Below are 58,623 nucleotides of genomic sequence, written 5' to 3' on the forward strand. Positions count from 1 at the left end.
TTCAAGAGTCAATTCATTCATCCTTTCCAGGACATCAAGTAAAGACAGTGTACTGGAACTGGCTTATAAGGGCTCTGGAGAAAGTGAAAGTTGCTCAGTTGTGTCCAACTCTTTGCAACCCCATGGAATATAGGGTGGGCTTCCCTTGTGGCTCAACTGGTAAAAAATCTACTTGCAATGAGGGAGACCTGGGTTCGATCCCTGGGTTGGGAAGATCCCCTGGAGAAGGGAAGGGCTACCCTCTCCAATATTCTGGCCTGGAGAATTCCATGGACTGTATAGTCCATGGGGTCACAAAGAACTGGACACTACTGAGCGACTTTCAGATACACAGGACTATAGAGTCGATGGAACTCTCCAGGCCAGAATATTGGAGTGCGTAGCCGTTCCCTTCTCCAGGGGATCTTCCCAAGCCAGAAATCGAACCCAGGTCTTCCTCATTGCAAGCGGATTCTTTACCAGTTGAGCCACAGGGGAAGCCCAAGAGTACTGGAATGGGTAGCCTATCCCTTCTCCAGAGGATCCTCCTGACCCAGGAATCAAACCGGGGTCTCCTGCATTGCAGGTGGATTCTTTACCAACTGAGCTATCAGGGAAGCTGGAGAGCCCAGTGGTAAATTTTCAGCAATTTTCCAAGCAGATTGTTAAAACTGATCATTACTAAACATTAATAAATTTACAATTAAATGTTATACTTGAAACATTCAAATTCTTGCCTCCTAATTAGTTTAATGCATTTTACTATCAGTGTTCTTGAAGTTATTTACATGTACCTGTAAGATGGAAATACTGCATAATGGTGGCATACTGTATGTCACGACCCCATATTCAGTGATGTCCATCTGTGGCCTGAAATTGACCCTGATGGGAATATTTACACCATGAAAATTGGCAAATGCTCTAAACCAGGGCTTTTTTCCCCCGGAGAACTATCAGCATACCTCAGGTGTAGTATGTATTATGTAGTCATCTTATATTAATTCTCATATGGTGAATCTGCTTTTAGAATCTTACTTACAGAACTAAATGGACTGAGAAAATTTGCCTTGACACTGAAGTCTATGATCCTTATTGCTATATTAATTTTACATAAGCAAGCAGCCTGCAGTCCAGGAAGCCTGTTGGCCACAAATAACAAGTCACAAGAGGACTATTTGAAAGAATTAGAATCTTGTTCAACAAACCTTTCTTTAGCAGTTACTATGTACAAAGATGTATGCTGAAGGCTAGGGAAAATATTAGATAAATAACAGTGTATGTTCTCCTTTTAGAGGAGATGACAAAAAACCTTTGGTGATACAATGTGGTAAGTGCTATAATGGAGATACAGAAGCGGGGGGAAAGAAGGTCATCAGAGAGACTTCAGTGAGAACCTGGACTATCAGCATCAGCGTCTCTCTTGTTCTCCACTGTGTTCCTAGCACCTTGCACAGCGCCTGGCTGGCACAGGGTTGGTTATCAATAACTATTGGATGAATGAAGGAGTTTACCTCGATCCTGGAAAAATAAGACAAACAGCTAAGAGTGGATAGAGGCAGGGTGTTTGAAAAACACAGGGACTTCCCTGGTGGTCCAGCGACTGAGACTCTGCATTCCCAATGCTGGGGGCCTAGGTTCAATCCCTGTTCAGGGAACTAGATCCCGCAGGCTGCAGCTGAGGCTCAGAGGCTGCACCTGCAGATCCCCTGTGCCGCAACTAAGACCCGGCACAGCCAAAAAAACAAATAATCTAAAAAAAGAAAAAGCATAACGTACAGAGACCTGGGTAGGGGAGGTAAGGGAAAGAGCTCAGCATATTTCAAGAGAGAGAAAGTTTAAATTTAACGTGGCATGAGGGGTCCAGGGGCTAGAACTGATAAGGATGAGAGTACAGAAGAGGAGTTCTCTGCCTCAAATCTCTGTAGAGTTCTAAAAAGACCAAAGGAGTTGGCTTGTTCTGTGCAGCCCCGAGGTCAGCGTTAGGAGCAATGTGGGGAATCTCAGAGAAATCAGATTTAGTTAGAGAACTTTCTAACAGATCTGTCCAACAGTGCGATGGGCAGACTAGGAAGGCTGTGAGCAAGTTCTCTAAGAGGGTAGCACACAGGTGGCAAACTTAGTGCAACAGATTGCTATGGGTAGATAGATTTTTTTTCCTGACTAGATTTTGGAAGAATTTACCAAATCTCCTTTTTAAGAGTATTAGATAATATATGGGCTTCCTAGGTGGCACAGTGGTAAAGAATCTGCCTGCCAAAGCAGACCACACAGGAGACATGAGTTTAGTCTTTGGGTGGGGAAGATCCTCTGGAGAAGGAAATAGCAACCCACTCCAGAGTGGGTTTCCAGGCAATTTTCTTGCCTGGAAAATTCCATGGACAGAGAAGCTTGGCTGACTATAGTTCATGGGGTGGCAAAGAGTCAGACACGACTGAGCAACTGAGCACAGATAATATATGGAAAATCATCATGAACAGCATTTCTACAGAAGACACAGAAACTTTCCTCAAGGGTTTGTTTCTTTTTTTTTTCTTTTTGCTGTTTTTATTTATTTATTTTTTGGCTGTACTGAGAAGCATGTGGGATCTTGGTTCCCCAAGCAAGGATCGAACCTGTATCTCCTGCACTGGAAGTGCAGAGTCTTAACTGCTGGACCACCGGAATTTCCAAAGGCTTGTTTCTTATGTCAGTCACTGAGAGCAATAGGGGTGCTGAAGGGTCTCCCATGAGAAAGTAAATATCTTCTCAAGTCATTGAGGTCTTCACTCCATCATGAAGTCGTTATCTATCCAGTATCTTTGTGTATCAGGGACTTTGCTAAATTCTGGAAATATAGATACAAAAGAAAAAAAACAAACCCTGCCCTCAGAGTGCAGGGTGGAAAGGCAAATATTTACACTTCAATAGTTAAAATACCATTTGCTACCAAAAATTTGCTTTGCTTGGGGGACTCAGGGAAGCCCTGAAAGAGAAATGACTCGGAGCTGACTTTTGAAAAGTAAAACAGAATTCACTACATGAAGGAAGAGAAAGATAGTCCAGACAGAAAGGTAACATAGGCTAAGCCATGGAAATTAGACAATGCGTGGGCAGGCGGGGAGGTGAGTGGCTGGTGAAAGTACAGGGTAGGTGGCAGTAAGAGTCAAAATGCACGCGGCCTTGAATCCAGAGCTGCCTCACTGGAAAAGACCCTGATGCTGGGAGAGATTGAGGGCAGGAGAAGGGGACGACAGAGGATGAGATGGCTGGATGGCATCACCGACTCGATGGACATGGGTTTGGGTGGACTCCGGGAGTTGGTGATGGATAGGGAGGCCTGGTGTGCTGCGGTTCATGGGGTCGCAAGGAGTCAGACACAACTGAGTGACTGAACTGAACTGAACTGAATCTGTCAACAATTGGAAGTCGATAATGTTTTATCCTATTATTTATTTAATAAATTTTTTATTTTGAAAGAATTTTAGACTGACAGAAAAGTTGCAAAGGTAGTACAGAGTTTTTATCTAAGAACCATGGATCTTTCATCCAGTCTGGCCCAGTGTTATCACCTTACATAGCCACGGCACCTTTGTCAAGACTAAGAAACCAATGTTCGTACATGACTATAAATTAATAGACTTTATTTACCAGTTTTTCCACTCATGTCCTTTTACTATCCCAGAATCCAAGCCAGGATATCACATTGCACTTAATGTTTTAATGTTTTTCTTTTTACTTCCAATAATGGGTCTTAAGTGGGAAGATGATGTGATCAGGTTTGTCAGTAGGAATAATCTACGTAATTTTTATGGCAAATGTGAAGAAAATAGATTGGAGGTGCCCACACTAGGGGTGGAAGACTTGCTAAAAGGCTACTAGAGAAGTCCAGTAAGAGATGATGATGGCCTGAACTCTGAGGACATTAAGGATGGACAGGTGTGTTGACACCTTTTTGATCTTATGGTAGAGACCTTTCCTGAAGTAGAATGGATAGGATATAGGGGAGGGCAATATCAATCCATCTCCTTTATCTGAGATGAATCTATGTATATATCAGACTTTAAACAAAGATGGAGAAAGGAAAAGATCTCTGTCCCAGATCCTTGGGATGAGATTATTTCTTCAATTAAACACTAACCTTAACTCTGAGTGCCCTGAAAGCCTAAGCAAAAAGGGAAGCATGAGGACATTTCCTTTTCCAGGGGATCTTCCCCACCCAAGGATCTCATCATCTGTTAAAACGAAGCATACTTAAGGGAGAGGAAGTGGCCAGGTTGGAGAAGAAGAAATTAAGCCTGGAGGGCACCAGCAGCAGATCCTGTTTGTCTCTGATTCAGAGGGCTCTGGGGAGGCTCTGTTTCTTTTCTTTCTTTTTTTTTTTTTTTAAGATTTCATTGATGCGGACCATGTTTAAAGTCTTTATTGAATTTGTTGTAATATTGCTTCTGTTTTAGGTTTTGATTTTTTGGCTACAAGGCATGTGGGATCTTAGCTTCCAAACCAGTTATTGAACCTGCACCCTTCCCACCCCCACCCTTACACACACTGGAAGGCAAAGTCCTAACCACTGGACTGCCACGGAGGTCCCCCAGAAGCTCTCTTTCTGGGGACACTGGTTCCTCCAGCACTCTCTGTTCTTGGGGAGCATCAACTGGCAACACAGGAGGTGGGGACCCCAGTTATCTTTACAGACACAGTCGTAAGTGTTTCAACCTGGAAATGTGATTCCCTATCAGAGAGGGATGTGATTCAATATCCCTTCTGTCTTATCTCTTACTCTTCCCAGTCTGCTCCCCTCCAACATTTACTGAATTTCCAGCAGCTCTGCAAAAAGTTCCTCTGGGGAGGAAGTTGAGGTCCAAAATTGGGATAAATGAACTTACCCAAGACATCCAAGCAAGCCAGGGAGAGAGCCAGGACAGGGGCCCTGTCCTTTTGAGTTCAGAGTTTGCATGTTTCTTGTCTGGACAGAGCTGGTGGTTCTCTTCTTAGGTCCTGTTAATTCATACACTCATTTACCACGAGGTATGGGACACCAAGGATGGGCTGAGGTGAGGGGCTCCAGGCCCTTGCCCCCACCCCCACCCCATCAATTTCAGGTAAGAAAGACAATGCTTCGACCTAAAGCCCTTACTCAAGAGGATTGAGTATGACCAACCCTCTCAGAAAGGTGCAGGCCCTACCTGCAGAGGCAAAGGAAAGACTGTGTCCTGCTTCTGGAGTGCCAGGGTGGGGTGGGAGGGAGCAGAAGATTCGCAGAGGAAGGGCCAGGGATCCCGCATGGCCCCTCTAGATTCGGGGATAGCTGGCCAGAGCATTCCAGGCGCCTGGAATTCGGACCCCTTCTCTTCGAGATCTGAGTGCTTTGACGTGCTCATCCCACGTGCGAAACAATTGTGGTATTAAAAACATTAAAAGATACTTAAGATACTAAGGTCCCCATTTTAGCATGGGGATCTGGGAAACAGACTCAGGTGGAGTGGCCAAGTGCACAGACAATTAAGAATAGCAAGTGTCCCGATTTCATCCAGAGGCGGGGTTCTGTGCAAGCACCATGGAACTCCCTCACCTGGGCGCCTCTCGGATCCACAGCCCGCTTCGCCTTTCCGACCCCGACATCTCTCCCTTCCCCACCCGAAAGTTTCTAACAGGGTTCAGTCCTCCTGGGCTCGGGGCGCCGCGGGGAGTTAGGGGTTAAAACCCGTGGCCCGGGTGGCTCCTTCCCCCTCCCCAGCCCCCTCGCCTCCTCTCGGCGCGGCGCCTGGAGCGTCTGTCCCAGAGACCGGCACGAGAGAGGAGGGGGAAAGTGGGCCTGTTTCTCGGGTGGCCAATCCACCGAGCCCGCGGTGCCCCAGAGGAGGCGCCAGGGCTAGGCCAGCGCCAGGCCGGGGCTGCCTGCTTCCCGCGGCAAAGTACAAATGCGCCCGAGCGCGGCGCCTGGCGCCCTTGGCGTGCACAGCCGGCCCGCGCGCAGCCTCCCCCCGTGGCCGCCGCGCCGTCGCCGCCGCGGGTACCGCCGCGCCGCCGGGCTCCAGGACCCGGCAGCCCGACCCCGAGCTCTGCGAGCAGGGGGCGCCGACCGCTTCTAGCCCGCACGCCCGGAGCAGCCCGCCGGTCCCGCGCGCCTGGCCCAACGCTGCGCGGCTGGGCGGACTCCGGTCCTCCCTCTCCTGTCCTTCTTCTCCTCCCCTCCCTCTCACCTTCTCCTTTACTTTAATTGCTTTCCCCTCTTGCACACCTTCCTGTATCCCTCCAACCCTTCCCCTCCGTTGGCTTTCCACCTTCCTCCTATTCCCACCTTGGACCTCCCTTTTTGTCCTCACCACCTTCCTCTCAGCCCTTCTCTGAATCTCTAACCCTAACCCTCCCCGGGTCTGTGGATTGCTTTGTGCCCCTGGGCGTCAGTGTCCCCCGCATCTCACTTTCCCCCAAGTCCCCTCCCGGCTCAGCGCCTGAGGGCCTGGCCCTGGGGAAGAAGGATGGTTCCCGAGGTAAGGGTCCTCTCCTCCTTGCTGGGACTCGCGCTGCTCTGGTTCCCCTTGGACTCCCACGCACGAGCCCGTAAGTAGCGGAGTGGGTGTGCTGGGTGGCAGAAGAGGGGACCCCTGGGATGTGCTGGAAAGTGCCAGGACTTGGAACCCCAGACTGTTCTGACAGCCATCCAGCGAGCACCTGTGCCGGGAGGGTGGAGGCTTCTCTGCGGACCAGTTAGGGCTGACCAGACTGGGGGGGAACTCGGCAAGACTCAGAGCTAAGGGGGCTGCGGCCACGGACCCGAGGGTGAGGGACCTGAGAGCAGTGGGCTAGAGGGCAGGGCACGGTGCTTCTTCTGGAGGAGCGGGGGATGCTTATTCCTAGCAGAGAGTCTGGCATGTTTGGCGGCAAGGGTGTGATGATGAAGAGGCTATTGCATTTAAAGAGAGCCGGTGGAAAGAAAGAAGAGTTAACTGGGATAACTTTCCCATTGCTTTTCTCTTTTGAGACTTACAACACTCCGGTCAGGTGGGTATTATCATTTGCATTTTACAGATGAGAAAACTTAAACTGAGAGAGGAAACTTGCTCACGTTGACAGAGGTAGTGAGCCATCCGAAGCCAGAGTCTTCAATTCCCAATCTGATGCTTTTCCCCCTGGTCCCGCAGCACCTTGAAGGAACTCTGATTTTGAGCTGTGACATTGGGAGGCAGCAGGGCACAGGGAGATAGACCAGGGTCTTCATGATCCCAGATCTGCTGACTACCAGCTGGTAGGAGGCAGATATGTCTCTGAGCCTCAGTTTCCTAATCTATAAAATGGGAGTGAAAATCCCAGGACTGTTCTGAGGATTAAATTGAAGAAAACATGGAAAGCAACCAGCACTAGCAACTAGCTGGTCCATGGTAGGTTCTCGAAAAACACGTTCCCTAAATCATGTTTTTCTACTTGTACACAGTGTAACCTCAGTGAGTTGATATCAACTCTCCGAACCTCAATTTCCTCACTCTTTCCACAATAGGCTGGTGGCGGACCTCCTACCCATCTTTTGGCCGTCTCTTGGAAGGCTGGGAGGGTGAAGAACAAAACCAAAGATTCTCTTAAATAGAAGGAAGCATCTTAGTTCAAATGCAGACATACCCAGTAAAGAAACCAAGGCCCAGCACGGGCAGTGTTCCGCCCCAGGTTACACTGGGCACAGCCTGGCATGAAACCCCATTTTCCCAGCCTAGAGCACGTTCCTCTCCACAGCTCAGCTCCTCCATCTCTGCCTTCTTTTGCACATGACTTTCTGGAGCCAGCATTGCTGGGTGTTGTTTCATTCCTGTCTCTGATCATCAGGGCAGGCTGCATGTCTGTCCATCTCTGGGCGGCCACCAGCATGAGATTCACAGAAGTCCTTAGTAACAAGTCCTGAAAAGAGCCCCGTGTTAGTTCAAGTCCTGGCTCTGCCCCTTAGTAGCTGTGTGGCTTTTCGTAAGTGACAACCTCTTGGAGTCTCACTTTCTGCATCTAAGACGCACACCCACCTGAAGGCGTCTCAGGAGGATTAGAGGAGATGACTGGTAAGTGTCCAGCACAATGCCTACTGCTCTGTCAGTGTCTCCTCCTCCTCCTTGAGGCCTGGAGGTTTCCTCCCAACACCTTCTCATTGCTTATTAAAAGAAAGAATTAGCACAGGATGCCCTTAATGCCTGCCTCCCTTGCACTTGGCACATAGCTCTTAACCCCCCAGATTTCATTGTCCTGGATGCATCTTAGAAAGATGGCCTAGAATCATCTTTATGTAGATTGCTCACATCTCCCCATGGCTCTCCTCCTTGCCTCCCAGAGCCTGTCAGCCCTCTACAGCCCAGCTTAGGTCACACCTCTTCCAGCAAACTCTCCCTGCCACCTGATTCACGCTGATCTTCCCTCCTCTGTGCTTCCACTCTTCGGGCCATATTTCTCATTAGGTGCTGCCAGTATTCCATCTCCCCTAGACTGGAGCCTAGTTACCGACATGCAAGAAGAACCTTGGAGCAGAATTATTGAGTTAAGGTGACGTGGAGGTAGTCAAAGGGGTGTAAGATGCTGCGATTTCAAAGCTGAAAGAACTTTTGAAAGTCACCTGTTTCTACACCTCAATGTACCAATCCATACAGTTAAACCAAAGCCCAGAAAGGGCGAGTGACTTGCCCAAGGTCACACAGCAAATTTATTAAAGAAATGAACAGAGACCTGGATCCTAGTCCCTGATTTATCACTTACTGGTTGTGTGAATTAGGACAAATTATTTCCTTCTTTGAGCCTCTCAAAGAAGGCTAATAACTTCTGTGTAATGCTAATAACCTATGAATCTAGAAACAGTCCTGTAGTCATTTGCTAAGGTCTAGTTTGAAGGTCTCCTGTGAAGGCCCTTGTCTTAGTTTAGTAAGTTTAGTTAGTAAGATCTGGGGCCTGTTGTAAGTAAGAAATCTCCTGGTGACATCTTAGGTGCTTTCAGAAGTGGTACCCACAGATAGAAATTCTCAAACCCTGTGGTGTCTGATTCCTGAGATGGCCCCGTCCTGCAGAATGTATAGGCCTGTGAACATGTATGGCAGCTTGCTCCTTAGTTTAAAGTGCAAGGGTATTCAAGCAAAGGTTATTCTATCCTTGGCTCTATTTCCAGCCACAGATTGAGCCTTGATCCCAGCCCAGACTGAGTCTCAACTCCAGCCACAGACTGAGCTCTAATCCTCAGACACTACTGTGGATCAAACCCCATTTCCATTCCCACCTAGAGCCTTTAGCCAGGATGAGCCCCTGATCTGGTCACTGGCCAGTGCAGTCCCAGGCTGAGCCACCTGTGTGTATGATGTCAGTCACTTTGGGCACCCATCCCCACTTCTGTCTGTGGAACGAGAACCTGCCCAGTTCCTTGACTCCCTCTCCAGTGCTCTTTCTCCTCTGTCAGCTCCTCTTCTTTGTGCTCTTCCCCTGGTGGCGCAGAGGTTAAAGCGTCTGCCTGCAATGTGGGAGACCTGGGTTCGATCCCTGGGTCAAGAAGATCCCCTGGAGAAGGAAATGGCAACCCACTCCAGTATTCTTGCCTGGAGAATCCCATGGACGGAGGAGCTTGGTGGGCTATAGTCCAGCTACAGTCCACGGGTCGCAAAGAGTCGGACACGACTGAGCGACTTCACTTCACTCACTTTACTAACTGTATCCCCTCTCCTAACTCCCCCCCACCTCCGCTTTAAGGTGTACAGCTGCTTCTGTTTTTTCATCTCTCCCTCCATCCAATCCTGACTTCAGGAGAGAGTTGGTTATCAGGTAAAACCACCAGCTCTTCTACCTCCAAGGTTTATGTATACCATGGAAATCAAAGTTTTTGGTCCCAGGTGACAAAACCTCAGACCCAAGAGGCAGGGTGGGGGCAGGAAAGGAGCTTCTGTGCTATGACATGGTACAGATGGAATCAGAAGGTCAGGGCTCCGGTCCTGGCTCTGCCTCCAGTTCCAACTGTGACCCACAGCAGGTTGCCTTTGTCTGCCCTGACTTTTCCCAGCTGTAGAGCAATTCGGTGGGAGTCAAATAGATAATCTTTGAGGACCTTTCCAGCTTTAACATCTCATGATTCTAAGACCCAAAGATGCTATTGCCTTGGTTCAGGGTCCGCTCTGGCCTTTGGAAAAGGGAATTGGGGGACTGTGGGTCTACAGCCTGGTACCCTTGCCCTCCAGGGAGGAGTGGATAGACAGATATCCACTGAGAATCAGACACCAACAGAAAGGGCCTAGAGGGCCTGGGACAGTGGGTACAGAGGGCTGACGTCTGGCTGCAGTCAGACCCCTCTCTGCCTGTCTAGAGGTTCTGCACCTCTCTCTCCCACCAGTAGAGGTCTCTGTCTCACTCACTCGCTTGCAGGCTGTTGAGCAGAGCTGGGCAGCAGCTGTGCAGTTGCTCCAGCTGTTGCACCTGTTCCAGGGCTGGCCTCTCAAGTTCCCCCAGCCGCCGGCCATGGCACCAGGCTCTGGGAGAGAGACTTTGAATCCCTTGGACTCCCAAAGAAGAGGACTGGCATGCGAGCCGTGCTGCTGGAAGGTGCAGTGCAGAGATCATTGCAGGCATCCCTCTGCCTCTGGGCAGGATCTCATCCCAGAGAAGCCTGTTTCATACTCTGTTACCCATACTTATAGTCAGGATTCTTCCTTTACCTCAGATAAATCCTTCTGTTTGCAATTTAAAGCCATTTCTTCTGATCCTGTCCCTTAGGGGATGGGCATTCCTGTGAGAAGCCCCCACCTACCTGGATCTGAAGACACATTGGAGTTCATGCTGGCAAAAATCAATTATCTTAGACCAGGCTCAGGCTCTTTTTGGGACTGTGTCCACATATGTAAAATAGGGGATTGGACATAATCTCTCAATCCCTAACTTTCTAAGATTTTGTGTGTTAGTCATTCAGTTGTGTCCAACTCTGCGACCCCATGGTCTTACTTAGCCTGCCAGGCTCCTCGGTCCATGGAACTCTCCAGCAAGAATACTGGAGTGGGTTGCCATTTCCTTCTCCTTCTAAGATTTTCTGAACCTATAAATGTATTAATACATGTCCATGGAAGAAGAGAATGTGAATAGTTTATTCTCTACCCACTGACCCTTGCCAGGCAACTGAGCTGTCTTCCTGGTTTGCTGACTCTCTCCTTTAAGGTCCTTCTATGCTCCTGAACATTTGTCATGTGCCAGATAAGAATTCAAGTTCACAGAAGCCAGGGTCCTTTCCCTAGACTGCACAGCTCATCCACTGAGGAGCCGAGGTTTTTACTTCTGATTCCCTTAGGAGGCCTCCCTCATTGAGTGCCAGTACCCAGCACAGAGCTTATGTCTCTGAGAGGAGCAAGTTTGTTGGTGTGAAAGGGAACTATAAATAAATAAAGTACAGCAGAGTGGGCATGAGGGAAGAGATGTGAACGTTCTCACATCCCCATGCAGGCTGGCTCACTCAGGTTTCCTGAGTTCTTGCAGGCTGGGGTCAGGCCAGCCACAGTTCCAGCCCCAGGTCTACCTGGTGCCCTTCTCTTGGTCTCATCCTGCCTGTTTTGCAGCCCAGAATATTCTTGTTGTCTTTTCTGCCTCCTCTTGGAAGAATTCCCAGCAACACTACCCACTCCTAGCTACCCCTTAAGAGATCTTAAGAGACCATGAGAGTCTCAAGGCAGACTGTGGGATGATCTTGGATGGGACAGCTTGGGAATTTGGACTTACATGTGAAGATCATGAAATCACTCAGCCTCATACCTTCCTGGACTCCTGGCTGTTTTGTACATAATATTTGGTGAACAGTTTAGGAGTTCAGATGATGGGAGCTGGAAAGTGGAGGCCCAGGGCCAATTTCTGTTAGGCGGCAAGGTCAAAGTGACCAAAGAGATTTGGCTCTTCTGTCACATGATGAAGTTCTCTTTTTATTGAAGCAGGAGGTTTCCAAGATGAAGGACCAGCAATTGCCTCCTCCTCCAGAACCTCCCTTAACTCCATTCTTTCATCCCACATTCATTTACCAAATGCTGATTCTGTGTAGGCTCTGCATAGAACACTAGGGATACAGAAATGAATGCCATTGGCCCTTGCTCTCAAGAAGCTCACAGTTTACTAAGGAAGAGAAGTCCATTCAAAAAGTACTTCTAACCTAGTTTGATGCAAATTGTAGCAGAGGGCTGAACTCAGTCTGTAGGACCGCCAGAAAGGACTGGCAAGTGGCCTGGGAGTTTGGGATGGCTTCACAGGATGGCATCTAAACAGGCTTTGGAGGATGAGGAGTCGGTCCAACATTGGAGATGGAGAATCACATTCCAGGTGAAGAAAGAGTATGGGTAAGGGTACAGAAGCATGAAGGAGCGAGGGTAGGGGCTGGGTAGGGATGGGAAGAGTGAGAAATTTAGCAGGAGGATGTGAGGCTTAAAAAAGGGCCACCACAGAGAGTTCTGCTGGAAAAGCAGGTGGGAGCCTGCTCATCATAGGCTGGAGTGACATGATAACACTATGACAGATACCAGAGTCTGTCTGATAAATGTAGCTACCTTGAATTCAGATTAGGTCAATGAAGTTCAATCATCAGGCTAGGTAAAGAGATTCAGCTTTGCCCTGGCCAAGTGGGTGTTTCCTGCAGGGAGAGGAACTAGCACCCAGCACACCCCAGTCACCTTCAGGGGACTACATGGACCACAGTCATTCCCACCCCTGTGCCTTTGCGTGCAACTTCTTCTCTGCCCTACTCCACCTTGTTAACTCCTTCAAGATCCAGTTCAGGCATCTGCTCAGGGAAGACTTCCCTGAAGATCCCATGCTTCCACTGTCAGAGCATTTGCCTGACTGTATTGTTATATCTATCTGTCTTCTTCATTAGGCTGTAAGCTCCTTGAGGGTGGGCACTATGTCTTATTTAGGCATGTACCAGGTCCATGGGCATGTATAACTTGATATACAAAATGCTCAGTACATTAATAAAGGAACCAATGTTACTATTACTAATGATAATAAAACATCAAAATTAATGATAACACTGCTTATGTGCTAAGAACCCCACATTCACTTGGTTATTCAGGCCTGAAACCCCAGTCCCACCCTTGACTGCCCCTTCACCCTCTCCACCCTTATCAGTCTGTCTGAAAGCCTACCCACTGTACCTAGTAGGTAGTCCTCAAATTTGTATTTCTGTCCCCCAGCACTGCTTCTGCCTTGCTCCAGGTCAGCGTGATCTCAGAAGAGATGACTGTAACAACCTCCTGTGGTCTCTCTGCCTCCAATTTGAGATCTAGAATGTTTGACCTTAGTGGCAGGTACCATGATATTCTGGGTACTTGGGGGCTGCCCATAGGACTCTGGGAGTAAAAAGAATACTATGAGAAACAGAAATTGTTAGGGTAATTTGGGGTCAGAAACAAGGTCTGCTTTTTCTCTCTTTGTTTTTAGCCTACCATTTGGCTGAGCATCTAATATGTGGTAGGCATTAGTCATATTATATATGTTATTTGACTTAATTTTGTAATAACCCCCAAAAGGTCAAGATTATTACTCGACCATTTGACAAATATGGAAACTGGGGCCTGAAGTGTTTAAATAGCTTGTCTAAATGCAGGTTGCAAATAAAAGCCAAATTCAGTTGGAACCTCAGCCTTTCTGACTCTGAAATCAGAGTTTCGGGACTATATACACACTGGGTGAGGGGTATGAGACCTGTCCCTGTTCTTCTCTGTCTCTCTAAAGACAGAGAACAGCTCTCTAGAACAGCTCTCTCTAGAACAGCTCCAATCATCCGCCTCAAGCAAAAACTTCCTCCAGTAACGTCTTCCTGGATTAGACATCACTGCTGGGGGCCATTAACTCCTTAAGTCCCCTGAGAGAAGGAGCAATTGGTCCCCAAGTTGGAGAAAGAGATGATGGGTAGTCTGAGATGTGGTGGCGGGGTGCCAGGACCGGAGTGGGAAGACCACAGAGGACCACAGAAAGGAGATGAGAAGGGAGGGGATGTGAGAAACAGACTTTGCTCCTTCTCTGTGTCTCTCAGGATCGGCTGCACTGGCTGCCTGGGCCTCATCCTGCCCTGTTTGGAGCCCCTGCAAGCCTAGGTGTACAGAACCATCAACATATACTGAATCATGGAAGCTTGAAATGATCAAATCTTAGAATCACAACATCATGCAGTTCTAGAAGCTTTGTTATCTCATATGTAGGCTCTCAGAAACTTGGAATTCTCAAATCTTAAGTCTTAGAAACTTAGAACCTTAGAGTCTTAGAATGTTGACATCATGGATTCATAAACTATCTGTACAGAAAACCTGTGAAGATCAGAGTTCATGCCCATCCTTATTTTGAAGATGGGCAAGTGAGGCCCAGAGAAGGGAAGCAAGAGTCTTCCTCAACATCACACAGTGAATTCGTGGCATAAGGAGCTAGAGCCCCTTACCAGCCAAGTGCAAGGATGGGCGAGTGCCAGAGCTGCACCACGGGGACAGCCTGCAGTCTTGCCAGGTCCTCCTCCTGCCTGGTTTTGGTGTGGCCTTGGGCACTCACCTCCCTAGAAAAAGAGGGAGCTCCAGGCAATGCCACTCTTCCTTGTGCTTCTCACCTTGGAGGGCGTGGTGGGGTGGGGATTGTGGCTCCTGGGGTTGAGGGACAGTTTGCCAGGCCCCCCATATTCTTAGCTGCTGCCAGGTCCATCAGTGGGGGGAAAGGGCCCCCTGACCTGGGCATAGGCTAATACATTCTCTCTGTCTTCATGCTCTGAGCAGGCGAGGGGATGGAGTGGGGGTGCCAGCTGGCACGGGCCAGTCTGCAGGGCCGTCCCAGGGAAGATGGAACAGGATTTCTTCAACAGCAAGGCTAAATCCTAAGGCCGCAGCAGTGTTGCAATTGCGCCCTTTCCTGGTAGGGGGAGGGGACTGAGGAAGAAAGACATTATTCAATCCTTGGAGAGTTGGGCTGGCTCTGACAAGCACCCCAGCTGGGCCTGTGTCCTGCCCTCTCTGCCAGCGGAGGCTGAGAGATAAACACAGCTCATTTGATACGGGCCAGCCGGGGCCTTGCTGGGAATGGGATCTGCTGTCTGATTCCCCCCTCTGCTTTGTGGGGCTGGGGAACAGATGGGGCAAACCAAGCCATGGTCCCTAGTGGCCACCGAAGCACAGACCCTGAGGGCATCATGGCCATGGCCTCAAATCCTTGTTCTGGGAAACCCAAGAGACACAACAGAAGCAGTACAGGGAGCTGAGGAGGCTGGTCTCAGCTTCTCACAAAGGCAGCTTTCTAAAGGTTAAGAATGGCCCTTAGCTCCTGTCCTCCATTCCAGCCCACCCTCAATGTGGAGGGGGAATTCCTGTCTCAAGGGCGAGCTGCTCCTGCTACTGAACTGCTTTCGATGCTCTGCAATCCTGCAGAGTTTAGGTGTCTAAGAGAATGATTCAGAAAGTGTGAGACTCTAGAAAGTGTGCAGGACGGAGGCATGGAGAGGAACCTCTGGATTCTAGATTAATAGAGGACCAAGAAAAAAAAAAACTCCAGTACTTGGGCCACCTCATGCAAAGAGTTGACTCATTGGAAAAGACTCTGATGCTGGGAGGGATTGGGGGCAGGAGGAGAAGGGGACGACAGAGGATGAGATGGCTGGACGGCATCACCGACTCGATGGACATGAGTTTGAGTGAACTCCGGGAGTTGGTGATGGACAGGGAGGCCTGGCGTGCTGCAATTCATGGGGTCGCAAAGAGTCGGACACGACTGAGTGACTGAACTGAACTGAACTGAAGAAAAAAAATTTGGGAAAGGGGGATGGTGGCCAGTGGGGACAAGAAACCTCTAGGCCCTGAGTTTGAGCAAAAAACCATAGCAGGTGAGGTGAACTGAAAGGAAGTCTGCTTGGGAGTATGGGGTCCTGGGTTCAAATCGATAGCTGGGTGGCCTCAGGCAAGTCAACTTGGTCTTTGCAGTGCCTCAGTTTTCTCATCTAGTTTTCTTACAATTAACAATTGTAAGTAACAATCCCAATGACCCTGCAAAACGGCCTTATCCTCTTGAATCTGGAACAGATGATAATGTCCATGCAGCAGGGTCATTGTTACCATAATTGTCATAATCATAGCATTCAACTATGTGTCAGGAACTGGGCTAAGTGAGCGTTTTCCAAGCATTATCCAATTTAATTGTCAAAACATTGATGCTAATAAGATAAGTAATTTATATAAATAGAATATCATCGATAAACATTGGTTCCTTTCTCCAAGTTTCAATCTCATTTAGTATGTCTTTATGGACACTTAGCTTGTGCTGGGCCTTCCAGATTCCCCCCTAAAGGAGCTTAGATTATTTTTTACGTAATGGAGAGTTTTTTGTAGAATGATAGCTTCCCATCTCTGTTGTAAAAATCATGAGGTACCTGTATGCAGGAGGGTTGGCAAGGGATAGGGCCAGAGGCAGAGCAGCAGGGTGAGGAGGCTTCAACCCCCAACATGGAGCCCTGACCAGGGGCTGGGTGCAGAGCTGGTGAGGGGTGAGGACACAAGATTCAGGACAGAGCCCCAAAGACTGGGCAACTGACTGGCTATGGAAGGACAGAGGGGTGGAGGTCTCAAGAAATCAGGATTGCAGGAGAGATACCTAACCCACATAAGGAAATAAACTATTTCAATCATTCTTAAAAGCATTCATCTACATATTGACAACATATCAGTTGTTTGTATCAGTTGTAAATCATTTGTAAATATCATTTGTAAATCATTACAAAAAGAATCAATTGATGTGCAGTCACAGTGCCATTGACCATTTTTAAGGATATTGTAAAAGTCAGTTTTGTAACAACCTTTCACTGGGCAGCACTTTGTTTTCCTGATTCAAACACTTAACGATCAGAGCTCACTGAGGTATAGGGACACAGCATAGTATGAAAGCAGGAAAACTGCTTTCAGTAGCTTTATTCGAAAGATATATCACGTGGCCCAGAGAGTGTGTGTGTGTGTGTGTGCATAGGCAGGTGAGCAGCAGGGAGCAAGAGAAGATGGTGTAGAGATGTGGTAAATAAACAAGCCAAATGGGACAAAGGAAAGGGAAGCAAGAGTGACTGTGAGAGTGGGAGCACTGCGCTGAGAGTCACGAGGCTCCGGGGTCATCCTTGCTTGATGACTGACTTACTGTGTGTCCTAAGAGGTATAGTTTGGCCTCTCTGGGCCTCAGATGATTCATCTAATTATAATAACTAACATTTCTACCACAATTTAAATCTGTAAAAAGCATGTTCACTGCTTGACCCTCTAACCACTCTGTGAGAGAAGTGTCAAAGTTCGGAGAGGGCCAGTGACATGCCCAGAGTCACACAGCCAGGCAAGCTGATATTGAAACTCAGTCATTCTGGCCCCCTGACTAGAAGAGCATGTCCTATGGATTCTCTTTTGCTTGAGTGTCCGAATGACATCCTTCCTAGAGCCAGAACGAAGGAGGGATGAAGCAGGGACTCTAGGCTGGAGCCTCCTGGAACTCACAAAGCACCGGTTGGTTTGCCAGGCCCAGACATGTTCTGCCTTTTCCATGGGAAGAGATACTCCCCCGGCGAGAGCTGGCACCCCTACCTGGAGCCTCAGGGTCTGATGTACTGCCTCCGCTGCACTTGCTCTGAGGTAGGTTCCTCTGGCCTCCTGTGACAGGTATGTCTGGGAGATGGAGGGACAGAGGACAGCCTGACTTTGGAGTGGGGGGACTCTGGAACCAGGCCCCCATAGAATTGGGGTCTATCGGCAGCATCTGAGGGACTTGGGGCCACACCACTTCACTACTGAGTACTCAGGCATGGGCATAGAGGCCTACTGTGGGCCTCCCAAGACAAATTGCACAGTGGATCAGTGGCTGGGCTGGGATGAGGACACGGATCTCCCCTCTCTCACCCAGCCTTCTTTCCTGCTGCCACCAGCCTCCCGTGCCTACGCAGCAGAAGGCAGAGCTTCTACCATGTTGGCCCCTGGTCAAGCCTGATGCCAGTGGGAGCACAACCCCCCATCCCTGCCTCCCCTTGGTTTCTTAGCACATCTGAGGCCAATCAGCCTTTTCAAAAAGAACTTTGTGAAATATAGCCAAAAAACAAGAAGGAAACCATAACAGAAAATTCCAGACATATCATGCGGTCCAGTTGACAAAGTCCAAGTTTTGTGATCAGTGGAGCTAATTCATTTCTCCCTCCCTGGAGTTCACACATACAGTTTCCTCACCCCAAGGGGCTGCAGCTGACATCCCCAAAACACACTCTGAATTCCTTCCTTCTTTCCATTATCATCACTTCCCCTAATCTAAGCCACTTTCCTCTCTCACCTGGGCTGCTGTGTGAGCATTCTAGAGTCTCCCTGTACCCCTTTTCTCTTTTTTAAATATTTTTTGGTGTTGACCATTTTTAAGGTCTTTATCGAATTTGTTACAATATCACTTCTATTTTAGGTTTTATGGTTTTTTGGCTGTGAGGCATGTGCTATCTCAGCTCCCCCTGCCCCCCGCCCCCAGTTAGGGATCAGACTCTCACCCTGGCATTTAAGGCAAAATCTTAACTATTGGACTGCCAGGGAAATCCTCATCCTGTACCCTTTCTAATCTGTCCACTGCATGGCAGCTCAAAGGATCTTTTCTGAACATAAAATTAATCATGTCATTCAGAAGCTCTTAAAACCCTTCAATAGTTTGTCATTGCACCTAAAGTAAAATTCAAATTGCCTACTGTGGGATCTACACCATCGGAACCATCTGATTTCTGCCTTGTTCTCCAACCTCATCTCCTACCTGCGCCAATGCTGCAAACTCATTCCAACTTGCTCCTCCACTCGGAATGTTCTTCCCCCAGATCTTCCTAGGAATGGTTCCTTCTCATCTCGCAGTGCACGACATAAAGTTACCTCCTTATGAGGCTTTCTCTACAGCCGTTTCTAAAATAGTCTAACCTTGTTAACGCAATCACGTTACCCTGTTTTATTCCTGTTATAAATTTAACATCTGACATGATCTGGTTCCTACTTGTTTATTTTTTATAGTCCGTCTCCCTCTCCACTAGGATGGAAGCTCCGTGAGAGCAGAACTCTTGTCTCTTGCTCACTGTCCCCAGTGCAGAAGGGACATGGCACCCAGTTGCCATCAAGTAAATATCGAGTGAATGAATGAGGCCCTGTTCCCTCCACCTGAGGCATTTCTGGCATCACGAAAAGTGCTCAGACCTACACAGAGCTCACCTGCTGTGTGTCTTAGGCAACCTCTCAGACGCTCTTTCCTCATTTTGAAATTGTGAATAATAATAATACCTACGAGAAGGCAATGGCAACCCCTCCAGTACTCTTGCCTGGAAAATCCCATGGACGGAGGAGCCTGGTAGGCTGCGGTCCATGGGGTTGCTAAGAGTCTAATACAACTGAGAGACTTCACTTTCACTTTTCACTTTCATGCATTGGAGAAGGAAATGGCAACCCACTCCAGTGTTCTTGCCTGGAGAATCCCAGGGACGGGGGAGCCTGGTGGGCTGCCGTCTATGGGGCCGCACAGAATCAGACACGACTGAAGAGACTTAGCAGCAGCAGCAGGGTTGTTGAGAGAATGCAGTGAGATAATACTTTTCTATATAACATAATGCCCCTAGTAGCCATTCAATAAATGCCCCTAATTATTCAAGGCCCATTTATTTTAGAGAGCCTATGATAGAGATGCTAAAATGTTTGAATTTATGAGTTACACTGCAGTGGTTAGATTTTTATGATTTTACAACTGTACTCCTTATACTCACAAAATTTGTCTTGTAAAACCTGTTTTGGGGGGCAAGCTTGATAAAATCATTACCCCTCACCGATACACCTTAAAGTTACATATTTGAAATCATCAGAACCACTTGAATGCTTCCTCCATGAAAGCTGTATCTTCAGTAGCTGAAATAGTACCTATACAAAATAGCTGCTTAATAAGCAGTTTTTATATAAATAAATAGAACCTCATTCTCTTCGATTAAAACAGAATAACGACTTTAAAAATAAATAAATAAATAAATGGCCCTAGTAGCCATTCAATAAATGGTAGCTATGATTTTCCTGAGAGGTGCCCTTTGACTGCAAGGCCTCATGCCTTGCCCCCTCCCCCACCTTTTGCGCCCTAGCCTGTTTCTACCTTACTTCCTGCTGCATCTTACTCATAATCTCCATTCCTTGATACCTTCAAGGCTGGAATCAAGAGACGGATTCTAACTCTTCAGGTACCAAAGTTCCTTGCATTCTATCCTAGTTTCTCATCTGAAGGGCTCCATTCATGCTCTGGGTCCAGGACCCCTGGGTCCCAGACCTAAAGAAGACAACTTTTAGAGCTCAGACAGATTCTGTGGACTCTAGGATGCCATTTAGTACTGATTAATCCTTGTGATCACCTCTGGCCATCTTAGGAAGCAGTGACCCCAGAAGGATTAGGGCCTGGTCCAGGGTTCTCCATGGAGCAGGAAGCTGCTTTGGTAGAAGTGTTTTGGGGGCTCTCAGGTGGGCCAAGGGTCTGGAATCTCACTCGGCAACTTCAAAGTTTAAACAAAGCTGACTCCAGTTGACCAAGAAAGAGACCATCTCTCCCTCCCCTGCTGATTCTCATTCATTCACTCATCCAGACTTCAGCAGGCACTCGCTTGGAGCAAGGCCCCATGCTGACAATTCAGAGATGAACAGAATGAGGCTTGGTCGTTGTTCTGCTGAACAGAAGAGACAGATGTACTGTTACAACCCAGGGCAACACCTCTTAGAGCAGAAGGGGGAGGAAGGTTTGGGCACCTGAGACAGGCTGACAAACTGCCCGGGAAAGCCTCCCGGGGTGGCCTCTCCCCCCAGCTCCTCCATGTCCGCCCACTGTCCTGTGCATGTTTCTCTGCCCCTTCTCTCTCCTTTGCTGTATTTGAAAAAGCCTAAGAACTTCAGGCCCTTCCTCTGGTTCCAGTCCCAAGGCCGTGTGTGGGATCACCCACACCTCCCAGAGACTTAGGGAGCAGATCACAGAGCCCTGAGTCTTCTCCACTTCCCTGTCACCTGCCTTCATGAGTCACAGTCCTCCATTAGCCACGAGGCTCAGATCCAGAGGTAAAAGAACAAAGCCTTGGAGTTAAGACAGCACAGTCAAGATCAATGTTGAGGGACTAATCCGGCAGTCCAGTGGTTAAGACTTTGCCTTGCAATGTAGGGGGTGTGGGTTCACTCCCTGGGGAAGCTAAGATCCCACAAAGCTCAGGGTAAAAACCCAAAATATAAAACAGGAACAATGTTCTAACAAATTAAATAAAGACTTTTTAAATGGTCCACATGAAAAAAAAAAAAATCTTTAAAAAAATCAGTGTCAAAATAACCCAAATCTTTTACTTGGATTTCTCTCCTTACTCCCTCACCACTAAGGGACACAAGATCTGTGCAGATCCAGGCACGTGGTGTGCTCCTCCGTGGTGGGAAGGCACACGGATGAGTGAGCCACACAAGTGAGCAGGCGGGAGGGAGACTGGACACGTGGAATTTATCACTTTTATCCCACTGCAGGCTGAAAAGGAGTGCAGCGCCCCATAGTTGGGAGGGGGTTTGAGAAGAGGACAGTGGGAGGCAATGGCTCTTTGGAAGCAGGACTGACCCCTGTGTCCCCTTCAGAATGCCCACGTGAGCTGTTATCGCCTCCACTGTCCGCCCGTCCACTGCCCCCAGCCCGTGACTGAGCCGCAGCAGTGCTGTCCCCGCTGTGTGGGTGAGTGGCCTTGCGTCTGCCCCTGTGCCAGCCTCCCACCTGCCCACTGGCCCTTGACCCACTCCTGACACAGCCAGAGGAGGTCCCTGGAATGAGAAGGGCAGACTCCAGCCACCAGAGCTGTTGAGACACCAAGGTGCTCACGGAACGCATCCTCCATGGATCCCCGAGGAGGGCTGGGGTGGCCACAGACTTCTCAGCCTTGAGTAGCTGTGCTTGGCAGGAGGAGGGAGGGAATGTGGAAAAGAGCTGAAGGAAAACAGGCGTGCTTGGCCTGTTGATGGCACAGGTGGGCTTCGTTCTCTCAGGGGCTGGCCAAAGCCTGAGAGAGTGGATGCACCCCGTGTGAGTGAAGGTGAGTGAACTGGGGCTGGGAGGCCCTGCAGGGTGACCCTGGGATTACCGCCCGGGGCTGGGAATGGCCACAGGAGTTGAATATGTTCTCTGAGATTCCTCCTGTGCTGCGGTTCAGAGGTTCTAATATGTGCCTCAATGCTAAATGTCCATGATTTTAAGAATCTACTAATAGCCACTGAGACTGGGATTCCAGGAAGCAGAGGTAAGAGAGGAGAGAGAAGAGGTGATCTGAGAAGAAACCGACATAACCAAGTGGCAAATGAGGGGCAGTCAGCGGGGTGGGCAACTCGGAAGGCAGGAGAGGTCAAGAGGAGGACCCGTGTTTAGTAACATCGAGAAGGTGATGAGGGGAGGGAGTCCCAGGTTGTAGCCTCAGCTCCAGACTCTGGAAGCAGCTCTCTTGGGGGACTGGAGACCTGTGTGGAGTATGGGCGTAGAGCGGCTTCTTTTCCAAGTGGGATCCCAGTAGGGATCTGACTGTGACTCCAACTTGGGTCATGGTTTCCTGGCTCTGGGTTCACTAGGGGAGTGGGGTCTCTAGGCTTCATCCTTCCCAGTGAGGGAGCATCACACCTCCTCCCGGCTGAGGCTGACCCCAGGAGTCCTGACTGCTCCCCGCTGTGCCTCAGCCCAGCCCCCTTCTTCCTGCCATGCTCCTCACTCCCTCCCTCTTTCCCAGCCTTGCCCCTTTGCCTGCCTGGTCTGCATATTCCTCAAGACTCATCTCAGCCATCGGCCCCTTCAGGAAGCCTTCCCTGAGCGCCCTTCCCGGCTGAGTTAGCGGTGCCTCTTTTATGCTGCCACAACTTCTGTGCTCCCATCTGCCCTAGCCCAGACCATACCAGTGTCACTGCTTGGGGCCTGTCTCTCTACCCAGTGAGACCATCAGTTTCCTGATGTGAGGGGCTGGGCCTTATTTGCACTCCATTCCCAGCATGTAGCATGGCGCCTGGTGCAGAGAAGGTGCTTAGGAAAGGTGCCTTGAAAAAAGGAGCAGGTTCCACTTGAACTGGAGGGCTACCCCTCCACCCAGTAGGGTGAGGACAGGCTAACTGGCAGGTGATGGGGAGGGTGTCTGGTGGCCAGGGAGTGGAAGGCACTTACTCCAAGATCAGGCACAGTCCAGATCACACCAGTGAACTCCACAAGGATGAAACTCCATACGGAACCTTGTCTTGTTCACTTCTGTATCCCCAGAACCTAGAGCAGTGCCTGGCACTAGCAAGTGCTCCATGGATGCTTACTGAATGTTGAGTGAACTAGCACAGGTCTAAACTGAGTGGCACTCAGTGGAGCTGAGGCTTCTGGCCTTGCCTTATTGCTGCAATCAGAGCCACCTCTTGACACTCAGGGGCTTAAAGGCCATGGGAGGGAGTGACATGGTCAGAGAGGAATGTCAGGGTTCCTCTTGGTTCATCAATATGAGATCTGGCTGGGAGGGCTGAGGCCAGAGCTTGGTTTAAATGACAACAAGGGATAAGATACAAACATTTCAGAGAAGTGGCCCAGTTAGTTCTGATAAAGCTCTAGACCATTTTCTTCTTCCTCCTTCCCCTCCCCACCTACAGAACCTCATACCCCTTCTGGGCTCCGGGCCCCACCAAGGTCCTGCCAGCATAATGGGACCACGTACCAACACGGAGAGATCTTCAGTGCTCACGAGCTGCTCCCCTCCCATCTGCCTAACCAGTGTGTCCTCTGCAGCTGTACCGTAAGAACTTCGACTCCCCTCTCATGTAGGCCAGTGGTCTGGGCCCCGGGGGATTGTCCCTCCTGGTCAAAGGGCATGAGAATGAATGGGCTCCAGGGAAGGGATCATCTGTGGGTGGGAACCTCCTGCTCAGGGCTTCCACGCTGTTCTGAGCTGCCTGGTCACCTCGCACTGACCCTGGCCATTTCTGTGTCCTCTGTAGACTGCACTCCTTGAGGGCAGGAGATATACTCAACTCATTTCTGTAGCCTGCAGGGCCCCCAGCTCAGGGCCTGGCACATAGCATGAACGAATGAATGATCAGTGATCAATCCTGGGGTGCAGAGACAGGGCCAGACTATTTGTAGTAAATGTAATTTAATCTGAAGCTAATTAAACTCCCCCTGCTTTGGTCAGAGCTGGGCCTAGGGTCAGCTCAGGCAGAGCTGAACCAGCAGTGTTATCAGGAGACAGAGACTGAAGTCAAGCAGGACTTGAGCTGGGAAGTCTTCCCTTCCACCTCGGGGGTTCCAGGCGTGGCCCTGCTGCACATTTGTAGGTGGCCTTCAGTATGTCATCCTTGCCCTTGGGCTTAGTGCATCTGTGCACTGGGGTGGGAGAAGCCCCTGCTATCTCGATTTCCCTACCACCTGCCCAGCAAACTTCTCTGAGCCTCAGTTCTTCTGAGTGTGTAAGGGGGTCTAGGCTTCCCTGGTGGTGCTAGAGGTAAAGAAACTGCCTGCCAATACAGGAGACATAAGAGACATGAGGCCGGGAAGGTAGTCTGGAGGAGCACATGGCAACCAACTCCAGCATTCTTGCCTGGAGAATCCCACAGACAGAGGAGCCTTCTGGGCTACAGTCTGTAGAGTTGCACAGAGTTGGACATGACTAAGCACACATGCATGCACACCCGGGAGTCTAACAAGGTGATCTCCAAGGTCCTCTCTGATTAAATAGTCATCTGATTCAGCAGTGACGAGAGGGTAAGAGGGCCATTCTAGGTGTCAGACACCCAAGTTTCAGCTCTGGCTCTGCCACGGTTCCATGCGTGACCGTTAGAGACAGTCATCTCTCTCGGATCTGTCTCCCATCTTTTCAGTGAGAGGATCCCATCACTCTGAGTCTGAATTTCAAGGTATCTGAGCTGCAGAGCAAACAACTTATAATAAAAGGGACCTCTTAGAAATCGACCTAGACAGTGGTCATTTTTGCAAGGCCTGGGCCTCTTGAAGTAAACCAGGGCACTGTACCTACTAGGAAATGCCTTATGTTTATATACAGTGTCCCAATGGCCCTGTGAGAAGGCTATCACTAATCATATTTTATCGATAAGAAAACTGAGGCTCAGAGCAATTAAACGATTGGCCTAAGGTCACATGACTTCCCAGGTGGCACAGCAGTAAAGAATCTGCCTGCTAATGCAGGAGACACAAGAGACGTGGGTTTGATCCCTCAGTTGGGAAGATTACCTGGAGTAGGAAATGCAACCCACTCCAGCATTCTTGCCTGGAGAATCCAATGGACAGAGGAGCCTGGTGGTCTATAGTCCATGGTGTCACGAAAAATCAGACATCACACACACACACACACACACACACACACACACACAGCTAGTTAAGTGGCATACTCAGAATTCAGATGCAGGGCCACATAGTTCCAAACCCACACTCTTTTACCTGTACTGTGCTGCACGTGGATGAAGAGGGGGCTGTGGGAAGAGAGAACTCATGGTGGGGGAAGGTGGAGCATTCTTGTGATCCCTTGTCCCCTCCCCCTGGATACTTGGGTCTCCCCTTCTTTCTTCTCATCCCTGTTTATATGGGACTTGTTTGAAGGATCAGAATCCTCACTTCTGAGACTCACTGGAAAAGGAATAGGGGAAGGATTCGAAGTAATCTCACTCCCTCCCAGGGACACATTGTGCCTTGCAGTTTAAAAAGGGTTTTCATAACCGTTCCCTCATTTGATTTCACAACCCAGATGGAAGTGCCCCCATTCACAGATGAAGAAGCTGAGGCCCAGAGAAGTGACTCACAAAGGTCATCTGGCCTCCTGACTCCCAGAAGGCCCTTTCTGCTGCAGTCTTGCCTTTCCAGGCTGGGTCCTGAAGTTGGGGACCTAGAGTTTGCATAAGAGCAAGATGAGCTCAAGGAGACATGCACTCATCCTGCTCATCTATGCTGGGCTCCCTGTTCTAGGCCAGGGGAGAAGGACATTGACAGCAGGAGGAAGAGCCTGAAACATTCTGCCTGGCTGCGTCTCTGACTTCAGGGGGTTCAGGCCCCTCCATAGTCCCTTCCCATCTGTAGGTTGGGAAAATCTCACCTCACTAGGTTGCTGTGAGAGCCTAGGAAGGGCCTGGGTATGAAAAGGCTCAGAAGCTGAAGGATAACTTTTACCTTGGGGCCTGGAGTGAGTGGGAAAGGTGCAGGGCCCTCCTCTGAGCTGCCTGGGCCTTGCCCTGGACACTGTGCTGCTCCCCTCTGCCCACCTCAGAGGAGACCTCAAGCCATGGACCACCAGAGCGGGGGATATCCCAGCCCCAAGGCTGGTCCTCAGCAGAGGTCATCTCCCATCTCCTGTGTGCTCTGTCTGTCAGGAGGGCCAGATCTACTGCGGCCTCATGACCTGCCCAGAACCAGGCTGCCCCGCACCCCTCCCGCTGCCCGCCTCCTGCTGCCAGGCCTGCAAAGGTGAGTCTGTCCCTATATCTGGCAGTGTGCACCCACCCACCGCAGGGACCTAGCCATGGACTGTTCAGGGGACCCTCAGGGGTCACCCAGCCCCTTCCTTCCTCAGGGTGGTGGCTTAGCTGCACCCCTCAGACAGCTGAGCCTGTGCCAGACACTGATGTGCAGTATTTGTATTATAATCCCAGGGAGCAGGAAGGAAGGGACAGAAAGTGAAGCAGGGAGGGAGGGAAAAACAGCACAGGAATGTGTTGGGGAGCTGGCCTTGACTTGACATCAAGCATGACCTATTGCTCCAAGTAGCCTTCTGCTCCTCAGAAAGGTCTGGAGGTGACAGAGGGAGAGGAGGAATTGGTCCACCAGCCACCAACTCCCACTGGTCAAAGATTCACCCCAAGGCAGGGTCATTCCCTCCCACTCCCCACTGTGTTGGGCTATCCTGGGAATGGGAGAGGGAGTGGTGGTGGAGGGGGAGATAAGACATGGGGGCGGAGACATGGAGGAGGCGTGGCCTGAGGGCACCTGCTGCCAGATTGAGTCTGAAGGAAGCTGGCTGCAGTCCATGTGAAGAGGGTGCTGCTGCAGTGCCTGCAATGAGGGGGTAAAATGCCTGCTGTCAGATGAGGCCAAGAGGATCCGAAGAGGCACAGGAGAGGGGTGTGTAGAGCAAAGACCATGTCTCTTCCTGTCTTCCTCATCGCAGAGCTGGGCACAGGCCTGGGTTCACTGGGGCTCCAAGTCCCTGTGTCAAGCAGAATCCAGGTAGCATCTCTGTATAGAACAGAGACAGGCAACACAGTGGTGAGTGCAGGGCAAGCAGCTTGGGCAAAATGAAGTGCATGGATGGCCAGATTGTTCCCTGTGGACTGAGATAATCCAGGAAAGCTTCCTGGAGGAGGCAGACCTTGAGGAGGGCAGTACTCCACCATGGAATGCTTCCCCAGATGTTGGCATTGTGGAAGAGCACTAGACCAGAAACCAGTTTAGTCCTGGTTCTTCCAGTGAATTCCTGCAGATTCCTTCCCTTCTGTGGGCCTCAGCTGTGCTGTGTGTGCACTGAGCAAGTGCGCTTGGTGATTTCTAGCAAGCAGTCTGATTCCCGTGTTCTGGGTCTTTGAATCCAGACTGCTCAGTGGCAGCCAGACTGTATGTGAGGCAGTGGTAGGGGGGCTCTAGGAAGTTGTAGGACTTCGCAGGGTTTTGAGTGCTGGGGCCCAGACGGGTAGGGGTGGAGGGGTCCTAGACTGTTCCAGTGGGAGGGACAGAGAGGCTAAGGGCAGCAAGGGAGTGTATAGTGTAAGCCAAGCCTGGTGACTTCAGGTGTGGCTGGGCTGAGAGGCTGCTGGGGGACCACAGCTAAGCAGGCTGTGGGGGTGGGATTCGCAGCCCCTACACCATCTGAGACGACCACTGAATGACACGCTCTGGCCTAGCCAAGGGGTTCAGTCTTAAGTGACCAAGAGGCCAATGTGGAGATACAGTCTGCACTTCAGTTGTAGGGATTTCATCAACACAAAGGTGAGGAGACGTGTAATGAGAAGTAGGAATAAATACCCATGGGGCCAAGGGAACTACTGGTATGGGGCTGCAGGAGTAGTGCCAGGCTTTGGAGGGGTAGAGCCTAGAGGTGGGGAGGCCCGCAGGGCTCCAGCCAGGAAGGCTGAGGAGGTGGAGGCTCACTGGACTTCCCTTTGGGTTTCTAGATGGGTCCAGTGAGAAGTCAGCTGAAGAGGACACCACACAGTCACACCGAGGAGTGGTGAGCACACAGCTTTATGGAGCAGGTGGGGAGGGGGGTGAGGGGGCTGGTCCTCTGGGCCTGAATCTCCTTGACTGTGGAGCAGGCAATCCCAGCTATTGCCTTCATGTCTCATTTGTCCCCTGGGTCGGTTCCATTAGCCACCACCAGGTTCCAGGCTCCTCTTTAGACTTCCATTCTGGCTCCCACAGTGGCTGGTGAGGAAGGAGGGGTCTGGGGGAAAAAAAACACAGGGCAGAAGCAGGCCTCAAGCGTCCTGATTTCCCTCCTGGAAAATTCTGACACTGTCCTGTCCGGAGCCTGTGTCTGTCCTTATTCAGGCCACCTCTGGGCAGCATGTCTTCAGAGGGAGTGGCCTCTGACTTAGGCTGGCCTTCCATCCCGCTCCTAAGGTTCCAGTTCTCTGTCTGGGGTTACCTCACGTTTCCGGCTCCATCTTGACCCCTCTCCATCTTGGTCTAGCATTCAGATGAGCTAAACTGCCTGACTCTGGTCAGAAAGAAAAGATCTGGGAGAATGGGCTCACACCCTGACTCACCTTCCTGTCCATGCCTACCCTGTGAGCAGCTCCACCTGCGCTTTCCGCCTGGGTCACCTGGACCCTGGGACAGTCGAAGTGGGACTTCCCTCCCCAGAGGTCTGAACTAACGAGCCCTCCCTTCTCCTCTGCCAGCTCACCCCCTTTCCAGGCTAGGTCTTCTCTAGAGGGTCCTTGACCATGCCACCCACCTCCCTCCCGGCCCCTGCCATGCGTGCACGTGTGCTGTCGCTTCAGCTGTGTCCAAGTCTTTGCGACCCCGTGGACTGTAGCCTGCCACGCTCCTCTGTCCTTGGGATTCTCCAGGCAAGAATACTGGAGTTGCTGTGCCCTCCTCCAGGGGATCCTCCTGACCCAGGGATTGAACCTGCATGTCTTATGTCTCCTGCATTGGCAGGCAGGTTCTTTACCACTAGTGCCACCTGGGAAGCCTCTGTCCTTGTCATAGGAGGCAGCTAAGTGAAACCCACCAGACTTAGTTCCAGTAAGTAGTTCCAGCTATTCACTGATCTGCTGGATGATGTGGGTAAGTCATATAGGGGTGTTGGGCTCTTCAATTCCTTCTTGCCTCTATTTTACTTGACAAATATTTCCTGGGTACCTCCTGTGTTCCTGGGCCCATGCTGGGGGCTGGGACATAGTTTTCACTCTGGGAACTCCTGTGGGCTCAGTACAGACATTGAAGGACTGTCTCAGAGACTGTACAGTCAGGAAGGAGCTGCAGAAGAAGGAATGTGACTCAGTGTCAGTGAGGGGGTGATAAATTCCACCCCTGCCCCCAGCCCATTTGCTTCTTTCTCAATCCCCAATTTTTGGACCAGGAAGCTCCTGCTGTGTTTCACAGCCGTCACACATACCGTTTGCTTTCATCGCCAACCTTATCAAGACCTGATCTGGAGGTGTGGGGTCTTGGGGTGTTGGATTCAGAAAAGGGGCTCCTAAGATCCATCATCTCTCAGTCCTCTCACCTGGGGGATTCTGCAGTCAGGTGGGATCTTTGGAGGTCCATCCCCTGTCCCGTCACCTAAATCTTCTCAGACAAAGAATTTCCTGACGCTCATCCTCACTCCATTTCTTGAATATTAAGTTCTTGGGGTCCCTGATCACTTGCACCTTCCAGATCAAGACCTCAGCCCCCTCTGCTCACTCTTCAGCCCCAAGGTTCTGGCGCTGCCAGCTGAAGAAGGGCTCGGTGGAGGCTGGACTTCCAAACCACTGACCTCCAAGAGTCTTCAAAGATTCATTGCCTGGGAGTGTCTTTGACCCTATCAGACCTTCCTTCTGCCCAGAGCCTATGCCGTCACAAGAGCCACCTCAGGCCTCTCACTGCAGCCTGTTTTTCTGCTTCTGCACTGGCAGAGGCCCATCAGTGATCTTCATCTTTCCTGCCCTTTGCAGAGACATTCCCAGGATCCGTGTTCAGGGGACAGCGGGAGAAAGAGAGACCTGAGCACCCCGTCCCCCACCGGGCCCAGCGCCTCTCTGGGCTTCATCCCTCGCCACTTCCGACCAAAGGAGGCAGGCAGCACCACGGTCAAGATTGTTCTGAAGGAGAAACATAAGAAAGGTGGGAACCGGAGCCTCTGCAGACCCTGAGGTGGGAAACGGGGCCCCTGTCTGCTCCCACTTCCCATCCCTGCACTTCCACCCCTTGGTTCCCCAGTCTCAACTTGGCCGTGGGCTGGTAGACTCATAGAACATTAGATCTAAACTTCCATCTGACAAATGAGGACGCTGAGGTTCAGAGTATTGAGTTAAAGACAGAACCGGTTCTGGAACTAGGACTACAAGCCATATAACAATATTCTTTTGAGCATGATTTTGCTGGGAATTGAGAGGCAGAGAAGAGAGAGATGAAAATGGTCCCTTTCCTCAAGGGACTCATAGACTAGTAGGGGAGACAAGCATGTAAATCAATTATTACAAGATAAGAAGGTATTGAGGGAAAGGTTTTGATGAAGGAAGGGGGAAGCAGAGCTGGGCTGCAGGAGGATGGTTGGGATGGATCACGGAAGCAGGTCAAGGAGACAACTGTGGAGCAGATGGGGAGAGAGACCTCACTGCATGGCACCCTGATTGGTGGAGTGGGAGGAGCCACAGTGGCATCCGTCCAGCCCCCCTCTGACAGATGGGACACTGAGGCTGTGAAAACACACGGGACCTGCCCACGCTCGCATGGCCAGGTATTGATAGCACAGGTCTCCTACCATCAGGCCAGCCCTATCCACACCCCACCATGGGTGCCCATGACAGGCAGGGAGGACTCTTCATCTTCAACAAGAACTTACCGGTCCCACCTCTGCCCTGAGTGCTGAGATGGGGAATGTCAGGGACAGGGGACTGGTTTATTCCCTGGCCTCTACAAGCAGTGTGGCTGGGCCAGATTGGTGAAGCAGGGGCACCTCAGGGACCTACCCTCACCCATTACTGGACTCTGTCCCAAGCCCAAGGTACTGACCCTCCTCCCTTCCTGCCTTCCTTGGCCCAGCCTGTGTGCATGGTGGGAAGACATACTCCCATGGGGAGGTGTGGCACCCAGCCTTCCGCTCCTTCGGACCCCTGCCCTGCATCCTGTGCACCTGTCAGGATGGCCGCCAGGACTGCCAGCGGGTGATCTGCCCCACTGCGTACCCCTGCCATCACCCTGAGAAAGTAGCCGGGAAGTGCTGCAAGATTTGTCCAGGTACAAAGACAGCCTGGGGGCAGGGAGGGCACTGGCTAGAGCAAGGCCTGGGTCTCTCTCCCCAGGGCACAGACAGGTAGAACGTCTCCTGTGGGCATGGATAGATGGGGCATGGACTCAGAGTCAGGGGGTTCAGGGGCTTTTAGATGCACAGAATGCTGGAAACATGGCAGTGAGAAATGCCCAACTCACATAATACGAGACTTACAGAACCATCTAGTGCTACAGATCCAGGCTCTCAGGCACATACAGAATCAAGTAATGTCCTGGATTCAGTGAAGTCATAAAATCTTAGGCTATTTTTTAGGACTTTTTAAAAAAATTAATTTATTCTTTTATTGAAGGATAATTGCTTTACAGAATTTTGTTGTTTTCTGTCAAACCTCAACATGAATCACCCATAGGTATACATATATCCCCTCCCTTTTGAACCTCCTTTTAAGAGGAATGAGTACTTATCATGTGCCACATAGATATTTTGCCTGAGTTCATGCAATCCTCACGACAATGGACAGGGTGGTCATCTTAATTTCCGTTTTACAAAATGAGAAGATAAATACCTTGTCCCAAGTCCCAAAACTGTAAGTGACAGAGTTGGGATATGAACCCTGTCTGTCTTATTCCAAAGACAATGCTCTCCTTTTTTTTTTTTTTCGGCCATGCCATGAGGCTTGCTGGATCTTAGTTTCCCGACCTGGGATTGAACTCAGGCCACAGCAGTGAAAGAGCCCAGGGCTAACCACTTGGACTGCCAGGGAATCCCCACAAAGACAATATTCTTGATCACTGTTGTCTTCCTTCCGTCCTCATCAACATATGGGAAAACTGAGACCCAGAGAAGGGAAGGGACTTTCCTAAGTCACACAACAAAGGAGCAATGAAGCTGGAATAGAAGTCCTTCTAAAACCTCTCCCGTATCACACTCACCATCGTCATTACTGCCAACATCACCTCAACCTCTCCCAAGCCTTCCCTTCTGTGTGTGTTCATTGTGAGCCTGTGTTTGGTGGTATGAGTCACTCAAAAGACTTGATTCCTTCCCTTGACCTTATGGGTCTATTTTAGAGAGAAAACACAGCCGAGCAGTTTTAAGGCCACACAGGGCAGTGTGGGATTAAGGGCATGAGTGAAAGGCATAAGCAGGAAGGTTTTAAAAGCTAAGGGTGGGAGGAAAGGGCAGAGGGTGGGGGGAACAAAGCTTCTAGAAGTCAGGCTTCCAGAGTTGCCGGCTGAGTTCTTTCAACAGTGACCGTAGGATTAATGGCTGTGCAGGAAAAAACGTCAGAGCATCTCATTGAGAAGAGCAGCCTGTGACTGTCAGCAGGAGTTGTTGTAAGGGGCGGGCCGGTTCCCTCAAGCCTGGAAGGAAGGCAGGTGGGGTCGAAGGCGCTGTCCTGGTCACATCTCTGACAGGGCTGGCTACAAAGCTGAAAGGAGAAGAACGGGGAAGAAACAGGAAGGAAACGCTGAGAACCGACTGTGCACCCAGTATTGTACTATGATTTCAGAGTTTACTTAATTCTTCCATCTCAGTTATTTCACAAATGAGATAGCTGAGTGGCTATGATTATCCTAAGTCTCCACCTGCCCCAGAATTTGCTGTCAGGAGATGTGAGTTTGCATGGGTTTGCTCCCTGACATACTTATCTACCTAACTTACTCTTCTAGCCAAAGACAGGTTACTTCACCTTTCTGAGCCTTAGACATAGAGTTGATGGAAGTGCTTTATGAATTGCAAATCAAAACCAAGACATAAGGGATAACAATCACTTATAGATTAATAAACAGTAGGGGCAAGGTGAGAGAGAAGCATGATGGCATGATGGATGAGGGTTCAACTCGAATTCTCTTTATTTATTTGGCCATGCATGCAGCCTGCAAAATCTTAGTTCTCCAACCAGGGATCAAACCCAGGCCCACAGCAGTGGAAGTGTGGAGTCTTAACCACTGGACAGCGAGGGAACTCCTTTTTTTTTTCTTTATTTATTTTAAAATACATTTCTCTTTCTCTTTTTTTTTGCTGCACTGCACAGTTTGTAGGATCTTAGTTCCCCAACCAAGAGTTGAACCCAGGCCCTCAACAGTGAAAACACAGAGTCCTAACCACTGAATCACCCAGGAATTCTCTTGAACTCTCTATGAGAATGGCTTTGGCTTGTTGCTGGGCTCCTTCACAAACACACGTAGTCTTGGGCTTACCCTCAGATCCTACTCCATTTCCCCTTAAAGATATTGAGACAGCTTATAGCTTTTAGCTGGACACCTCAAAGGTCTTCATAATTAGTAAGAGTCTAGAAGGTGGGGAGATGTGTAGGGATTTAGTCCTTCATTCCCTGAAAGACAGTCAGGGAGTATTGATACATGGAAAGTTCTGGGAATGTCCTTGAAATTCCAACATGTCAAGGCTTTATGACTGGATCCAATTTGCAGGATCCAGAAGCAAACATTACCACCATCCCCCCCCCACCCCCCACTACAGTCGCCATCATCACGGTTATCACCACCTGCTCCGTGTGACACTCCATCATCATCACTGCCATCAGCGCCTCAACCTCTCCCAAACCTTTCCTTCTATTCATTGTGAGCCTGTGTTTGGCGATGTGAGTGACTCAAAAGACTTGAAGAACAGGATTCCTGCCTTTCCCCCTCTGGGTTTATTTTAGAGAGAAAACATACCCAAATGAAACAACTACAAGGCAATGCAAGGCAGCATGGAACTAAGGGCATGAGTGAGAGGCATAAGCAAGAAGGGTTAACAGCTATAGGTGGGAGGATATAGGGTGAACTAAGCAGTTCCAGGTGGGCTGCCTGGAGGAGGTGGAAGGTGAGCTGGGCCCTGAAGGGTGAGAAGCTTTCTGACAGGCTAATCAATGGGAGGAGACTAGGGGAGAGGCCCCCTCTCTGTTCCCCAGAAATCTCCTTGTCTTCCCAGGGGCACCAGAACTTTCCCAAGGACCCTAATGACCCTGAGGGAGATGTCAGCCCCAGTGGTCCCTCTTCCTGGGCTACCAGGAGTGGGGAGACAGAGCGTTCACAGCTCCTTGTCTCTTCCAGAGGACAAGGCAGACTCGGGCCACAGTGAGATCAGTGCCACCAAGTGTCCGAAGGCGCCAGGTCGAGTTCTCGTTCACACGTCAGTATCCCCAAGCCCGGACAACCTGCGTCGCTTTGCCCTCGAGCGTGAGGCCTCTGAGCAGGTGGAGATCTACCTCTGGAAGCTGGTGAAAGGTGAGCACTGGTCCATTCCCACTGTGGCCTGTCCCCCTTCCTGTGCTCCAGCCGCCCCCTCCCAGGGGTCTTAGGGAATTGATTAAGTGCCTCTGGCCCAAGAAGACCTGCCTCAGGTCATCTTCCAGCTCTGAGTCCCAGATTCCAAGATAGAGGGAGACAGTGACTCTGACAGTGTGATACTCGCGCCCACTCTGAGATGCCAGAGCCTTGAAGTGCTCCCTCTCCTGGGGGAAAGGGGTTGTTACACTTTGTGAGGAGCCAGGACAGAGTAATGCCTACCCCAATGAACCAGAGCTGTCCATTGGTAGAATTTCAGCAGACTGGGAGGAGAGATCTTTTCAGGCAGGAGGGCCCTCACAGCTCCCTCAAATCCTCAAGGCCAGTCTCATCTAGCCTTTCCTTTATGGTGGATCCTATCCCTCTACGGTAAGTCAACATATTTCTCATTCTGTGAGAAACTTACCCTGTTCAGCAGGCTGCTTCTATCACCAACTGAAGGTTAAGAGAAGGGAATTGCCGAGAGTTCAGCTTTGGGGCTCTTCTTGTTAAATGTAAATCCCCTGGGTAGAGTAAAACAAATTAAACCTTTAACTGGGAATTAGTTCTAAGGTCACTTCTCTCTACTGATGTGGTTGGCTGGCAGTGGGGAGGTGGAGGGGATGGGGGGCGGAAGAGGGAATGATAATAAGAACGATGACAATGATAATAACAACCAATGTGTGAAGCACTTTGAAATTTACAAAGTGCTTTCACATTCATCATTTCATTTGATCCTCAACGATCCTGAGAGTTAGGTATTATTATCCCCATTTTACAGATGAGGAAACTGAGGCTCAGAGAGGTGAAGTACCTGGCCCAAGGCCACACAGCCAGTAAGTGGAGGAGCTAGAGCCCAGGTCTTGTGACGTCAGATGCGGCTCTTTCCCTGCTCTACTCTACCCCCTGTCGTGGGAGGAATGGACCAAGAAAGTGGAGCTGTTCAGCCTGGAGAAGAGAAGACTCAGGGGAACAGGACCGCTGGCTTCATGGCTCTGAAGGACTGCCCCAGGCAGAGGGAGCATTTGTGCTCTGAGTGACCACAAGGGTCAAAACAACAAGCAGGGGCTTTGGAATCAGACAGACCTAGGTTTGAATCCCGGCTCTGCCATTTCTTAGCTGTGTGGCCTCGGGCAATCACTTGACCTCTCTGGGCCTCAAATTTCTCTCCTGTGAATGGGAGAGAAGGGGCTTGAGAGGCTGAAGTGAAATGACATAGGTACCACCCCCGACCCATAGTAGGTGCTAAAAATGTCTGCATCCTTCTCACCCCACCTCACTGGCTGGGTTAGAATGGCAGAGAAGCACGTTTCTGTTAATGAGAGGAAGTGCCTTCTCAACCTGAAGTCTTCCTGCAGTGGAAGGGAGGGAGCAAGTTCCTTTCACAGAAATGTGTAAGCAAGAACAGGGGCGGGACTTGACCAGAGGCTGAGGGGGAGGTTCAGTAATCCTTATGGTTGCTCTGAGCACTGGGAGTCCATCAGTCCCTGGACAGGTGGGGTTGCAAGTTTATGCTGGGCCTCCTCCCACCCGCTCTGGCACCACAGAAAGTAACAGGCCAAGCCTCTGTCCTCAGGCCCTCCTGGATTGCAGGAGCTCCCTGGGAGTCGAGCTGGTCAGGGAAACCTTCATGGAGGGTGGGCCTGGGCTGGACAGGATGTAAAAAAGGCAAGACGGGCACACTGCGGCAACAGCCTCAAACTCTGGCTCCAGAGCCCATGCTTGTATGTCCGGCGCTCTGTGACTGGTGAGTAGCAGGGACTATGTATAATGTCAGCAGTTCACAGACGTAAGAAACCGGAAGGGTATGTATTGTATTAATTCCCCATTTTGCAGATAAGAAAACTGAGTCTGAGAGGTAAAATGACTTGCTCAAAATCACACAGTTTAAACAGTAAAAATTCAAACCCAGGTCTTAACTATCCCCAGTGCCACCTCCACAAAGGTGACCTTACGCTTTTAGGGAAGGACCCGAGGAAGGCACAGGATGGCAGAGATGGGAGAGTCATAGCTCAAGGCCAAATCTCATTACCAGGGGTGCAGCGAAAAGGAAGAAGTGGGGAGGACGCCTCAATTTCACAATGCCAGGCCCTGCCACCCTCTCACTAGCAAACCTACCCACCCTATCACCTTCTAAGCCCCTGGGTGGCTGAAATACCCCATCAACACCCCCCATTCCCTCCCTGTCCCAGGCAGAGAAAGTCAAAACAAACTCTCCCAAGGGCCGATTGTCAGTGGGAGACTGTTGCTGTTTCCTCACCCAGACAAGTGGAAACAGCAGCCCTGGGTGTCAGGAGAGGAAGAGGAGAATTGACCTGGAGACAAAGTGAGCTGAAAACTGGGCTGAGACCACACCAGAGTGGGGCCAGCTCCAGGCCCATAGTCTGAGCAGAGAACTGGCTTAGCGTTAAGGACTTTTCAATTCTAGCATTTCAAGAGGAGAAGGGACCTCAGGGTTCTCAATTCCTCCCCTGCTAGGGAAGGAAGTCCCTCTGTTAACCTCCCTGATGGTCTCGAGCCCCTGACTGCACTCAGCCCCACCTCACCTCCAGACAGGTGGTTCACTTGCCATTCTGGGAATGGCTGTGCTCGAGAAGGTTCTTCAGTAAGCCGAGCCTGTCCTGTCTCTTGGAACTCACCCACCACTACACCTCTGCCTGGGACACAGAACCCAGCCACTCTCAGGCCTGGCACACCCTTCACAGGTCAAAAGATAACCCTTCACCCTTCACAACCATGACCCTCAGACAAGCTCTTGCTTCTAGGCCCAAGCGCCCAGACCTTTCAATCACGCTTTGTAAGTGACAGCATGGAGACCTCCCTCTTCCCATTCACTTCTCCAATTTGTGTTTGGGGGTTTGTGCAGTGGTAGGCTGGGGCACCAGGACGCATCCTCGTCTCATACCTGTGATGCAGCCTGGGCCTCTGGAGCAAGTCTCTCCCATATTCTGTCCCTGGCACCGGGGTGGGGGACCTGAGCACAGCGCTGGGTATTCCCGGCTTCCTGGAGCTCAGTCCCAGGACCAGAGCAGTCTGTGCCCCTAGGTGGGATCCCACCCGCATTCCCATAAGCAAGGCCAGTTCTTGGTTTTCTTGAGGGTGGTACTGGCCTAGCAGAGGCCTTGCTGTCACATCTGTTCTTTCTGGCCACAGCCCCTGGTGGCAACAGCTGGCGCGACCTCATAGCCCAAGTGCTTAGGGCTTTAGCACCATGTGTGGTGCCTGTGGCCAGCTCCCCGGGGGGATACAAACATCAGGAGATCCAGCTAATACCTCATTCCCCCTCAGGGCCTGGCCTAGACAGGGTACTCATATATTTGCTTATCCATCCATCCAGGGATTCATTCATTCATTCCTTCAGCATGCCTAATATGGGCCAGGTTCAGGGAACCCAAGAAGAGAGTCCTCTCCATTCCCAGTCTGGTGGAGGAGGCAAGAACAGACACAATGATAGCATACTAGAAATAGGAACAATCACAAACAGAAGCCAAGAGGTGTGGGCAACCCAAGGAGGAAATTATAACTATTTAAGGGAGGAGGGAGAATCAGGAAGACTTCCCAGGTAAGGCTGGGAGGATGAGAGGTTCACCTGTGGCAACAGAAAACGGAGTTTGGCAGAAGGGATGGCAAATGGGAAGGCTTGACCCCTTCAGGGACCTCAAGGAGTTGGTTAGGGCTGGAGCACAGGCAAGGGATGGGGTGAACTGAGCCTTGAGTGGAAAGGGTGCCTACAACCCTGACACCTGTAGTGCTTTGGTGTCTGAAGCAGATCACCTGTTGATTTTTATCATATGTTCTATGTCCAGAAAAAAAAAGACTGATTAGGCCCTACAGGCCTGGCAGCTTCCCATCCTCCCTCCCTCCCTCCTTCCCTCCTTGCCCCTCTGCATTGTTGACAGGTGAGGGGTATGAGCACAGGATGATGATGGTGAGAGGAGCAGGGTCATGGAAGGAGCGGGTGAAAGGGTAACAGGCATGTTTTCCAATGCCTGCAGCCGGGATCACAGATGAGAGGTGGGGTTAAAGGTCAGAAGTCTAGGGTAGTGACCCAGGTAAGACACGATGGGGCCCAGAAGGGAAGGGTGACACTGGGGGATAGGGTGAACAGATTCAAAATATTTAGGAAACTGAGTCCTCAGGATTGGGTGTCTGGTCAGAATAGGGGAAGGAAGGGAGGTGACTAGGTCTGTCCTGGGTCTAAGTCACCCCATTTCACTGACCACACACCCTCCCTTTCCTGCTCATGCCCTTGTCTTTGCCCTCAGGAATCTTCCACTTAATTCAGATCAAGAAAGTCAGGAAGCAAGACTTCCAGAAAGAGGCGCAGAACTTCCGGCTGCTCACCGGCACCCACGAAGGTGGGACCCTGGGCCGAAGACAGGGGCCTGGGAAGAGAGTCGGGCTAGAAGCTGGGGAGTTCCAGGCTGCTGGTGCTGGGAGGGGGGTGCTGTCAGCCACAGACGTCAGTTCCCGGCACAGGAATCCAGTGGGTGTCTGGGCCAGAGATTTCCCAACTCAGGCACTCGAGAGCTCGGGAGCAGGAAGGTGAAGCAGAGCCAGCTGGATCTGCTCTTGGGGCGAGGGAGACAGGGCTGTCAGAGGGGACTCTGAGCCCCTAAATCCTGGTCCTGCGTAGTCCCTCTACTGGAACCTCTCCCACTGAAACCTCCTAACCACGTTCCTACAGAGGCCCCCAGCTTACTCCCCACCACCCTGAGGAAGATGGACCCAGGGGGGTGGAGAGGAAGTCACAGAGGGGAGGTCACCAACAGGTGTCAGGCTGAAGGTGGGCTCCTGTGCCAGAACCCTTTGGGATTATGGGGGTAGGATGGGGTCCCCATCTCCTTCCCCTCTGTGGGCTTCAAACCCAGTCTACTCGGTCCTCCTTGTCCCAAGTTTTCCCCACCCCAGTCACCCTGCCTCAGTTGTGCACATGTATGCACACGCACACACTACAAATACACCCTTACACATACATACTCTGCACACCCACACACAACTCTTCCTCTTTTCTCCATGCAGGTCACTGGAACATCTTCCTAGCCCAGACCCCGGAGCTGAAGGTCACAGCCAGTCCAGACAAAATGACCAAGACCTTATAACAAAGATCTGAACAGTTGCAGATATGAGCTTTATCATTTTTGTTGTTATATATTAATAAATAAGAAGTTGCATTACCCCTCAACCCTGCCTGTTGAGTCTGTTTCCAGTCTCTGCGTGTTCTCATAGTGATTACAGGCAGGCCTGGTTATCCCCATTTTACAGGGCTGGGAACTGAGGTGCAGAAGGGGCAGAGGCTGGCCCCAGTCCTCACAGTGAGTGGTTTTGAGGGCCAGGGCTAGTAACCACCCCACCCCCCACCCTGCCTTCTGACCCAGGCCCTTGTCTGCCATCGTGGCCTCTCCCCTGCTCTGGGCTGCTGCTGTCCGCAGCCCCCCAGCTACAGCGCCTCCTGCTTTTGTGGGCAGCCCCCTTCCCATAAGTCTTTGGCACTGAGCCTAGTGAGGGGGACTGACTCCAGTCAGCCAGCCAAGGGGTATGCACGAAATCTCAGAGTACTTTCCCAGCAGATAGTGCAGGGGTCCTGACAGTCGTCAGCTACACTCTACAATGAGGACACAGAGTTGAGGGAGGAGCAGTAATTTGCCTGAAGCCACAGAGCAGGGTGGTAGCAGATTCGGAATTGTATGCCAGGTCTCTTGCTCCAAGCCCGCACTCCTTCCCATTCCACCGTGACCAATGTTATAAACCCGAATATTCTCACCTCAGAGGCTTTCCAAGACTTGGCAGTCAGATTGCCAGCCTTGGCACCACGGTCTGGGAAGAAGGCCTAACAGTTACAATTAAAGACAACATCAGTCATTTATCCTGCCCATGGGTACAGTTCCTTTCCCTTTCAAAGATGTTTTAATGCCCATGATTCTACTTAAGGTGAACAATATAGGAATTACCCCCATTTTAGAGAGGAGAAGACAGAGGCTCAGAATCACCCAGTGTCTTCCCCAAAGCCTCACAGTGATGAGTGGTGAAGCCAGGACCAGAGCTCAGACCTACTGACTTGCAGACCTGTGCTCTCATCCGCAGTCACATGTCACCCCCCGCCCCCATCCCCAAACCTGATGCGAAGCCATGGAGAGATGGTGTCAAGCGGCCTGTGAGCTGGATTTTGCCACCTGCAGCCACGTGGCTCTGCTCTGAGCCCCTGTCTTGTCCCTGGGCATCTGAGGTTGAGGAAGTCAGCTAAGCTGTCTCCCAACACCGCCCTCACTGACAGGGGTGAGTATCATCCTCCTCAAAGTCCCCCTACGTGCTCCCCAGGGCCTTTTCTGAGACAGTGGGGTTTGAGGAACATGCCTGAAATCTCCCCCTCATCCTTGGAGTAAAAAGACATCCAGCTCCTCCCAGCTTCTGCCTGTCCCTCCTGGAGAAGACTCCTCATTCCAGCCTGGCTTGCTCACCACATGGGGTTAATTTGAAGTCCAGGGTGGCTTCTGAATCTCCTGAGTTGAAAGTCTAGGAATCAGTTAACACCGTTAACTGGTCATCCTTCAGCCTAGCTCAGATGTCTTCTACTCAGTGGAGATTTCCCTATCTCCTGGAACCTACCTCCGCCCCTCCCAGCACAGGGACCCCTTCCTTCGCTGGAGAATGGGGTTGGAGGCAGGGATCTGTGAGCAGAGGCATTTCCTGGACCTCAGGACAGTAATGACTTCCTTGTATACTTGTCCTGATGTTGCAGGCCAACCACCTCCCTGGTTTCTCTGATGGACTTATTCAAAGATTGTGCTATACACCCCAAATCTTTCCCACCGTGGGAGGCATGTTCAGCACATCAGAACCTCCTGACTTTGGTCCAGAGCTTTCTGAGTGTGTCAACACACTCAGAATCTCTAAGCAGCTCTCCCAGGGTTTGACATCACTCTGAGTTGTATTTTCCTTCCCTTTATTCATTCTTAAAACACTTTCTGAGCTACTCTGGTCTAGGCCTTGTGCTAGATGACCAACACGATATAAGGAACCAACATGGTTCCCTGCCTGTCCTGAGTGAGCCAAAATCTTGAGCAGGAGATGAGTCTTTACAACACCATGAGTGCAAGGGCTGTGACCACAGGGCCATGGGGAACATAGCCCCCTGCCCAGATGGAGAACACTTCGCGGGGTCTGAAGGATAAGCAAGAGTTAGAAGAAAAGGTGGAGGGGAGGGAGGGGAAGGTAGGTGGACAGTGGCACAGGAAGAGACCGCTGCGGGGAGATGAAAAACAGCTTCTTACAGGGAGGACCACAAACAGTTCACTGTTGCTGGATAATAAAATGTGAGGGAAAGAGCAGAGGGAGGTGAGGCTGAATACCTAGCCGAGAAGCTTTGGCATCACCCCGAAGGCAGCAAAGAGCCCTGGAAGCGTTTCAGTGCTTCGGTCAGGTTTGTGGTTTAGAAAGCTGGCCCTGCCTGCTGGTGAAGGGCGGGGTGGAGGAGTGAGACAGGGACCAGGTAGGAGGCTGTTGTGGGATCCAGGGAAGGGAGGACAGCGCCTGGGCAGGAGAGAGGTGCTGGGGCTGGAATGGACGCAGGCTGAGGAAGAGCGGGGAGTCTGGTGGAGCTGGTGCCTCACGGGGTGGCTGAGGGGAGAACCCAGGAGTTTCAGCTGAGTTGAGTCTCAGGCGAGAACCCCAGTCCTTTGGGTATATTATGGTCTAGAAAGGAGGCTGGGCCAGAGACAGAGATTTGGGAGCTGTTGGCCTGCAGGTGGTAACTAACACCTGGAGATGGGAGATGCTGGCCTGGGAGAGACTGCAGAGTGAAAAGAGAAGGGGACTAGGACAGAGCCCTGGGGCATCAGCAAAGGAACCGCATGGAGGCAAGAGAGAAGTCAGGAGAGTGCGTGGCTGAGTCCAATAGATGAGATCTGGAAAGGGCTCTCCACGGGCAGAGGGGGCTTCTGGGGACCATGGCAATGGGCCATGTCAGGGGAGCTGGGAGGCAGGAGCAGGTTGTGGGGGGCTGAGCCAGAGTCTGGGAGATGAGGAAACAGATTGAGTGGTGAAAGAGGGGAGAGAGGCAGGGCAGTGGCTGGCAATAGACATAAGATAGAAGAAGCGGGTTTTCAGACAGGATTTAAGCATGTCTTGGTGATGAGGAGACCTAAAGGGAAAGGAAAAAGTAGAAGAAACAGGAGTGAGGATGGAGGAAGGGAAGGTTTAAGAACAAGTTAAGATCCATTCATACCAGGGGCTTCCTTGGTAGCTCAGCTGGTAAAGAATCCGCCTGCAACGCAGGAGACCCCGGTTCGATTCCTGGGTCAAGCAGATCCCCTGCATAAGGGTTAGGCTACTCACTCCAGTATTCTTGGGCTTCCCTAGTGGCTCAGCTGGTAATGAATCCACCTGCAATGTGAGAGACCTGGGTTCGATTTCTGGGTTGTGAAGATCCCCTGGAGAAGGGAACAGCTACCCACTCCAGTATCGTGGCTTGGAGAATTCCATGGACTGTATGGCCCATGGGGTCACAAACAGTCGGACACTACTGAGTGTCTTTCACTTTCACTTTCCATTCCATAGTGACTTTCCATTCTTCCTCAGTCCCCAACTCACTGCCTAACCCTGGCTGGGCTCCCCATGAGTGTGATGTGGGAGGAGGATGGAGTGGTCTCCAGGTGCTCCCCAAGACTGCTGTAGGGAGTCCTGCAGGATCCGCCATCCTGCTTGGTGGCCAAGCTGGGCATAGCCTGGGCTCTGGGTGAAGCACATACATCCCTTCCCACATGCACGGTCAAATCCAATGTCTCATCTGATACCCAGGACGACCCAGTGAGGTGGAGACTGTCAACTACATAGTGAAGAAGAAGAAACTTCTGGCAGAGGAAGTGACCTAATCAAGATCACACATCAGTAAATGGCAGGGGTTGTGGGGGTGGAGGTGGCTCCCAGGGGGAGGTCTGGGATTCTGCCCCTGAAGGATCCCAGATCACTGGAAGGGCCAGGTCTTGGGCTAGGACAGGCACAGCCTCTGCTCCACTCAACTTTCTTATGTAGATTTCTGGCCTCCAAACTTGATCATCCTGTTATAAGGCCAAGCCTGGCCTCCAGGTTTCCTGGAGAGGCTCCCTCCTCCACCTCTCCTCCTCCTCTAGCAACTGTGAAGCCACCTCCCCTTGTCCCCTCACGAACCCTGGGCTCTGGGAAATGGCAGTATTTCTGAGAAACAGGACGTGGCCTGTGGTTTGGGGCTGGCCTGGGGGTGAGGGAAGGCCTGGGGCCCCACCAGGCACAATGGCATCTCTCTCCAGGGCAGGCCTGGCCATCCTCCTTCCCCTCACTCTGGTCCCTGGAATAGACCCACCGCCAGCCTTCTTCTCCTGCAGAGTCAGTTTGTGGAAGATGAACAGGAAGTGCCTTAGGAGGTTGGCTGAGGTTGGGAAGGGGTGGGGTGGCATGGGTTTCTACACACAGGAGTTATCTTCAAAGTCAAAGTGTTAGTTGCTCAGTCATGTCCGACTGTTTGTGATCCTATGGACTAGAGTCCGCCAGGCTCTTCTGTCCATGGGATTTCCCAGACAAGAATACTAGAATGGGTTGCCATTCCTTCCTCTAGGGGATCTTCCTGACCCAGGGATTGAACCCAGGTCTCCCACATTGCAAGCAGATTCTTTATCACCTGAGCCATGACCTTCTCTAATGGGAACTGGGATGAGGATCTCTGGCCCCCAGCTCAAGGCTGTTTGAATGACCACATGACATCTAATGTCTGTCTCTCTCCACATTTATCCATCCCCAGCACAAAACAGAGCCCACATAACTTGTCTAAAGTCAAAGAGCAATGAAGAGCTGGGGCTGTGACTGGAACCCACAGGATCTGACTCCAAAGTCTGCCCCTTCCCTCTGGCCCACGATATCTGGGGTTAGGATGAGATCTGTCTTCTCACAAGCCCCCTTCCATCAGCCTCTCCTCTTCACCCCATTGATAGCAAGTCTTGCCTATCAAAACAGCATGATCTTTAAAAACACAGATCACATGTCTCCCCTCCATTAAGCACCTGCTTTAATGTCTTCCCTTTGTCCTCAGAATAGTATCAAAATTCCCTCTCCTGGCCCTTGGGGATCTGGCTCCTGCTGCTCCAATTCTCTCACCTCTTCTCCCAGCTGCATCCCAGGGTCCAGTTTGCTGCTTCATCTGATCAAGCTGGAATGAACATGGGGTCTAGGAAGACTTGGGTCACAGGTTTTGACACCATCAGGGTGTTCTCTCTCTCTCTGTTTCACCCTGCATATCAGCACTTCCTTTCCAACCAACTCTTTCAAGAAGCAGACATACTGTGAACTGTTCAGCATTCTGATAGCTCCTTGTCAGATAATATACAAAGGCTCTTCCCTTCCAGTTCCAATAGAAAGATCCTAGGGAAGGACTCAGATGGTCCATCTTGGGTGATCAGGAAGGAGGTATTAGAATCCTGTGACTGGATTGGGTGAGTGGCCTCCCCAAATACGCACACACAAGTTCAAAAGGAATCCGTGTTTCCAGGTTATCATTTCTTAAACTACTGTCCTCTCTTCTATAACTTAAACATGCTGTTCCCACTTTCTGGAATGCTTTTCCCTATTCTCTGCCTATAGTGGCCCAGCTTAGATTTTAAGCCCTCCTCTGAATGGCTCTCCTGGTCCCCTCTGCTGCCTCTAGCATTGTACGTTCTTCTGTAATTCAACCTTTTGTATTGCAAAGATCTGTTTCTGAGCCTTTATCCCACTGGTCAGTAAGCTTCTTGAGCCAGAGACCACATTGCAGTCATCTTTGCATTCCCAGCCCCTAATACAGCCCCCACAATACATGCTTTTTGAAGAAGAAAGTGAGGGAAATAATGATGGTGAAGATAATGGTGATGTGATGTGGTTGACTACTGACCTAAAATAGATGTTCAGTAAATGTTGAGCCTTCAAATGATCACCACGACAATTTTTACCATCATCACGACCATTTCCACCACTGCTGCTGCCTCCATCACAAAGACCACCCCTCTCATTCGCAGGGTCCAACCAAGAATACAAATGGAGCCTACTTACCATACCCTAAATATGTAAAAGCTAAAGCTATAAATCGAACTAAACAAACTATTAAATAAATATCTTCTATCTTCCTACTTTGACAAACGTAATTTCTTAATGACCCGGAAGGCCAAATTTTAAAATTTCTGATTTCTCTGAATTCTGTGCCAGAACATAGAAGCTCAGGAAGGGCAATCCCCAGGTTCCAACTCTTGGCCCACCTCTCTTCTCATTCCAGCTCTGCCTGAACTATGAGGGGGGCCTCATACACACACGGACTTGGTGGAAATACCCTAGCCTGCATGTCTTTGGTGGTTTTAAAACATGTCTAACATGTCTACAGGTGCTTTTATACTGCTCTCATTGGGAGGTGTGGCCCATGTGCCCTCCCCTTACATTTGAGTAGGCTGTGACTCATTTGTAACCAATAGATTATGCTGGGTGACTTCCAAGGCTAGGCCAGGGAAAGCAACACAGCTACTTCTCTGTTTACTAAGATATTTGCTCTAAATAAGAAGTCCAACTACTCTGAGGCCACCATATTGTGAGGAAGCCCAGAGCACATGGGGAGGCCATACATAGATGCTTCAGTCAACAACCCCAACTGACCTCCTAGCCAATTACCAGTATCAACCATCAGATATACAGATAAAGACCCCTCCAGATGACTCTAGCCCCCAGTTACTGAGTCGTCCCAGCTGAGGACCAGACATTATGGAGCAGAGATGCACCATTCCTACTGTGTCCCATACAAGTTCTTGACCCACAGAATTCACACGCATTGATATTTGGCAAAACTAATACAATTATGTAAAGTTTAAAAATAAAATACGGAGAAGGCGATGGCACCCCACTCCAGTACTCTTGCCTGGAAAATCCCATGGATGGAGGAGCCTGGTGGGCTGCAGTCCATGGGGTTGCTGAGTCGGACATGACTGAGTGACTTCACTTTCGCTTTTTGCTTTGATGCGTTGGAGAGGGAAATGGCAACCCACTCCAGTGTTCTTGCCTGGAGAATCCCAGGGACAGGGGATCCAAAAAAAAATAAAATAAAATTAAATTAAATTAAATTAAAAAAAAAAAATAAATAAAAGATACAGTCCTTACAGAGGTTATTCAGTTAAAAAATAAATAAATAAATAAATAAAAAGCAATTGTTTTACAAATAGTTCTGAAGTTTGTATTGAAATACAAAAAACCTAATAGACAAAACAATCTTGAGAAAGAAGAACAAAGCTAGAGGTATGGTGCTTCCTGATTTCAGACTATACTACAAAGCTACAGTAACCAAAAACAAAAACAGACACGTGAATCAGTGGAACAGAAGAGAGAGAATGAACCCACACTTATATAGGTAATTAGCATACAATAAAGGAGGCAAGAATGTACAAAGGGGAATAGACATCCTCTTCAATAAATGGTATTGGGAAAGCTGGAGAGCTACATGAAAAATAATCAAACTGGACTATTTTTCCATACCATATTCAAAAATAAAGTAAAAATAGATTAAATAGTTAAATGTAAAATGTGAAATCATAAAACTCCTAGAAAACATAGGCAGTACACACTCTGACATCAGTCTTAGCAATATTTTGGGGGATGTGTCTCCTCAGGCAAGGAAAACAAAAGCAAAAATAAACAAATGGTACTACATCAAACTAAAAAGCTTTTGCACAGCAAAGGAATTTATCAACAAAATGAAATGGCAGATTAAGTGAATGAAAGAAGATATTTGCAAATGATACATCTGATAAGGGGTTAATATGCAAAATATACAAAGAATTCATATAACTGAACATAAAAAAAAATTAAAAAATGAGCAGAGGATCTGAATAGTCATTTTTTTCCAAAGAAGATAGACATATGGCCAGCAGACAAATGAAAAGATGCTTAGCGTCACTAATTATCAGGGAAAAGCAAATAAAAACCACCATAAGATATCACCGCACAACCATCAGCATGGGTATTATCAAAAAGACAACAAACAACAAGTGTTGGAAAGGATGTGGAGAAAACTGAACCTTGGTGCACTATTGGTGGGATGATAAATTGGCGCAGTCACTATGCAAAACAGCATGAGATTCCTCAGAAAATTAAAATTAGAACGACCATATGAACCACAATTCCACTTCCAGGTATTTACCCAAAGAAACAAAAATACTAATTTGAAAAGATATGTACATCAGTGCTCATTGAAACATTATTTATAATAGCCAAGATATGGAGGCAACCTAAATGTTCATCAACATACAAAAGGGTAAAGATAAGATATATACTCATACATACAGAACAGAATATTTCTCAGCCATGAAAAAGAATGAAATCTTGCCATTTTTGATAACATGAATGGACTTAGAGGGCATTATGCTAAGTGGAATAAGTCACACAGAGAAAGAGAAATACCACATGATCTCATTTATATGTGGATTCTAAAAACAAAACAAAATAAAAACAGACTCATAGATACAGGGAACCAGTGGGTGGTTGCCAGAAGGGCGGGACGTGGGTGGTAGGTAAAATAGGTTTAGGGGATTAAGATTACAAACCTCTAGTTATATAATAAATAACTCACAGGAATGTAATATACAGTACAGCATAAAGAATACAATCAACAACATCAGAATAACTTTATATAGAACAGATGGTTACTAGACTTGTAGTAGTAATCGTTTCATAATGTATACAAATGTCAAATCATTGTGAGCAACCTGAAACTAACATAATATTGTACATCAATTACATTTCAATAAAAAAATGTAAAATCCCCTCCAAAAATATTTGTTTTAAGCTAAGCTTTGGCATAATCTGTTATGTAGCAATAGTAACTAGAAAAATGCCCCAGTTTCATCCAAACCCTCCTCCCTCTGCCCATTCCCCCCAGGCAAACACCCCAGGCTTAGAGAACAGATCTGGGGAAGAGGACTGCACAATCCTGGAAGCAGACTTGGGCCGTCTGGGCAGAGAATTCCAGAATCCTGGGTTCCCTGGTCTAAGAGTGGGATAAGTACACATCCTTTTGAACCTATGGACTCCTTACACTACATGGGTAGGGGTGCAGCTGAAAGGGGGTCAGAGTGGGGCCCTCTAGAGGGTGTGGTCCAGGATGGTGGTCCCCCCTGCCTGGATCTAAGGGGGGTCCTACCCTTCACTATCACCACCATCACCACCCATTACTACCAGCACTGGTGACGTAACTGTCCACCTTGTCTCAGTGTACTCTCAAAAAGATCCCAGTCTGATGAGGAAGAAAGCCATAAACATGACAGCGGAGGGGGACAAGCACTCTGATAGAAAAAAGCACCGAGGGGCTGTGAGAGACCATGGTGATGGGGGAGGGGTTTCAGAAAAAGCTTCCTGGAAGAGGGGATACCCAACTAGTGACTTTAAGGGAGTAGCCAGAGAAAGTGGGGAAATCACATTCCAGCCCTAGGAAACAGCATGTTCAGAGGCCTGGAGACAAATAAGTGTGGTACATCTGAAGAACTGCAAGCAGATCAGCCCAGCAAAACAGTCGGGCTGGGCAGTGGAGGCGGGCGGTACAGGCAGCCAGGAGCAGGAACAACAGGCTCTAGAGGAAAGCCTGGAGAGGTAGGCAGATGCCAGCCCTTCCAGGGCCTTCGGAACAGGGATGGGGCTCAGGGAGGATGCCCTCCCATGGCTGTCAATGCTGATGCCTATTCTGATTGCCCAGAGCCTATGCCAAATCAGTAGTAATTCTGAATATCACCCTCATTTTTTTTTAAAGCCTGAAAGTGTTTTCAGCAAAGAGGTGACTCAATCAGATTTGTGTTTTACAATGATTCCTCAGGCTTCTGTGGGAGACAAAGCCTTGGAGGGAGCCAAGAATGGAAGCCATCCATGAGTAATTTATCATAGCTATCATGAGAGAGATGATGGCAGTGGGGACTAGGGTGTGGCAACAGAGATGGAGAGAAGTAGATGTACTTGATTCAGAGGGTAGAATCAAGGAAGGCAAAGGTAAGTGAGACATGGCCTCTATATTCAGAGAGCTCACAGTGCAAGAAAGAAGAAATATGTGGACATGCATAGCAATTAAAACCAGCTCATTTCATCCTCATCATGAATCTCAGAGACAGATACCAATATTTCTCTTTTGCAAATATTCTGTGGCAGATGCTATTGGTTGCCCCCTTGGCAGCCATTCCCCAACCTCCTCTTTGCTAACAGAAGCCCATTTGGTTAGGTGTTCAGCAACTGGAGTGAACCATTGCTGACCAAATGCAGCTTTGGCAACCCAACACTCCTCTGCCAGTGACTGGTCTAGGGCTGGGCCTCAACCCCATTTCTGGTTGGATGTCAGTGGGGGAGGGGCACAGGGCTTTTCCTCCACATTGTAGAGAGTCACAGGAGAAGAGAGTCTTCTTGCTGCTGCCCTCCCTCTCCTGCTTCCTGCTTCAGATGCTATCAGTTAAGGACATAAGAGGTGGAGCTGAAGCAGCCATCTTGTGACCATGAGGCAGAGGATTATGAATGTCAGTAATGCTGAGGAAGGCTGTAGGTAACTGAACTGATGAACTACATTGAGCCAATCTGGGGACCACTTACATTTTTTTTAATGAAGAAAACAACATATATCCTCATAGCTTAGGCCACTGTAGCAATACTGCCGATGACCCTCTCATCCCTTCCATATTTTATACTTGTACGCCTCCAATGTGCTTTCACTCCCAACAGTCAGTATCGATTTTTTCTTATCAGAAGACTACCCTCAGGTTGCTGGAGCCCACATTGCCTGTGAGTGTGGAAAGCCAGAAAAGCCTGGGAATTTACACACTCCCTCCCACTCAAAGGTGCCCCTTAACCAGTGACAGATGAGTATGGAGGTATTGGTCCTCCAGCTTCCTTGCATCGATCTGTATAGCTCTGAGGAGAGATCTGTACTATCCCCATAAATCCTCTGCAAGATGGCACCGAAGTTCCCTTTTGTGGGACTTGGCCTGATATCATACTTGCCCTCTCAGTCCCACTTCTCTACTTCCTTACTACTGGTTTGTCTTGGAAATACTTCCTAACACAACATTTTCATACAACTCCTCATCTCAAACTCTGCTGCTGGAAAGCCATCATTGGTCAATTTTCTGTACTTGCAACCTAAAGCATCCTAACAGATATAACCCAGCAAGGTGAAGGTCTCATAGCAAGTTTGCTCAAAGGTAGGTTTCCTGCTTGCAAATTCTATTTTTTAAATTCACTAATTAACAAGCGGAAGATTAAAAACTTAATTTTGTAAAGTGCTATATTCTAAGCATAATAACAATGGTAACTAGCTACAACCATTTACTGAGCATCTCTCATGAGCCTGGCACCAGGCTAAGGCTTTACGTTGCGTGTGTGTGTATCAGGTAACTTCAGTCGTGTCCAACTCTTTGTGACCCTATGGACTGTAGCCCTCCAGGATCCTCTGTCCATGGGATTCTTCAGGCAAGAATACTGGAGGGTTTCCATGCCCTCCACCAGGTGAATCTTCCTGACCCAGGGATTGAACCCATGTCTCTTGCATCTCCTGCATTGGCAGGTGGGTTCTTTATCACTAGTGCCACTTGGGAAGCCCCAGGCTTTACTTTCAGTTTCAGTTCTGTTCAGTTCAGTCGCTCAGTCGTGTCCAACTCTTTGAGACCCCATGAATCACAGCACGCCAGGCCTCCCTGTCCATCACCAACTCCTGGAGTTCACTGAGACTCACGTCCATCGACTCAGTGATGCCATCCAGCCATCTCATCCTCTGTCGTCCCCTTCTCCTCTTGCCCCCAATCCCTCCCAGCATCAGAGTCTTTTCCAATGAGTCAACTCTTCACATGAGGTGGCCAAAGTACTGGAGTTTCAGCTTTAGCATCATTTCTTCCAAAGAAATCCCAGGGCTGATCTCCTTCAGAATGGACTGGTTGGATCTCCTTGCAGTCCAAAGGACTCAAGAGTCTTCTCCCACACCGCAGTTCAAAAGCATCAATTCTTCGGCGCTCAGCTTTCTTCATAGTCCAACTCTCAAATCCATACATGACCGCTGGAAAAACCATAGCCTTGACTAGACGAACCTTTGTTGGCAAAGTAATGTCTCTGCTTTTCAATATGCTATCTAGGTTGGTCATAACTTTCCTTCCAAGGAGTAAGCGTCTTTTAATTTCATGGCTGCAGTCACCATCTGCAGTGATTTTGGAGCCCAGAAAAATAAAGTCTGACACTGTTTCCACTGTTTCCCCATCTATTTCCCATGAAGTGATGGGACCAGATGCCATGATCTTCGTTTTCTGAATGTTGAGCTTTAAGCCAACTTTTTCACTCTCCTCTTTCACTTTCATCAAGAGGCTTTTTAGTTCCTCTTCACTTTCTGCCATAAGGGTGGTGTCATCTGCATCTCTGAGGTTATTGAGATTTCTCCCGGCAATCTTGATTCCAGCTTGTGTTTCTTCCAGTCCAGTGTTTCTCATGATGTACTCTGCATATAAGTTAAATAAGCAGGGTGACAATACACAGCCTTGACGTACTCCTTTTCCTATTTGGAACCAGTCTGTTGTTCCGTGTCCATTTCTAACTATTGCTTCCTGACCTGCATACAGGTTTCTCAACAGGCAGGTCAGGTGGTCTGGTATTCCCATCTCTTTCAGAATTTTCCACAGTTTATTGTGATCCACACAGTCAAAGGCTTTGGCATAGTCAATAAAGCAGAAATAGATGTTTTTCTGGAACTCTCTTGCTTTGTTGATGATCCAGCGGATGTTGGCAATTTGATCTGGTTCTTCTGCCTTTTCTAAATCCAGCTTGAACATCTGGAAGTTCAGGGTTCACATATTGCTGAAGCCTGGCTTGGAGAATCTTGAGCATTACTTTACTAGCGTGTGAGATGAGTGCAATTGTGCAGTAGTTTGAGCATTCTTTGGCATTGCCTTTCTTTGGGATTAGAATGAAAACTGACCTTTTCCAGTCCTGTGGCCACTGCTGAGTTTTCCAAATTTGCTGGCATATTGAGTGCAGCACTTTACTTTAGTGACCTCTTAATCTTTACCAGAACCCTACAGAGTAGGTACAATTATATCAGTTTTTTAGACTGAGTAACAAACTACCACAAATTTAGCAGCCTAAAACACATTTATTATGGGTGGGGCACTGGGTAAAATAGGTGAAATAGGTGAGATGGATTAAGAAATACAAACTTCCAGATATAAATAAATTGCCAGACATAATCTACAGCATTAAGAATATAGTCAATGATACTAATAATTTTGTATGGTGGCAAATGGTTACTGGACTTGTCAAGGTGATCATTTTGTAATGTATTTGATTGTCAGGGCACTATATCGTACACCTGAAATGAACATAATACTGTACATTAACTATTCTTTTAAAAAAATACAGTATCACACAGTTTACATAGGTCGTAAGTCTGAACACAGCTTTGCTGGGTTTTCTGCTTTAGTGTCTCACCAGTTCATAATCCCCATGTCAGTAGGGGCTGAGGTCTCATCAAAAACTTGACTGGGGGAAAGATCCACTACAAAGCACTCTTGGGTTATTGGCAAAACTCAGCTCTTTGTGGAAAAGGACCGAGGTCCCTGTTTTCTTGCTCACTGTCAGCTAGAGGTCACTCCTGGTTTCTAGAGACCACCACATGCCCTTTACATGGGCCCTCTCACAACACAGGGCTTCCCTTGTGGCTCAGCCGGTAAAGAATCCGCCTGCAACGTGGGAGACCTGGGTTCAGTCCCTGGGTTAGAAGATCCCCTGGAGAAGGGAAAGGCTACCCACTCCAGTATTCTGGCTTGGAGAATTCCATGGATGTATAGTCTCACAACATAACAACTTACTTTTCAAAAGTCAGCAACAGAGAGTCTCTGACTCCAAGGAGGGTCTGGTTCATTTTAGGAACTTTTACTTTATTAAATTAGGCCCAGGTAAGATAATCTTCCTTTTGAGTAACTCAAAATCAACTGATTTGAGATCTTAATCACATCTGCAAAATCCCTTCACCTCTGACATACTCCACTGGCCAGAGCAAATCACAGGTTCCACTCACACTCAAAGACGGGCATTGTACAGGATATGAAATCACAAGGGCCATCCCATAGTCTATTCGCTACATGAATATTATCCAAACCGCATTGCTGTGGAAACTGAGGAAAAGAGGGATTTTAGTAATTTTACCCAAAGTCATAGGCTTCCCAGGTGGCTCAGGGGTAAAGAATCCACCTGCCAGTGCAGGAGACTTAGGTTTGATCCCTGGATCAGGAAGATCCCCTGGAGGGGGAAATGGCAACCCAATCCAGTATTCTTGCCTGAAAAATCCCATGGACAGAGTAGGCTGGTGGGCTATGATCCATAGAGTCACAAAGAGTTGGATACAACTGAGTGACTGAGCATGTACCCAAAGTCATACTGCCAATGAGTGGAGGTAGAATTTCAAACCCATGCCCTCTAGCTCAAAGTCTGAAGTCTTAACCATGACACTGCAGTGACTGCCCCCAATCACTTTCCCTTTCCTTAAGTCCCCGAATCCCCTCAGTAATCACAAGGAGGAAATAGAGGCTCAGAGAGGTTAAGGAACTTGCCCAAGGCCACACAATCATGGCAACAAATCAGGTTTATCAAACTTCCAAACTCAAGACCTTAACCAGTGTAGATGGTAATTAGTGCTTTAACAGAGGACTAAATAGTGCTGGAGTAGTTCATAGAAGACTGATGCAGGGGCAGGGTGGGGCAGGAATGGAGGTAGCCCTTCAACAGGATAATAAAGCAATGACAGAATTCGTCCATTTGAAAATGCGGGAGATGAGAGAGGGAGAAAGTGTTATGTCCAACTGGGACAAAGGCAAGGAAGCAAGAAAACATGGGTGTCTGGGACAGGGTAGGGATGCTGTTTTGGACCAAGATGGGGGACTGTGAGAAAGGAGGCTGGAGATAAGGCCAGGACCCAATTTAGAACGTTAGGTTGAGGAGTCAGAGTTTTAATTTGAAGGCAACTGGGATTCACAGAAGGGTGTTGAGCAGCATCAGTCATGCACACACAAAAATGCCTTTAGAGGGGTTGGTTAATGGCCGTGTGTGGGAGAGGGGGCTGTTTAGAGTTTCTTGCCGCTAATACCCTTTCCCACAAAAGGGCACCTTTAGTCCTCCCAGAGCCCCAAAAGGGCGGGTGGATGAGCCAGGCTGTGCCCATTTTATGGGCAAGGACACTGAGGTCTAGTGAAGGACATGCTGCTCTATGAGGGGACTGAGGGGCTCAAAGTCCCTCTTCAGTCATGGTGCTGGGGAAGTAGGGACTAAGAATTACATTTTTTCCTGCAGACTATGGAAAAGTCATAGAGAAGGCAATGGCCACCCATTCCAGTATGCTTGCCTGGAAAATCCCATGAACGGAGGAGCCTGGTAGGCTGCAGTCCATGGGGTCGCTAAGAGTAGGACATGACTGAGCGACTTCACTTTCACTTATCACTTTCATGCATTGGAGAAGGAAGTGGCAACCCACTCCAGTGTTCTTGCCTGGAGAATCCCAGGGACGAGGGAGCCTGGTGGGCTGCCATCTATGGGGTTGCGCAGAGTCGGACACGACTGAAGTGACTTAGCAGCAGCAGCAGCATGGAAAAGTCATAGTCTTCATTCACCCTCTGCATACCCCATATTCGCCCACAAGAACCAACACGGGGACAGTTCCAAGTGTGGGTTCTGGGACCCCATGCCATAGGTTGAGATTCAGCAGGTGTGGAGTAAGGCAAGGCTTTGGCATTTTAAACAAGCACCCAGGCAGAGCTGAAGGTCCTGGCTACTCTTTATGAGGGCTCAAGAGTATAAGGGTCAAACTTCAGGTAGTAGAATGCTGCTCATGGTGGGACCTTCTCCCTCAAGGTCCCCTCCAACCCCCAATCTGATGGCTGCCCCAGCCCCTCATATAGGCCCTCATCACAAGCCACTGCCTCCAGTCCCAACCCTTAAACTCCCCCCGCTATAGGGCAGTTCCCAAGTGAAATTTCCAAAGAGCCAATCTGCCGTTTCTCACCCGTGTACACACACACACACACACACACACACACACACACACACACACACACCCCACACCAACCCCCGACCCCTGTTCCCTGGCCTGTCCCCTAAGAAGTGTTTTCAGGGCCTTGCCCCAGGGCTAGCCCTCCTATTTTCTGATGGAAACCCTCCCAGCACCCACGTTAAGGGCGGGCTGACCGGGTGAACGCTATTATTAACTGACACACCGAGGTTCAGAGCGCCAAGAACATGCCCAGGGTCCCTCCATTGTAAAAAGGCGAGATTCGAACTCAAGGCGGCTGCTGGGGAAGGCTCCAGTTCCCGCAGCAACCAGCAGGGGTACGCGGAGCCCGGGGGATCCGCGAGGCTGAAAGGCGGGGGTCGGGGCGGGGACGCTGGAAGAACGGGGGCTTTGATTCCCATCTCCCGGCGCAGACCCAGACACTAATTAAAATCGCCTGGGCCGCGGGGGCGGCGGGGCGGGCACAAAGCCGGCTTTGACCTGGCGGCGGCGGAGCTGGCGGGCGCGGGGCCGCGCGGCACAGGGGCCGCTTGTGGGACGTGTTTGTTTTCGCTCGTAAAGCGCAGCAGCCGAGTGGTGCCCTGGCGGCGAGGGGGGCCGGGGCCGAGAGAGGGCCCCTGAGGCCACGACCGCCCGCCCCTGCCCGGCCTGCCCCCCGATCGGCGGCTCTTGCCACCCCTCACCCCACTCGGGGGGCCCCCTAGAGCCCCATCTCTTCCCTCTCGGAGTGTCCCCATGCGGTCCATGGTAAGGATGGTAACCTAGTAGTATCACTAAGAGTTCAGATTTGTTGAGCGCTTACTGTAGTACAGGCCCGGGGCTAAAAGTTCTCCCACTTGATTTCATGCCTCCTACCCTCATAGCTCAGTTGGTAAAGAATCCGCCTGCAATGCAGGAGACCCCGGTTCGATTCCTGGGTCGGGAAGATCCCCTGGAGAAGGGATAGTCTACCCACTCCAGTATTCTTGGGCTTCCCTGTGGCTCAGCTGGTAAAGAATCTGCCGGTAATGCAGGACACCTGGGTTCTAATTCCTGGCTTGGGAAGATCCCCTGGAGAAGGGAAAGGCTACCCACTCCAGTATCCTGGCCTGGAGAATTTCATGGGCTGTATAGTCCATGGGCACCCCACTCCAGTACTCTTGCCTGGAAAATCCCACGGACGGAGGAGCCTGGTAGGCTGCGGTCCATGGGGTCGCTAAGAGTCGGACACGACTGAGCGACTTCACTTTCACTTTTCACTTTCATGCGTTGGAGAAGGAAATGGCAACCCACTCCAGTGCTCTTGCCTGGAGAATCTCAGGGAAGGGGGAGCCTGGTGGGCTGCCGTCTATGGGGTCGCACAGAGTCGGACACGACTGAAGCGACTTAGCAGCAGCAGCAGCAGCATAGTCCATGACAGAGTCGGACGCGACTGAGCGACTTTCACTTTCACTTTTCAACTCTATTAATAGCCCCATTTTACAGATGGAGCCCTGGGAGGTTGAGTGCCTTGCCCAAGGTCACAGAGTTCTAAATGAAGAGCCAGGCCTGGAATCCAAAACCAGTGACTGCAGAAGCTACAAGAGGCTGCCTCTCAGCAGAGGGGGGACCAAGGCTCGGGCCAGTGGGGAGTGTCACAGGATGTTGGGTTTCAGCAGGAATTATTTTCCTGGTCAGAACCTGCTCCCTGCCTGTCAAGCAGCAGGTCAGAGTGAGCTCCCCAGTGCTGGGGTATTCAAGCAAAGACCCAGCAGGAGCCAGGGCAGCTGTCTGAGGTCCCTTCCAGACCGATCACCAGGGTCCCCTGGGAATGTACCCGTGGCACTGCCCTCCAGGGGAGGCTTTCATCCTGGGCTGTCCTGGGTGGTGGGGTGGAATGGAGTAGTGTGTGTGCCTGCAGGGGTGCAGGTCTGTGTGGGTGGGTAGGGACTAAGAAAAGATGGGAGCCTCCTCCTGGGGAGCCCCTGTGTTTGGAAGGTCCCCCTGGCCACTCAGGTCACAGAATCACTGAACTGTAGGCCCACTCTCTGGGCCTTTACACCAGGGCCTCCTGTGATGAGAACTTGCTCCTACCATGTGGAAGTCCCTTCCAACCACTTTTTCACCTGACTTCTACTCATCCTTCAGTTGTCAGCTCTAAGCAGGTGGCACCCTCTCAGCACCTTGGGAAGATACACTGACTGAGCAGTATTTCAATTCAAGGCATTTCCGGTGCCTTGGGATCAGAGTTCAGCCTCAGTCAGAACAGACTCAGTGAAGACCTGGCAGGGGACTTGCGGTGAGGGTGGGTGTCATTAGAGGGATACAGAGCCTACTGGGAGCCTGGGTTCATCACGTGCATGCAGTGGGTGTGCGGGGGGAGGGGGGGGCGGTTGGGGGGATGACAGGCCAGGCAACTGACAGTTTCCATCCAGTGGCATGAGCACTGACAGAAGGGTCCTGTGTCTGGGACCTTCCCCTCTGAGACTGGGCCTCTGTCGACCCTGGCTATAAGCCTCTTCACCTCCCTTCCCCCACATCAATCCCCCCACGTTTGCCCTGTGTCTGCAGATGCCAGGCTGGGGAGAGCTCTGACCTGGATGAAGCCCCCCACTGATCCCAGGCACCTGTGAGGAGAACACTGATGAGGAGGAGGGGAGGAACAAGGAGGGAGGGAGTTCTTCTCAAAAAGGCTCTGCCTCCCTAAGCCCTGGGAGCCAGAGTTTGGACAGAGACACTATTAACACAAAATTTGCAAACATGGCTTCTAAAAATAGCCCCAGCTGGCAAGGCCCACCTGGCACATGCTGCACCTTTGCGGCTGCTGGCCTGCTCCCCTCAGAGCGCCGCCTTGGTCTGTCAGCAAGCGTGTCACTCTGCCCTCCCCCCACCCAGCGTGAGGGCAGCCACAGCCCTGGGTCCAACCCGAGGGAGAAGCTGAGGCTTGTTCCAGTCTGATGGGGGCTACGGGGATGTGC

General features: G+C 49.9%; 1 protein-coding gene across 2 annotated transcripts; it reads left to right on the forward strand.

Moving 5' to 3' along the window:
- Positions 1–5,742: 5,742 nt before the first annotated feature.
- Positions 5,743–39,815, forward strand: CHRDL2 (chordin like 2). Of its 2 annotated transcripts, XM_025266425.3 has the most exons (12): positions 5,743–6,519; positions 17,446–17,558; positions 21,561–21,654; positions 23,580–23,722; positions 26,304–26,397; positions 28,098–28,153; positions 30,090–30,258; positions 31,180–31,374; positions 34,429–34,602; positions 35,423–35,477; positions 38,907–38,999; positions 39,664–39,815. In XM_025266425.3, the coding sequence occupies exons 1-12, from the start codon at positions 6,438–6,440 to the stop codon at positions 39,752–39,754; spliced, it is 1,359 nt and encodes a 452-aa protein (XP_025122210.1). In that variant the 5' UTR covers positions 5,743–6,437; the 3' UTR covers positions 39,755–39,815. The 2 variants fall into 2 exon arrangements, with proteins under 2 accessions (XP_025122210.1, XP_025122211.1); XM_025266426.3 differs by lacking the exon at positions 35,423–35,477 and having other exon boundaries at positions 5,744–6,519.
- The last annotated feature ends 18,808 nt before the right edge of the window (positions 39,816–58,623 follow it).

The sequence above is a fragment of the Bubalus bubalis genome, chromosome 16 (assembly GCF_019923935.1).
Source record: "Bubalus bubalis isolate 160015118507 breed Murrah chromosome 16, NDDB_SH_1, whole genome shotgun sequence".
Classification (NCBI taxonomy): domain Eukaryota; kingdom Metazoa; phylum Chordata; class Mammalia; order Artiodactyla; family Bovidae; genus Bubalus; species Bubalus bubalis.

What these genes read in the sequence shown, in the direction of transcription:
- CHRDL2 (XM_025266425.3), top strand. Translation starts at nt 6,438, where the DNA reads ATGGTTCCCGAGGTAAGGGTCCTCTCCTCCTTGCTGGGACTCGCGCTG. An exon ending in GTGCTGTCCCCGCTGTGTGG is followed by an intron (nt 21,655 to 23,579) that starts GTGAGTGGCCTT and finishes CCCCACCTACAG; the next exon opens with AACCTCATACCCCTTCTGGG. An exon ending in GTGCTGCAAGATTTGTCCAG is followed by an intron (nt 31,375 to 34,428) that starts GTACAAAGACAG and finishes TGTCTCTTCCAG; the next exon opens with AGGACAAGGCAGACTCGGGC.